Raw genomic sequence first — 72,089 nt, 5'->3', positions numbered from 1 at the left:
CTCAGGGGCAGTTAAGTGTTCCCTTATCATTTCCTTATTTATCTTGGGAATGAATTTCCTTATAGTCAATTTTGTTCTGTCATCTACAATGTATAAAATGAGTCAGTCAACAAGGTTTTATTAAGTGACTGCTATGCACCAAGTATTGTTCTAAGGTTAAGAAATAATTGTCTCAATATCCTTGATCAGAGAATTATCAATGAATATTGCTCTTTTCTCTCCATTGACCCCTTATAGGGTCATCTCTCATCTGATAGCTTCTGTGGATCTGTTTTTAACATTCTTGGGAGTTAAGTAGCTTAGTCCTCCTTAGTGGATCCAGCTCTCTCTTCTTCAGGAAGAATCTTATTTTTTAAAGCCTTAATTGTACCATTGCACTTTTCCTTCCCTTTCCTCTCTAAGAGTCTTATATTCTCTGACAAAGGTCAAGTCTGTTATTCTCCACTTTAAATTCCCTCTGCCTTTTTTTTCCATTGAAACCTAGTATCTTTTTTTAGGAGTTCTTCTTTCTATCTAACAACCTATTGTGTGGATAAGAATGTTTTGCATCCCTTTGTCTTCTCCTCTAGCATAGAGTATGTCTATTAATTGATCTGCTTTTTCTGTTTTGTTGATAAAAGTATTCTGTTATGTTGCTTAATTGATTTTATTTTCTTTGATAAAATTATCTCCTGCTTCTATGATTAGTTCTCTCATTCACCAATTCTTTAAGATTAAAATTACTTAATCTCCGTGCAATTTTTATTTAGTTCTTTATATGATTTTAATCCCTGATGTCACGGTCTTCTTCAAGAAGAAAAAACAAACCACAAAACAATGTTATGTTGTGGTCAGTAAATGATGAACTCAATGTTTCTGCTTTTCTGAATTTTTTGTGATTTTTTAATGTCCTAGTGGTTCATTTTGGTAAATGTGTCATGAACTGCTGAAAAATAAGTACACTTATTTTATTGCCATTATTAATTACCAGAGGTTTATCATATCTAATTTTTCTAAAATTGTATTCAGGTCTTTAATATCTTTCACATGTATGCATGTATGTGTTTTGTTAAATTTGTCTGAGTCTGAAAGGGGTATATCAAGATACCCAACTCTTATAGTTTTACTGTCTATTTCATCTTATAGCTTGTTTCAATTTCTCTTTAAGCATTCAGATACAATATCATTTGGCTAACATATATTATGTGTTGATATTAATTCATTGCCTGACACCATATATCTTCCCAGTTTATCTCTATTAATTAAATCTATTTTTTCTTGTTGCCTTGTCTGAGACCATGATTACTATCCTGATTTTGAGTTTACCTAAATTACAAAACAAAATTTTTCCAGTCTCTTCTTTAAATTTTATGTTATTACTTGTGTTTCATACATGTTTCTTATAAACAGCATATTGTTGGTTTCAATTTTCTAAAATATTCTGCTATCCTCTTTCTTTTGGGGGCTGAGTTTGTCCCATTAGCATTCAGTTATGATTATTAATTATGTATCTCCCTCTACTCTATCCTATGTACTTTTCCTTTTATTTTCCCCTGCCCTCATTTTTATAAAGAATATGAGGGCAATGAAAGAAGAAAGTAATTTTAGCATTAGTGATCTATTCTTGATGCAGTCTGGTTTCCATTACCTTGTCCCTTTACTTTCTCCCTCACACGGGTCTCGAATCATATGTTCTTACCCTTTTATTCCTTTTAAACCTTCCTCCTTAAATCCATTCTCTAAGCTTGGAATTTGTTTCACTTATGTCAAATCCCTCTCTGAATATGCCTGCCTTCTAATTTTCCTTTTCTCTTTTTCCAGTTCTCTTCTGTTTTAAATTATAGCAACTCTCAAAGAACTCCTCAATCATTAAGGAACTGCACAATCTCAATAGAATTATTGAGTTGAATGTATTTATATACCAAGTTCTTTGTGTGCTTGTTTTCTACCTTCCTTTAATCAGTTCATAAGAAAGCAATCTTCAAGGGACACCCACTCTCACCATCCTTTCCTCTAGATTTTATAATTTTCTTCTTGTGTACCTTTCATATGTTAGCAAGTTCTCCCTCCCTCCCCTTCTATTCTCTAAATTCATTTTTCTATCCCCTTCTTTTAATGTTATAACAACATTCCCATTCCACTTTTTCTTCTAGAGATCTCATTTCATTTAAAATGTAATTTAGTACCACAATAATAACAATAACAATAATAGCATTTATATAACACTGTATTAGGAGGGCAGAGTTTATAATCTCAAAGAGGATCATATATATGTCTGAAAGGTTTGTAACCACCGGATATAAGAAACTCTCAAAGTAGGAGGCAGAAGAATCAAAGCATATATTTAGGCTCCACAGTAACCAACCCATGAACCAGAAGCCCCATTTTGACATATTAATCAAAAGCTTCCAGGCCCAATAAGTACGCCTTGAAAGAGTAACCAGGAGGCTACAGAGAAGCATGATTGCGTAAAGCAAAATCATGCTTCCCCCTCTATGGTAAAAAGATTACCCACTGGCCTGAAGTCCTTGTTCAGCTTCCTCCCGTAGGTCAGCTCTGCTACTGGCAGCTCCTGCTTCAGCTTCAGCTGTGGCTGCAGCAGCCTCTGGCTCCAACAGAAGCTGTTTTTAACCATCCAGCTTCTGCGGGGGTGTAAGGTACGCCGGGGAAAGCACAGGTTCTTTCAATCTGCTTAAGCAAGGTGAAGGGGTTGACCAGGAAAGCACAGGTTCTTTCCATCAGCTTAAGCAAGGGAAGCAAGGTGAAGGGGCCGACAAGCTTACTCCAGTTCAACATACAAACAGCATTCAGTTCAGGGGAAAAAGCCAAACTAGTCAAGGGCACTTGTTGACTAAGTGCTAAGGAGCCCAGTTTTGGTTGCCAACACAAACACTTACTATGTACCAGGTACCATGCCAAGCACTTAACAAATATTATCTCATTTGATCTTCACAACAACCCTGGGAGGTAGGTGCTATTATTATTTCCATTTTGCATTTGAGGAAACTGAGGCAAACAGAAGTTAAGTGATTTGTCAAAGGTCACACAACTAGTAAATGTCTGAGGTTAGATTTGAACTAAGATCTTCCTAACTCCAGGCCCCATGCTTTACCCACTGCTCCACCTAGCTTCCCTTTAATTCATGCTTCATATTTTTCCAGAAATTCTAGTTGTGCTTATGTCCAAACTGTGCTTTTGTTTAAGGCTTTGCTTGTTGTTATTTTAAATTATTTTCTTCTTCTGGGTATATGTCTTGGGCATTGGTTTTACCATATTTCTTTATTGTTGGTCTCCTTTTCTGTTTACTAATTTTTCTTATTTATTCCTCAAGTTGAGATTTTGTGTCATTGCCAGGCTCTGCATACTTCTGGAGGGAATGCTGGGGACTGATGACCAAGTTAATTAATTTAAACTATATTATTTGGATTCATGCTGCTACCTTTCCTAGGTATTGAGGGCTGTGATCTTCAAATATTCCAGGAGAAGTATGGGCCAGTGAGCTACAGTTAGTGCACCTTATGCAGTCTATAGATTATAGTCTGATTGCTGTTCTGTTCTGAGTTTTGCAGTCTTCTTACCCCAGTACAAGGTGTAGGTCACACAGCTGTAGATGTGACTTCCTAATAGAATATCAGTTCTTTGAAGGCAGAGACTGTTGTTTTTGTCTCAGTATCCCTATGCCAAGCACAGTACCTTGTCCATTGTATGTATTTAATAAATGTTTGTTGACTGATTGATTGATTTGTAATTAGTGATGTCTTCTGAGTTATTTTTCCTTGTTAAGACTATAATCCTCATCCCCACCTCCCACACACACTATTTTGAACTCTTCTATAAATTGAAAGTTGATTTCTTGAGAATTCTTAAAATCATGTGACCTCTAGCATGAATTTCTTCTGACTGTGCTTGTTCTGGTCATTCTTGACTTCGATTTCTTGAGGGCCATTTCTACTTTCTCAATGGGATCTCAACTATGATGCTGCCATTACATTCAAAGATATTCTGTATTGCTAGAGAGACACCGTTGAATCAATTCCATTTCACTTCTCTGTTTTCCACCTTCCATTTTCATTTTAAAATACTGGCTAAGGTAATTTCTGTACTCTTCTGGCCTTCTTGGTAACTAATTTTTTTACATGGGTTACATCTTATATGGGTTAACTGTGATGTTTCTCCATTGTTTGAAGTTGACCCCACACTTTTGAAGGCTACAACAGCAGGTTCTATGAAGCTGAAAAGGCTATGAGTATGGACATAGTGATGAAATGGATATCTGTCATCCAAGGACCAGTCTAGCTAAATTCAGAGATACTTATCATTGCATCGCTTCAGGGTGACTAACTTTTAAATTATAACAACTCTCAAAGAACTCCTCAATCATTAAGGAACTGCATGCTATATGGATCTCCTGCTTGAATGAAATCATAAGTATTAATGTAGGCTGATGTCTGTAAGATGTAGTGATAATGAGTCTTTACTTTTCAAGGTCAGCAACTTGTTTAAATTGGATAGGTAGGAGGTTTTCAGTGTCAGTCTTCTCTCATCTTTATCCTTTCTCTGATTTAGTGTTAAATTTCATCTTTGTCCTAATACGTCAGTGATCTGACTGCCTATATACAGCTTATTTGGAAATGATTCCCACAAATCAGTCTGCTTCCCATCTGTTAAGATATATGCATTTTACTTATTTTGTGATATTATTCAATGTTCATTACATCTGTCACTGTTTTCATGAATAATTATACTTGTGCTCACCATGCCTAGCATGTTGCTTGGCACACTGTAGGTACATAATAAATGCTTCTCAGTTGATCAACTTATAAGCGTGAGGGTCTGAATAATCTACAAACCATTGGTCTCTTCTATTTCTTAGCACTGAACCATGTTTGCCAACATGTTTTTAACACCGTCTTCCATTCCCACTTTCACATTTCTGTCAGAGTATCAATTTATATGTTGATACTTGTAGCATCTTATGAAGTTCCTCATATAATTTTGCTGCTTCTTTATCCTTCACAAATAATTTTAGTGCATAAGATGCAACTGTCTTCAAAGTGGTCCCCTTGCCTGCACTCAATCATGACCACTGAAATTCAAAATGTCCATGTGTCCCAGGAAATCTTGTTTTAGGATAGCCTCGGGGGCAAAATTAAGCCAACTGGACCAAATCTTTTATTTGCCTCACCAAAAAGAACTCACAAGCCATCCTTCCAGTTAGCCACAAGATTTTCATTACTTCTTGTTTTACTTTGATCAAGAACATATGTGGTTCATTTGAATATGGTTCATTTATTCCTGTTATTACACTGCAGTTGTTGAACAAATGTCTTCCAATTTAAAGTATCCCAAGTTAAGCTAGTGTGAGTAGATGGTCTGAAAAAAACTGATTCCCAGTACCTTTTATTTACCCTTCTATCTCTGCCATCATTTCTTTAATATAGAAGAGACTGCATGATGCTAAAGGACAGTTTGTATTTTTGTCTATTTCATGTGATGTCATGGCCAAAGAATTCATCCCCTATGGTGAGCTTTTACTTTTTACTTAGCTATAATGGTCCCCAAAAACATGTCTGTCACCAGGACTATGCTTTATAATTTTCCTACCAAGAAGAACCTGTCACAGTCCCTAGAATAGCTTTCAAGGGCATTCCATGCCCCCAGTGAGCAACAGAGTAGAACTTCTATGCAAATAATTACTAAGGATAAAGGGGAATAATTTCTTTTAGAGTCAGTTAAGATGTTACTTAGAATAGATTAGAGAGTTATTAGTGTGTGTATATATTTTATGTATATATATATATAGACATTATAGTATATACTACTTAGAATAGATTAGAGATCATATATGTGAGATATCTATCCTCACTAACAGTATATAAAGGAAATTCTAGTAGTATCCTAATACTGTTTAGAACAGAGAGTGTATAAGTATTATGTCTGCATATTTACTGTATATACATATGTGTACATATGGCTACGTATAGACATATGTATAATAGGCATGTATAGACATATGTGTATATAGAGATTGTATATACATATATACATTCTCTCATCTTATCTAAGTAGTACTATGATACTAATAATACTCATTACTAAGTTTATTACTAGTTACTAATTACTAATAGTACTTATGACTAACATAATATATGGTGTATGTATAAACAAATACGTGTGTACACACACACATATACACACACTTTCATCTATTCTAAGTAGTATTAGGATACTAGAGTATCTCCTATTGGGGGGATAGAGAGAGAGAGAGAGAGAGAGAGAGAGAGAGAGAGAGAGAGATTGTATGCATGCACATATGTAATATATATACATATATTCTCTCTAATGTATCCTAAGTAGTATCCTACTAACACTTAGAATAGAGTGTATTTACGTGTACATATATGTGCGTATACACATACACAAACATACTCTAATTTATTCTAAGTAGTATCCTAATATATAACATTAGGATATATACATATCCTATATGTATACATACGTACAAACATGTACCCCTAATTGAAATTGACTTTGCTGACATGCTGCAAGTCAACAAACACAAGTGGATATATACTAGGTCCTGCTGATTTATTATATTATGGTTTTACTAGCAATTTTTCATTGCCAAATGATACATGGCTCAGATTAGGAAAATGCAGCACAACTGAATAAAAACATAAAATGGCAAGACTGAAAAGACATGGAACCCAGGGGTGCAAACATCTCTCAAGACTTCCTAATTTGTCATCTCCATCTTCTAATCCTTTTCATGGATTTGGTTCTGTGAATAGATATGTGGATATTGTTCATATACATCCAGATGGTAGAATATTTTAACCATTTTAAAGAGATTTAATGGTATCTACATTTCCAAAAGACTTTTCCACACACTCCCTCCAAAGAGTGAAAGTGGTATTATTCATATTTTATCTTTACAGGAAATCAAAGTTTAAAGTGGGTTAACAAAGTTACATAGCTTAAAAATGGCTAAGTAGGGACATAAACCCAACTCAGGTCTTTTTCTTACAGGTCCAACTCTTTATTTTTCTTCTTTCTTTCTTTACAAAGGAGGTCAAAATCCACAGTAACTAAAGGAATACATATTGATCTATTATTTGCCTAAATCAATATTTAAATAAGATACATTCTTTAACAGTAATGCTAGTAACTCCTGAGGTTAGGTATTTTAATTTACAAGAAAATCAGAAGTTTTCATTTTAATTCATGACGATATTCCATACATGTAATATATGATTGGGGTTAGTTCTAAAGCATAGTTCTGATCTTGTCATTCTTCTGTTCAAAAATCTTCGGTGTGTCTCTTTTGTCTGCAGGGTAAATCAAAAAATTCCTCAGCCTGGCACGTAACACTCACCTTCCAGACTTATTTCACATCACTGCCTTCCATGCAATCTACATTCCAGACAATCTGACCTGGCCTACTTAACAACAATTAAACTCAGCATTCCATCTCTTGCATCCTGAATGTTGTACAGGTTTGGAATGGACTCCTTTTCTTTTCTTCACCTCTTCCAGTCCCTGACTTGCTTCAAAGATCTTTCCAGGTACCACCTCCTATAGGAAGCTTTTCCCTGTCTCCCTAGATCCCGGTGCACCCTCTCTCTAATATTCATATATTTATGTCTTTACATGTTGTATCCCCTAGTAGAAAGGAAGTCTCTTGTAGACAGGAACTGTGTTCATTTTACGTTGGGCTCCACTCCTAGGGCAGTTCCTTGCACACAGACGGCCTTTGGTGTTTGTTAAATTGAATTAGTCCAGAAGAAGAGAGAGGACTTGATGTGGTCTAGAAACCTTCAGGGATTCTTGTAGTTCTTTTTTTCAAGATCAGTCAAAAGGTCAAAAATCTAAAGCTATAGAGCAGGGATTGTTAACCTGGCGCCTTCAGCAAGATTTTGGAAGGTCTGTGAACTTGGGTGCGAAAAACAAATGTCTTTATTTCAATAAAATCAGCTTGGTAATTGAAATATTTAATTTGTGCATTTTAAAACATTCTGAGAAAGGGTCCATAGGCTTCACTAGACTGCCAAAGAGACAAAGGGCCAAAAAAAAGTTTAAGACTTCACCATATAAAGGAATTTAGATGTCATCTAGTGTATAGGTTTCATTTTATAAATGAGGAAACTGAAGCCCAGATCACATGGCTCCATATTTAGGACTCTTTTCCCTACACCACACTTGTGGTCAAATTTCTAGAAAAAAGTCCCACTTTTATTCTTTGTCCAGCAGCCCAAAGTTAGATTGCTGAAACAAAGTCCAAAGACCAAATCACATTAATAGTCACATTAAAGATGCATTCAGTTTTGTAAGATAGGTTCTTTAATACTGCTAATTGTTGGTGCAAAGTCTTTGGTTAAAGTAGATTAAAGTAGGGGGTCACAGAAGAATTAGCAAGGTGATATGAAAGTTGATGCTTCTTGGACATGACTAGAAAATCCACCAAAGGTAATCTGAATAAGGATGGTGACATTCCAAACTTTAAAGAGAGATTTCTAATTAAACACCCTTTCTGTATCATTTTCAAGTGATATCTGAATATCCCAATCATCTTTATAATTAATATTCTATAAGTATTCATTACTCAGCTTTCAGATAGAGGTTGTTACAAAGTCACAATTCACCACTAGTGCTACGTTGAATAATAGTTTCCAAGAAGAGTCAAAATCAACGCATCGTGTAATAGGACAATCTCTCTAGGGATTTAAAAATTACTGAAAATGGGTATGTATGATGAAACTCAAGGGGCTAACTCTTTGGATGTCCCACCTCCTAACTATTATTATTATTTGCAAATAAACAAAATCATGTCTTCAAGGGATGATTTGCCATCCTAACACAAATGGAGTACATTGTTGGTGCTTTTAAAATACTTGATCATATTGCATATGTGCACTACTAGAAGGTCATTTCATTCCAATTCTCCCTTTAGATATAAGCCCAGTAACCCTCAGATTTCATTCCATCCATACATCTGAACTCAAGCATAACTCCACAGATGGAAGACATATACTTATATGCTCAATTACCTTTTAAGGTATATGATTGTAATGGAATATATTATGCCATAAGAAATAACAAGCAGGATGATCTCAGAAAAAAACCTGGAAAGATTTACACGAACTGATGCATAGTGAAGTGAACAGAACCAGAAGAATGCTGTACACATTAACAGCAATATTCTATGATGAAGAACTATGAATGACTTCTCAGCAACACAATGATCCAAGACAATCTCAAAGGGCTAATGATTAAGCATACCATCCATCACCAGAGAAAGAACTGATATTGATTGAATATATACGGAAGCATGTTATTTTTTCACTTAACCTTTTTTTCATTTTTTCTCTTATTTGAGTCTTCTTGTGCACAATGACTAATATGGAGATGTTTTACATAATCACACATGTATAAACTGTATAGGATTGCTTACCATCTCAGGGAGGGGGGAGGAGAAAGAAGGAGGGAGGGATAGGATTTGGAGCTCAAAATTTTAGCTAAAAATGTTTTTAAAATTTTGGGAAAGGGGGGGCGGAGCCAAGATGGTGGCTGGAAAGCAGGGACCAGCTTGAGCTCCCTGCAGAGTCCTTCCAAAAACCTATAGAAAATGGCTCTGAGGAAGGCAGTGTCTTACCGGAGCTCTCTCACAAGGTCTGTCAGATTCCTATAAAAAGTGAATTTGAGAAGATCTGAGAGAGTCAGAAGCCGCGAGCAGTCCGCGTGGGGCAAATTTCCGAGCCAGGAGAGTCTGAAAGGCTGGAGGCACGTACCTGTAGGCTCGGAGAGTGCTCGGTGCGGAGCTGCTCCAGACCAAGGCAGAAGCGGCTGGCCGGGAAATCCACGTAGGAGACAGGCTGGGAGAAAGCTGGGCGCCCAAAACCAGCGGAGATCCCCAGGACTCCCAACACAGGACGGCAGTCTGTGGAAGCGACGAGAGGCAGAGCACACCACTGGCCGTGAAATATCGTCTCCAGAAGTTTGCAGCCCACACGTATGAACCGGGGCTTCTTGAACTTCCGGGAGCCTTAATGGCCAGGTAAACAGCTCTAATCCCTCCCCTCCCCACCCAGTGAATCCCTCAAGGGAAAAAAAAAAAAGAACGCTGGAACTGAGCAGAAAATAGTGGGGCTTCAGTGGTCAAATAGCAGAAGTTCATCAGTCCCAGAGGGGCAGAGTCGGCAGGGGTCAACGCCAGGAGCCCAGACGTAACCTTGCTCCCCCAGGGGAAGTGCCAGACATCAGCTCAAACAACAAACAGCTGAGACCATTGCTGAAAAGCAAGTGCTGGAGAGCATCCACAGGGAGTGAGACGCCAGGGAGCCAGACCCCTGAAGGTTATAATTCTAGACTCACAACCCCCAGAATAAGAAAGCTGGGACAGAAAGCCCTGAGGCCCACAGATAGAAATTCATTGTAAAGCCAGCAAAAGGCAAACCAACATGAAGAAGAACACAAAAAAACCAAGGACAATAGATTCTTTTTATGGAGACAGGTAGGATCAAAATACAAATACGGAAGAGGGAAGTAACGATATTGCAGATACATCAGATACCTCAAAAGGTAACATGAACTGGTCTCCAGCCCAAAAAGCACTGCTGGAAGAGCTAAAGGAGGATTTTAAAAACCAAATTAGGGAGGTAAAAGAAAACATGGAAAAAATGGAAAAGTCCCTAAAGAATAAGATTGGTGAAATAGCTACGGAGATTCAGAATCTAGAGAGAGAAAATCACACCCTGAGAGGCAAAATCAACCAATTGGAAAAGGAGACTCAAAAGCAAAATGTAAACACTAACTCATTAAAAATTAGACTTGAGCAAGTGGAAGCTAATGAATCTATGAGGCACCAAGAAGTAATAAAACAAAACGTAAAGAATGAAAAAATAGAAAAAAATGTGAAATATCTGATTGGCAAAAGAACTGACCTGGAAAATAGATCCAGGAGAGACAATTTGAGAGTTATTGGTCTACCAGAAATCCACGATGAAAAAAGGAGCCTCGACACTATCTTTGAAGAAATTATCAAAGACAACTGCCCAGAGGTCCTAGAACCAGAGGGCAAAATAGTCATTGAAAGAATTCACCGATCACCCCCTGAAAGAGATCCCAAACTGAAAACACCAAGAAATATTATAGCCAAATTTCAGAGCTATAAAATCAAGGAGAAAATACTGCAAGCAGCCAAAAAGAAGCAATTCAAATATTGTGGAACTACAGTCAGGATCACGCAGGATCTCTCAGCTTCCACATTAAAAGACAGGAGAAATTGGAATATGATATTCCAAAGGGCAAAGGAGCTGGGACTACAACCAAGGATCAACTACCCAGCAAAACTAAGCATAATTTTCCAGGCAAGGCGATGGACATTCAATGAAATAGGGGAATTCCAGACCTTCCTGATGAAAAGGCCAGAACTCAATGGAAAATTTGATCTCCAAATACAAAACTCAAGAGAGACATAAAAAGGTAAACAGGGGGAAAAACCCCACAAACCTTATTAACCAATAAGGGCAGGTTGTTTACATCTTTATGTGGGATTACATCATCTTATGTATGTTATATATATATATATATATATATATATATATATATATATATATACATATATAAGTCATTCTTGTGAATGGTACAGCTATTATGACAAATGAAAGGGATATACATAGGTTGTGAATGCCTGTATAAATTAACTGATGTAAAGATATAAAATATAAGCAAGAGACATAAAGGGAGGGCTATGAGGGGAGCGGTAAGGAGGTAGTAGAAAAGGGTAAATTACACCAAATGAAGTGGCACAAAAACATATTATAGTAGAGGGAAAGAAGGGAGGGAGAAGAGCAGTATTTGAGCTTTACTGTCATCTGATCTAGTTCAAGAAGGGAATAACATACTCTGATAAGTTTAGAAATCTAACTTGTCCTATGGGAAGTGGGAGGGTAAGGGGGTAAAAAGGGAGGGGGGTGGTCAGAAGGGAGAGGAGAAGTAGCAAGTGGGTTACGGTAAGATAAGGGAGGGGAATAAAGAGGGAGGGTTAACTGAGGAAAGCGGAGGTCAAAAGCAAAACTTTGTTGAGGAGGAGAAGGGGGAATTAGGATGGAGAAAAAGACACAGATAGAAATCATAACCCTGAACATGCAGGGGATGAACATTCTCACAAAACAGAAGCAGATAGCAGAATGGATTAAAAATCATAATCCTACAATATGCTGTTTACAAGAAACGCATTTGAAACAGGGGGATACACATAGGGTATAGGTAAAAGGCTGGAGTAAAATATATTGTGCCTCAGCTAAAGTAAAAAAAGCAGGTGTAGCAATCCTAATCTCAGACAAAGCAAAAGTAAAGATAGATTTAATTAAAAGAGATAAGGAAGGACATTATATCCTGCTAAAAGGCACCATAAACAATGAAGCAATATCATTGCTTAACATATATGCACCAAGTGGTAAGGCATACAAATTCTTACAGGAGAGGTTAAGGGAGTTACAGGAAGAAATAGACAGCAAAACTATAATATTGGGAGACCTCAACCTCCCCCTTTCTGAACTTGATAAATCTAACCTCAAAATAAATAAGAAAAAAGTTAAGGAGGTAAACAGAATTTTAGAAAAGGCACATATGATAGACCTCTGGAGAAAACTGAATGGTGATAAAAAGGAATATACATTCTTCTCAGTGGTACATGGCACATACTCAAAAATTGACCATGTACTAGGGCATAAAAACCTCACAATCCAGTGCAGAAAAGCAGAAGTAGTCAATGCATCCTTTTCAGATCATGATGCAATAAGAATCATTTTTAATAAAGTACCATGGAAAAATAAGCTAAAAACTAATTGGAAACTAAATAATTTAATTCTAAAGAATGAGTGGGCCAAAGAACAAATCAGAGAAACAATTAATAATTTCATTCAAGAGAATGACAATAATGAAACAACAAACCAAAACTTATGGGATGCAGCAAAAGCAGTTCTTAGGGGAAGTTTTATATCTCTAAATGCCTACATGAATAAAATAGGGAAAGAGGAGATCAATGATCTGGGCATACAGCTGAAAAAGCTAGAAAAAGAGCAAATTGAAAACCCCCAATTAAATACCAAATTAGAAATACTGAAAATCAAAGGAGAGATTAATAAAATTGAAACCAAGAAAACTATTGAATTAATAAATAAAACAAAGAGCTGGTTTTATGAAAAAACCAATAAAATTGATAAACCTTTGGCCAATTTGATTAAAAAAAAGAAAGAAGAAAATCAAATTACCAGTATAAAAAATGAAAAGGGTGAGGTCACCTCTAATGAAGAGGAAATCAAAACAATAATTAGGAATTATTTTGCCCAACTGTATGCCCATAAATTTGACAACCTTAGAGATATGGATGAATATCTACAAAAACATAAACTGCCCAGGCTAACAGAGAAGGAAGTGAAATTTCTTAATAACCCCATATCAGAAAAAGAAATTGAGCATGCCATCAATGAACTCCCTAGGAAAAAATCTCCAGGGCCAGATGGTTTTACATGTGAATTCTATCAAACATTTAAAGAACAACTAATTCCAATACTTTGTAGACTATTTGGAAAAATAGGGGAAGAAGGAGTCCTACCAAATTCTTTTTATGAGACAAATATGGTACTAATACCCAAACCAGGTAGAGTTAAAACAGAGAAAGAAAATTATAGACCAATTTCTTTAATGAATATTGATGCAAAAATTTTAAATAAAATATTAGTAAAAAGATTGCAGCAACTCATTACGAGAATAATACACTATGACCAGGTAGGATTTATTCCAGGAATGCAAGGCTGGTTCAATATTAGGAAAACTATTAGCATAATTGACCATATCAACAACAAAACTAGCAGAAACCATATGATCATTTCAATAGACGCAGAAAAAGCCTTTGACAAAGTACAACACCCATTCCTATTAAAAACACTAGAAAGCATAGGAATAAGTGGAACCTTCCTCAAAATTATAAATAGCATCTACCTAAAACCATTGACAAGCATTATTTGTAATGCGGATAAACTAGATGCATTCCCAATAAGATCAGGGGTGAAACAAGGATGTCCATTATCACCCCTATTATTCAATTTGGTACTAGAAACATTAGCTGTAGCAATAAGAGAAGAAAAAGAAATTGAAGGAATTAGAATAGGAAAAGAAGAAACTAAATTATCACTTTTTGCAGATGATATGATGATTTTTCTAGAGAATCCTAGAGAATCAAGTAAAAAACTACTTGAAATAATAAACAACTTTAGCAAAGTTGTAGGATATAAAATAAACCCACATAAATCCTCAGCATTCCTATACATTACTGACAAAGCCCAACAGCAAGAGATAGAAAGAGAAATTCCATTCAAAGTTACTGAAGGCACTATAAAATATTTGGGAGTCTATTTGCCAAGACAAACCCAGGGCCTATATGAACATAACTATGAACCACTTTTCACGCGAATAAAATCAGATCTAAATAAATGGAAAAATATCAGTTGCTCATGGTTAGGCCGAGCTAATATAATAAAAATGACAATTTTACCTAAATTAATCTATCTATTCAGTGCCATACCAATCGAACTACCAAAAAATTATTTTACTGAGCTGGACAAAATAATAACAAAATTCATTTGGAAAAACAAGAGGTCTAGAGTATCTAGGATATTAATGAAAACACATGCTAGAGAAGGTGGCTTAGCCACACCAGATATTAAACTGTACTACACAGCAGCAGTCATCAAAACTGCCTGGTACTGGTTAAGAAACAGGGGCGTGGATCAGTGGAATAGGATAGGTACACAAGTAGGAGAAATCAACAAGTTTAGCAATCTACTCTTTGATAAACCCAAAGAGGCCAGCTTCTGGGCTAATAATTCACTATTTCACAAAAACTGTTGGGAAAATTGGAAAATGGTAGGGCAAAAACTGGGCATAGACCAATATCTTACACCATATACCAAATAAAGTCAAAATGGGTTCATGATTTAGGAGTAAAAGCTGACACTATAAGTAATTTAGGAAAGCAAGGAATAGTTTACTTATCAGATTTATGGAAAAGTAAAGAATTCATGACCCAACAAGAGATAGAGAGCATTACAAAATGCAAAATGGATAATTTTGATTATGTCAAATTGAAATGTTTTTGTACAAAAAAAGCCAATGCAACAAGAATTAGGAGGGAAGCAGAAAATTGGGAGAAAATCTTTGCAACTAGTATCTCTGATAAAGGCCTCATTTCTAAAATATACAGAGAGCTGAGCCAAATATATAGGAATACAAGCCATTCCCCAATTGAGAAATGGTCAAAGGATATGAACAGGCAGTTTTCAGAGGAAGAAATTAAAGCTATCTATAGGCATATGAAAAAATGCTCTGGAGCACTACTGATTAGAGAAATGCAAATCAAAACAACTCTTAGATACCACATCTCTCCTGTCAGATTGGCTAAAATAACAAAACAGGAAAATGATAAATGCTGGAAAGGATGTGGGGAAATTGGAACATTGTTGCATTGCTGGTGGAGTTGTGAGCTGATCCAGCCATTTTGGAGAGCAGTTTGGAACTATGCCCAAAGGGTTGTAGATATGTTCATACCCTTTGACCCAGCAATACCACTTCTAGGGTTGTATCCCAAAGAAATCACACAAGCGGGAAAAAGACCCATATGTACAAGGATATTTATAGCAGCTCTTTTTGTGGTAACCAAGAATTGGAAATCAAAGGGATGCCCATCAATTGGGGAATGGCTGAACAAGCTGTGGTATATGAAGGTGATGGAATACTATTGTGTCATAAGAAATGGGGATGATGCAGACTTCGTAACAACCTGGAAAAACCTACATGACATAATGCTGAGTGAGCAGAGCAGAGCCAGGAGAAAGTTGTGCATAGCCACAGATACATGGATTCTGTGAGGACCAACCCTGACATACTGCGCTCTTCTCAGCAACCTAAGGGGCAAGGACAACTCCAGGGGACTCACGATGGAGAATGCTATCTTCATCCAGAGAAAGAACTGTGAAGTTTGAATACAGATCGAGGCGCACTACATGCTCACCTTTTTCGCTTCTCTTTTGTTTTTGTTTTTGGGTTGTTTTTTTTGGTTCTGTTTCTTCTTTCTCATGATTCAGTCCATTGGTCAAAATTCTTCTCCACAACTTGACTAGTGCATAAAATAATTCAATGTGAAGTTATACATGACAGTTATATGAGATTCCATGCCGTCTTGGGGAGGGAGGGGGGAGGGAGGGGAGAAAATCTGGAACTCAAAACTATGTAGAACCGTGTGTGGTAAACTAAAAATAAATAAATAAATTAAAAAAAAAGAAAATGGCTCTGAACCAATTCTAGAGCGGCGGAACCCACAGAACAGCTGAGGGAAGCAAGGCTCCAGCCCAGGACAGCCTGGATGGTCTCTGGGTGAGGTCTATCCCACACAGAGCTGGGAGCTGGGAGCTGGGAACGGAGTGGAGCAGAGCCCATCCTGAGCAGCGTGGATCAACCAGACCAGGAGCCAGGCAGAGCGGGCCCTGGTGCCCTGTGTTGGTGAGCTGTGGCAGTTGCCGGTCTTCTCAACCCACAAACACGAAAGACTGCGGACAAGGTTAGTGGGAAAAGCTGCGGGAGTGGAAGGAGTCAGCGGTTCGGCTTCCAGCCCCGGGGGCAGCGGAGGTGGGGCAGCTACAGTTGCTGCTACTTCTGGCCGCAGGCCCACCTGGTGGGAGGAATTAAGTGGCGGATCAGAGCAGGAGTGCAACAGCCTGCTGAAGATCTAAGCCCAGTCCAGACTGGGGGTTCTTGGGGAAGGAGAAGTGCGGGTGTGACAGAGCTGGCACCTCCCCCCCAAATGTGGAACATAGAACTCGTTAGTCTACAAGCACTCATACCCCACTGAAAAACTCAAGGGTCAAGTTAGTTGGTTGGGAATATGGCCAGACAGCGAAAGCACACCCAGATTCAGTCTCAGACTTTGGATTCTTTCTTTGGTGACAAAGAAGACCAAAACATACAGCCTAAAGAAGACAACAAAGTCATAGAGCCTACAACAAAAGCCTCCAAGAAAAACATGAACTGGTCCCAGGCCATGGAAGAGCTCAAAAAGGATTTGGAAAAGCAAGTTAGAGAAGTAGAGGAAAAATTGGGAAGAGGAATGAGAAGGATGCGAGAAAACCATGAGAAACAAGTCAATGATTTGCTAAAGAAGACCCCCAAAAATACTGAAAAATACACTGAAGAAAACAACACCTTAAAAAATAGATTAACTCAAATGGCAAAAGAGCTCCAAAAAGCCAATGAGGAGAAGAATACCTTGAAAGGCAGAATTAGCCAAATGGAAAAGGAGGTCCAAAAGACCACTGAAGAAAATATGACTTTAAAAATTAGATTGGAGCAAGTGGAAGCTAGTTACTTGATGAGAAATCAAGATATTATAAAACAGAACCAAAGGAATGAAAAAATGGAAGACAATGTGAAATATCTCATTGGAAAAACCACTGACCTGGAAAATAGATCCAGGAGAGATAATTTAAAAATTATTGGACTACCTGGAAGCCATGATCAAAAAAAGAGCCTAGATATCATCTTTCAAGAAATTATCAAGGAGAACTGCCCTGATATTCTAGAGCCACAGGGCAAAATAGAAATTGAAAGAATCCATCAATCGCCTCCTCAAATAGATCCCAAAAAGAAATCTCCAAGGAATATTGTTGCCAAATTCCAGAGCTCCCAGATCAAGGAGAAAATACTGCAAGGAGCCAGAAAGAAACAATTTGAGTATTTTGGAAACATAATCAGAATAACCCAAGATCTGGCAGCTTCTACATTAAGAGATCGAAGGCTTGGAATATGATATTCCGGAGGTCAATGGAGCTAGGATTAAAACCTAGAATCACCTACCCAGCAAAACTGAGTATCATGCTCCAAAGCAAAATATGGATTTTCAATAAAATAGAGGACTTTCAAGCTTTCTCAGTGAAAAGACCAGAACTGAATAGAAAATTTGACTTTCAAACACAAGAATCAAGAGAAGCATGAAAAGGTAATCAAGAAACAGAAATTGCAAGGGACTTACTAAAGTTGAACTGTTTTGTTTACATTCCTACATGGAAAGATGATGTGTATGATATAGGAGACGTCAGTATTAGGGTAGCTGAAGGAAATATGCATATATATATATATATGTTTATGTATATATAGGTGAATGTGTATGTATGTATATATCTATGTGTGTGTATGTGTATATATATGTGTATATATGTATATATATATATATATATATGTATAAAAGAGAGAGAGCAGACACAGGGTGAGTTGAAGATAAAGGGAAGATATCTAAAAGAAATAAAATCAAATTAAGGGATGAGAGAGCAACATACTGAGAGAGGGAGATAGGGAGAAATAGAGTGGGGTGGATTATCTCACATAAAGGTGGCAAGAGGAAGCAGTTCTGTGGGAGGAGGGGAGAGGGCAGGTGATGGGGGAATGAGTGAACCTTGCTCTCATCATATTTGACCTGAGGAGGGAATACCATGCATACTCAATTGGGTATCTTACCCCACAGGAGAGAAGAGGGAGGAAGATAAAAAAAATAAAAGGGGGGGATGATGGAGGGAAGGGCAGATGGGGGTGGAGGTAATCAAAAACAAACACTTTGGAAAGGGGACAGGGTCAAGGGAGAAAATTCAATAAAGCGGGGTGGGTTGGGAAGGAGCAAAATATAGTTAGTCTTTCACAACATGAATATTGTGGAAGGGTTATACGTAATGATACACATGTGGCCTATGTTGAATTGCTTGACTTCTTAGGGAGGGTGGGTGGGAAGGGAAGAGGGGAGAGAATTTGGAACTCAAAGTTTTAAAAACAGATGTTCAAAAACAAAAAAAAAGTTTTTGCATGCAACTAGAAAATAAGATACAGAGGCAATGGGGTGTAGAAATTTATCTTGCCCTACAAGAAAGGAAGGGAAAAGGGGATGAGAGGGGAGAGGGGTGATAGAGGGGATGGCTGACTGGGGAACAGGGCAACCAGAATATATGCCATCTTGGAGTGGGGTGGAGGGTAGAAATGGGGAGAAAATTTGTAATTCAAACTATTGTGAAAATCAATGCTGAAAACTAAATATGTTAAATAAATAAATTTAAATTAGAAAAAAAAATTTTGGGAAAGAATACCTTTAAATATATTCTGAGGAGAGGAGAACCAGGAATATAAAAACAGTCTTCCACCTAAAGGTTAAAAGGAAACTGTAGCAGTTCTTTCACTGATAAGAAATCTTGTTCTGTTTTGTCCAAGTTTTGTTGATATGTTTTATTTTTACATCACAAACATGTACACATTACTCCCACTTTGTTAGAGTTCTTTTATAACAAAATAAAACAGTCAAGTAAAAGTAATAATACAATGACCTCATCTGAAAGTGCATGCAACAGTTCACATCTGTTGCAGCCCCCTTTTCTATTAAAAAAAAACAAATCTATTTTTACCTCTCTCCCACCTCCCCTCCCGTTGGAAAAAGAAAAAGGAAAGAAAATAAAATGTCTTGTAAAAATGCATAGTCAACAAAAACAAATTATACAATAGTATATGTTTCATTCTGTATCTTAAATCCATCAGTTCTCTGTAATAGGTAACATGTTTTATCATCTGTCATCTGGAATCATGACGAGTCATTGTATATTGATTGTAGTTCTCACAGCCTTCAAAGTTATTCATTTTTACAGTGTTGCTGGTATTATGCAAGTTGCTTATTTCATTCTTCATCATTTTATAAAAATCTTCCAAATTGTTCCTTTTATAATCTTGTTGTCATAGCATACATTGCCCTAGCTCTATTGACTTCACAATTCATATCCTTTTGTTTCTTGTTTAAACCATCAATGTCCTCACATTCATTTACCACAATTTTTCAGTCATTTTCAAGTGTTATATAAAATAGAAATTAAATATATATTTCCCCCATAGAGGTCATCAAAGTTTCTTAAGTTGTTTTGTTGTGTTCCTTTTTTTAAGGGAAAAGTTACAGGCAAAAGGTCATTGATAATACTAGGTAGTGGTTAACACCTCAAGATAGAGTACAAGGATGGAAAGAGGACAGGACGGGAACTCCCCAGGTGAAGAAACTCCTTCTTCCAATGAAGAACAGTACCTGCTCTGCAACTTAAAGGCTTAGGGAGCTACTTAGAGCATTGAGAGATGAAGTGCCTTGCCTACTAATAGTCACACAGCTAGAATGTGCCAGAGGTGGACTTGAAACCGAATCTTTACAATGACATTGGAGAAAATCTTCCCAATGACTCTCTCCCCCATTGCCATGTTCCTCAGAATCTGATGGAACTGGACTTCTAATCTTAAATTCCAGATTTTGTAGCTCGATCTTGGACAAGATACCAAAATTTTCAAAACTTGTTTAAACTAGATCAAGAGTTCTTAACTTGGGGTCCACAGACCCTCAAGGAGTCCATGGATAGATTTCAAAAAGTCTGTGAACATGTACGAAAACAACAACAACAATCCTGCATCCTTATTTCAATATAATTGCTTTGTTTTGTAGTCCTATGTATTTTATTTTATATTGTTCATTTAAAACATTATTTTAAGAAGCAGTAAGAAGACTTCACATTGAAATCTAAGAGCATAGTCACAGCCCAGGCACAGCATTCCTTTTACAATCTGTATCCTTTTTTGAAACATTTTTGCTCATGGCTATTTATCCTGCTTTTTGAAAATAGTACCAAAATCATGATGAGGAAGCAGCAGACTTTTATGTCCGATTTCACATACTAGAGAGAGTAGGGACCTAGTTTTTTGTTTGTTTTTGTTTTTATGGGATTCACCAGATTGCCAAAGGGGTCCATGACACAAAAAGCTAAGAATCCCTGAGATGATTTTAAAGTCCCTCCCAACCCTTACCTTCTTTATAATTTGAATCTCCAAATTTCTGGTGCAACCATTTCTTTAAAAGTGTTTTGTGTTCTCTAAGATTGGCCAACATGATATTGCCTATACATGTACTTGGATACAAATCCTTGATTTATAGTTCTTGGTTTAACGGGGGGAAACCCCCAAAGGAATAAATAATAAGTAATGCTAGTACAGTCAGGGGCCAGGGAGCTTCTAAATGTGTCATGATGAAGCCATTCAAAAAAGCTCATGGCTAAAAAATTGAGTAAACATAGATCTCAAAAGAGAAATGTTTCATCACACCACACCAAATATGCTGTGGAAAATTTTGGAATCAAGGTTGGACATTTTTTTCAAACAGATGATAAGATCTATGTTTACAGGCTTAACCCAGGATGAAATAATTCTTCTCTCCAGATCAATACCATGATGCTGACTAGTTGTGCCTTGAACCCATTCTCCTCATTTCCTCGCCTACATCGTCTTTCTCTTAAACATACAGCCCAGGACTGGGTTTGCTTAACTAAAATATATTCAAATCAAATGCATTTTTCCTTCCTGTCACTGCCTGTAAAGACTTGGCAGACTTTACATTGGAATCTAAGGACATATTCACAGCTCAGACATATCATGCTTTTTATAATCTTTATCCCTTTTTTCAAACATTTTTGTTCCTGGCTATTTATCCCACCTTTTGAAATATAGTACCAAAACCATCATGGGACAGCAGCAGAATTTTATGTCTAATTTCACAAACTAGAGAGAGTAGAGACCTAGCTTTCTTAAAAATAAAACCTAGATCTGTGATTTTATTGGTGTAGTTACTCCACCAGGACAACTAGGCACCTTCTCTGCAATTTATGGTCTTGGAGAGCTGCTTGGTGGTAATGGGAGACTGAGAGGGTAAGCAACCTACCTGGAATCACACAGCCAGGTCATGTCAGGGGAAGGACTTGAACTAAGTTTTACCTGACTCCTAGGTGTGTGTGTGTGTGTATCTATCTGTCTGTCTGTCTGCCTCTGTCTCTATCTCTCTCTGTCTCTGTGTCAGAGACAGAGACAGAAAGAGACATAGAGAGACACACACAGAGAAACAGAGATGCATACAGAGAGAGGGGGGGGGAGGGAGGGAGGGAGAAAGCAATATTGATTCATTAAATACTTATCTTTGCCTATATGATATCCTAACCTATGATATATCTCAATCACATTTGTTCTTCTTGGTTTTCATATCACAAAAGAACACAGTCTGACCTAAGGATTTGATGATGAACACAGTTTGCAGGGTTCAGATGGTTAGAGGACTTAAGCTTTAGATTGCAAGGAAGTTTTTATTTAATGTAAGAATTTTGAAGATGAAAGAAAATTTCTGGAAACAGAAGGAGCTGCGAAAAGTGGAAAGTAAGAAATAGGCATCATCAATACTGATCAGAGTTTGCTTATTCAATACATACTTACAGAAATCTTTGAGAGACACGAAGTTTGAATACTGGCCCTTATGAACTTACCATTTAGATGGGAAAGCAACATATACACAAGTGAAAAGTTAAATAGTACTAAACAACACCATCTGATTGGATGCCAAGTGATTTACGTGGGCCATACATAAGTTTGGGAAGATTGTCGTGAAGGAAGAGATCATTGTAACCTGGGGTAATCAAGGAATGCCTTGTGGAGCTAAAACTAAACCTTGCCAAATTTTATGTCAAAAGGGGAAGAGCATTCAAGGACAGAGATGACCATGAGCAAAGCAAAATGTCCAGGTATAATGAATAAATGAGCCAATTTATGCTGGAGAGTTTGTATTGGGGGATACTGAAGTTAAAGTTGGAAAATGAGAGTGGTCCTAAATAAAATGTCGAGCTAAGGAGGGAGAATAAACACTTATTCGGAGCCTACTCTGTGCCAAGCACTTTACTAATTTTATCTCATTTGATTCTCACAAAATCCTGTGACATAGGTGTTCTTATTATCCCCATTTTACAGTTGAGGAAACTGAGGCAGACACGTTTTTTTTAGTAACTTGCTCAGCGTCACCCAGGTAGTATCTGAGGACACATTTGAACTCAGGTTCTCTTGGTTCCAGGACTTTATCCACTATGCCATCTAGGTTTTTGAAGACAGAAATGAGATGGCAAACTCGACTTTACAGAAGGCTAATTTAGCAACAATCTGCAGGATAGATTGGGGTAGGAGAAAAACCGGATGCAAGGAGCAGTTAGGCGAAGGCAAACGATCACCTAGATTGGAAGGGGAGAGGGCAAAGGATGGGACAAGATAAAAAAGAACTCCAAGGGACTGTGCTTGGCTGACTGATTTAGTGATCAAATCCCCACTGAGACCAAACAAGATGGGGCGTTTATGTTTGGTGGGACTCACACATACAAACACCCACATCCCCGAAAATCACTCAATGGGCATCTTTTATAGGGAAAGACATTCTCGGGAACTTTACCTCGTTCCCTTGCTGGATAGTCGAAGTCCCCTTTAATTATTCCAAGCTCCTGTTAAGCGTGACACCACCACCACCCCCTCTACGCCTCGAATAAAGCAGCTGGTCCAAAAAACTTGGATATTCACTGGGGCCCACCCCGTTTCCTTTGCTCCTCCCACCAAGTCACGCTCTTTCCCTAAGGAACTCAGACCTTTTCGGCTTCACTAGCGGCGGAATTCCGGTCTTTTCCAAGTCCCTGCCCTTAATTCCTAAACGAGAGAGAAGGACCTGGTAATGTTGGCGGAATTAGCCACCAGGTCACACACCCAAGGCGAGAAGCAGATTATTTTCCCCTTAGCCAGGTCCAGGTGGGCGAGGGTAAAGGAGGAGCACGACTGCCTTCCATGTGCGCCATGGCAGTGACCAGGGCAGTGTCCTGGGCCACTCCCCGACCCCAAACTGCGATCTGGCACAGCGACCGTCCCCAAAACTATTACGACATTTGGGGAAGTTTATGGCCAGGTCCCCTGGACCGAGGCCCCTCCCACTGGACTTATAAAAACAAGGCACCGGTTGGGTCCACCTCACTCGTCTGACAGGACCGGCTGCATTGTCCCACACATCGTCCGAGGAAGGCACACCTGACCCTGACGGTCCCTCGCACCCGTCCTCATCTAGCCGGTCCGCCCCATCGCTGCTCGGGATCGACCTTATCTGCCTGCCCCCCCCCCCCCAAAGGCCGGTCCCTGGAATTTCCAGCTCAGCCAGGAGGTCACTCTCAGGCACCTCACTCTGCTCAGGCTAGCTAGCCCAGACTAGACATCCCAGTTCCTCCATTCATTCTCAGCCAGGAAGCAAAGGCTTGGACACGCTCCCCCAGAATGGACAGCTATTTCTGGAAGATCTCTGCGGTGCTGCTCACCATCGGTAAGGTCATCCCTTTTCTGCTTTACCTCTTAGGTTCTTTTTTCTTTCGAAAGGAGTTAGGTTATAAAATCCTGGTTTTATGCTTGGAAGGGACGGTAGAGAGAATTTAATGCAGTGGTTCACAGGACCACTTTGCACTCATGAAATTCTTCAGGACCCTACAAAGAGCTTTTGTTTATGTGAGTTATATCTATCATTATTTAGAAATCAAAATGTCTTAGCATTGTTGTGAATACAGTTTTAATCTCGAGGACTCCCAGAGGTTTTCGGATCTCTCTGAAAAAACCGCTGATCTAGTCCGACCCTATCGTTTTAAAAAAGGAGAAAGTGAAGTTTAGAAAATTGAAGGGACTCGTCAAAAGTCCGGCAGGTAGAAGTGGCAGAATCGCTATTTGAACGCAGGTCCCCCAGACACAGTAATCTTTTCACCTTCTGTTCATTGCCTGCATCTTAAGGAACCTTTTGGGGAAGAAAATAGAACCGAGGGAAAATGAGAGATCTTTGCTTTCCTTTCTAATACCTAGGGGGGGAAATAAAACCATTACCCAGTTAAACGTGCTGGGTGCGTTCCCACTTTACCTGATCACCAGAGAGGATGACAGTAAAATTTTGGATGGCATTGCCAGGCACTGGAGTGAAAGAAGGGAAGTGTGTGGGTTCTCCTCCACGCTCCCCACGCTTTCCTCTCTCGAGGCTTCACTCGTGCTGCCTCCTCACCTGCGCTCTTCAGGTGGCTGCAGAGTCTCATTCTACTCCCAGCGAAGTGCTCATTGCTTCCTATCCTGTGTGGTCAACGTGTCACTTACAGTTGGGTTTTTCTTGAATGGATTTATGGGTTAATCCTCATTTATTAGGAGGTTAGAGAGATAAGTCCGTTCCACACAGAGCTCCTCTAGGAAAAAAAAATCAGGCTGGTTCGGGTTCAGCTTTAGCAGAAAGAAGGCTGAAGTGTTTCCCAACAGACGTGCTGAAAAGCAGAACGATTGTTCTCGCCTTCTGTCTGATTCAAGTGGAATTCTTCTGATGTTCCAAACCCACATACCGCAGTTAAATCATCTTTTGGCCACCTTGGCCTCAGAAGTAGGTAGACAGACCAGTTGAAAAACATGCTATGCATATTTCCAATTTACATTGCAAAGGCAGGGACTGGGTCTCCCTAGATCTTCGAGGGAGGAACTAGATTTGGGAGAATTTTTCTTGAAGGAAACAAAATACGATATTCACTTCAACTTTCTGCTGCTACATCCTAAGCCATAAAAATAAGAAACAAAACAAAATCAAATAGTTTCCACCCCTGTATATTGGCAACCAGGGCAGCTAGGTGGCACAGTGGATAGGGTGCTAGGCCTCCTGAGTTCAAGCCTGGCCTCAGATACTTACTAGCTGTGTGGCCCTAAACAAGTCACTCAACCCTGTTTGCCTCATTTTCCTCATAGGTTAAATGAGCTGGAGAAGGAAATGGCAAACCACTCCAGTATCTTTGCCAAGAAAACCCCTAATGGGGTCATGAACAGTCAGAAGCAATTCAGCAACAACAAATTGGCAATCATTTGTAGGGACGAAAAAGAATATAAAAATTTTCAATTGTCAAGATTTTTGTTGTGGTGGTGATTTTATGAACTTAGGAAATTAACCTAGACCTGAAAATCTCTTGGCCCTAACTTTCTCCCTCATGTAACATCATCTTACAATGAAGGTGGCTGTTCAACAACTACAAATTTAATATTCAAATCTGAAACTCTAAGGACTATAAATAAACTGGTTAATACCTATGTGGTGTGTTTTTGTTGTTGTCACGAAAGTGCTTAACCACTTTATTGCACTACATAATTAATTATAGTTAACCTGTTTCATCAGCTACCCAAGCCTGTTTCCAAATAAGCCACTTCAGTTTCTGTTTTCCCAGTTTGTTTAGATATTTCTGTGCCTCTTGGAAAATTCTGGTTGGAAGCTTAATTCTTTTTATTCTGGTCATTCGCAGCAATTTGGTTGCCAAAGTCAATGAAAGAGCCAATGCCATCTAAGAATTAGAGATACTATCTCTGTTTTTTAATATGATCAGTTACACAGAAAGACAGTGGGCAAGGGGGTAGGATCATGCAATTATAAGAGTTGGGATGATTTTTAGAGATATAGCGCAAGTGTATCAGTAATTTATTTTTTTTTTACCTCACATGTCAGGAGATCACATTTCTTTGGCGCTTGTTATGCTGGAATAAGTTGTTGAATGCTATGAAAATTTCTTTTGAGAAGAAGGACACATTCTTCTAGGCCTATCAAGCTTTTTGCTGCAGATTGTGAAAACTCCTTTCAAATACTGTTCTTGAAAAGATGCACAGAGTATAGTCAAGATGAATTCAACATAAATCAATTCTTCTAGGTTTAAATTAGTGTCCCTTTTCATTTGGTGTTACTTTGTTGTTTTATTTGCTTTTGCAAAATGTAAGCATGTGCGCTTGCATGTGTGTGTATGTGTGTGTGTGTGTCTGTTCTATACACTTTGAATTCCCTACTATAGAAATTGGAACGTTGATTCGCAGGGAAGTTGGATGATTTGGCTAAAGTCACAAAGTACGTGAATGGAAGGAGATCAGACTCCTTCAGTTTCATTTCTTTATATAGCAAGCAAAAAGATAAGCAAGGATCTTGAAGAACTCAAAGATTATAAATTGCTTCCCTAATTGGCCAAATCAGCTGGTTTGAGCAAATGCTGCTTTAGTGATTGTCCCAGAGACAGGAGGTAAAATACTTCTCAATAGTTCGATAAGATTTTCCCAAATTTGTGGTTTTAAAATCCAATTCGTATCTACACCATAAAGATAATGAACAGAGTCTAAACCAAAAGAGCTTTGCCATGAGCTATTAAAAAATGATTCCACTCCGGCATCAATCAGAAGGAAAGCTTCTTCTTAAACCTGAGAAGTTTCCATATTCGTTATCTTAACAAATGTCTAGAGCAGAGAGTTTCAATTTGGGAGCCTGACAAACAAGCATTTGGGTGCATTTCAGTACTTAAAAACTTCCAAAAGGAAATTCTGCAAAAAATCATGCCGTTTCTAAGATGCACCCACCCTGTTGCTCTCAGTTTACCCTGGAATTATGTCCATTGTCAGAGGGTGTGGTTGCAACTCGAAGCATTCTCAACAGACTGGCTCTAGTATCAAATTAACATAGGAAGGTAGTTATGCTCCAGGAATTTAATCCACATATGGAAAGAAAGACCTTTATAGAGTAGGACTGTCCTAGTTCAGGATGATCCTGGGCCTTGATTTCACTCAAAATCAAGCAACAAGAACCTTGTAATTATTTTCTCTATGTTATATATTGTAATACCTTGCTGAAAAGTATATAGTAGGAAAAATATTTTCCAAGGAAACATTATAATCATACTAGCTAGTATGTAGATAGTGCTTTAAGGTTTGCAAAGCTTTCCATATTTGTTGCCTCATTTGAATCTGACAACAATTCTATGAAATAGGCCTACTGTAAATGATTCCTATTTTACAGACAAGGAAACTGAGACTGACAGTAGTTAAATGACTTGCCCAGGGTCACAAGAACTATTAAATTTCTAAGGCAAGGTTTGAAGACAGGTTTTCCCGACTTCAAGTCCAGCACTCTGTTCACTTGTGCGATCTGTCTCATAAAAAATAACCTAAAATCCTCTTGATCTTGTTTTGCATTAGGAACTTCTATTTCTTGTTTAATGGTCATTTGTAGTTATACAAATGTTCCATCAGAAATCCCATTTAAAGAATCCTATATAAGGAAGAGGTTCCTGTACCCATGGATCCTAACAAATTGGGATTTGTTTATTTATTTATATTTATATATAATATAAATTTGTCTATAATCTGATTGATGTAAATCTAACTTCTAATCAGGTCATTCTAATGGAAGACAAAAGAAATTCTACCCCAAAATGTAATCCCAATAGTACTTGAAGAGGACGAACATAATGAAGAAAAGACTAATATGAGAAATTTAGATTATTTTTTAAGTGAAAGAAGGCAACAGATCAGATATTGCCCATTAAAATCATATGTATGCATATATATTCATATACATATAAATATAAAATACATATCATAATCTCTCATATAATTAGATACATCTCATAATATGTGTATTGTGTATATACATGCATTATATGTGTGTGTGCTACACACATGTATACATACATATATGCATCATTATTGGCCAAATATATTTCATAAAATTCCTTGTTAGAGTAATGATTTCCTTACCTTAAACATTATTTGAAAGTTAAGAATGTTTTCAAGTCCTACTCAGGTCAGCTTATTCCCAACTTATTCCTGTGACATCTCTTATGAATTTGTCATATATTATATTAATTTGTCTATGCAATCCACTCCTCCACCCCCATGAGAGCAGGGACTTCTCTTTATCTCAACTTTGTATCTAGCACAAACTTTGTTTCTTTCTTCCTCAGTGCATAGTGAAATGTTTAGTATGTATTAGGTGTTTAATAATGTTTTCTTGATTAAATTGACTTTACATTAAAGCAAGAACTCCATGTATCTATTTACTTAGGAAGTGTCAAACAATTTTAATATTGATGAGACATTGATGAGGTAATAGTGACATTATTTGAGTCATCGCTAAGGAAAATGATTTGAAATAAACATAGCTTGCGCAGAAAAAGCAATTTCCCCTACAGTTGATTGATTAGGAGGAAATTTCTTAGAATCACAAAAGAGAACACATTACGTGAGGAAATTTCATATTGCATTTCTGATCTACATTTATAGATTTTCTGAATACTGTCACTGACATTAGTGAAGTTTTTACAACATGAAGTAACAGTTGAATAAAATCTTATGACACTTTTCTCAGATGGGGGAAAGATCCTGGATGCCACAAAATTCTAATTAACAATTTCTAAGCCCCTCTATTATATTTAAATGTTTTATGTCAACCAGTTACTCTTTGGTAATATCTTTTTTATTGTTTTTTTATTTAATTTTGGGCAGGGCAATTGGGGTTAAGCGACTTGCCCAAGGTCACACAGCTAGTACATGTGTCAAGTGTCTGAGGCCAGATTTGAACTCAGGTCCTCCTGACTCCAGGGCCAGTGCCCTACTCACTGTGCCACCTTGCTGCCCCTGGTAATATCTTTATAAGAAGCAAATGAGCCTATATTTTTAAAGTCAGAATTGTATTTTATTTGAAATTTAAATTCTGATACCTTGAGATCATTTTAATATCCTACATGCTGCCTCTTTCCCATTCCAGATTCTATGATTTGTCACCAAATTTCAATATGAACATGAAGCTAAATTAATTTCAAGTGTTTATGTTATTTATGATTGGAGCCAAACTAAAAGTATATTTATTACTTAGACAACAAGGGTCTTTTGGTATTTGAGCTTTAGGAATCAGCATTTTTTCCCTCATGGAACTATTCCAATCCTCACAACTAAATTAGTCATAAATAATACATCTTCAAAGAAGCTAGATATTAGGTGATAGGAAACAGATTTGAAGAAATAATTCCAGTGGAAAACCAGTTTGAATTTGTAATAGTAAGTTGCTTATAGTTCATATGCTTTAATGGCTGGCCCTTTCAGAGGTCAGGGAATGAACCTTCTAAATCTAGATTTAGGTTGCTTTACTTGTTGACTCTTGAGTGAGTTAATAAGGAAACTGAGGCCCATTGGAAGTAACAAAAAGAGAAAGGGATATGCCATGTGGCCATTTCCAGTTATTTCCTTGGGTGTGGATTTTGAGTTTTCTTTACTATTGTTTGCCAATATTCTCACTATATCCCTCCAACATTTTTGTAGTTGCTGCCAAGGCTAGGAACAGATTTTGAAAACTGGAATGAATTAATCAATAAACTCATTTTATCTCCACTTTCAAAGGATGAATTCAAGTGGATATCTAAGAATTTGCTTGAAATTAAAGGAATTTTCCAACATTGGGCAGGTCATTTATCCTATATGGATCTCAGTTTCCCCATGTGTAAACTGAGAAGGGAGTTAACCCAGATAGACTTTGTGGTCAATGAGCAGAAAAATAGCATATTGGTAATTGTTAGCTGGGAAGCTAGATGGCACAGTGGGTAGAGTACTGGGCCTGGAGTCAGGAAGATTTATTTTCCTGAGTTCAAATCCAGCCTCAGACACATACTACTTGTATGACCCTGGGCAAGTCACTTAACCCTATTTGCCTTAGTTTCCTCATCTGTAAAATGAATGGGAGAAGGAAATGGCAAACCACTCCAGTATCTCTTCCAAGAAAAAAACTGAAATGGAGTCGCAAAGAGTCTGACAGAACTGAAAAAGACTCAACGACACCAATTGTTAGCTGGAGGTTGTTCCCCAATGTTGTGTTAACCAAGAGAATTTTTCAGACCCTAACCCACCTCTGCATGCTCCCCTTTACTGGAATCCTCTGAAGCGAAATGCTTTTCCAGAGATACTTACCTGTGATGGAAGTATGAGAATTATAGTAATACTGCACTCCGACCCCTGTCAGAGAAAAGCATTCACAAGAGCTACTAGAAAGTAGCAAATCAGAGACTTGGGTCTCTTGGTGTGATACTGATGACTTGTAGAGGAGTCACAGAATGGAGAAGCACAAAGTCTAATCATTGCCAGCTGAATAATCTTGCCCAGAATAACTGGAATCAAGCCAACAAAAAACAAGCATTTATTAAGGGCTCACTCTATGCTAGGAATAAAGAATATAAAGACAAAAGTAAGACAATCCTTGTGCCCAGGGAGCTGACTTTCCAGAGGGGTATACAATGTATTCACAGTTAAGTAAATACAAGTTATTTTCAACATAACTACAAAGTGCTGGGGGGTGGGGAAGTATACTAATCTGGAAAGGATGTCTGAACCTTGAAGGGAACTAGGGGTCCCAAGAGGCAAAGATGAGGAGAATGAGTAATCTCGGTGTGGGAAACACCTGTGAAAAGTCATAGAGGCAAAAACTAGAATGTCATGTTTGGGGAACAGCCAATGGACCAGTTTGGTGGGAATCTGGAGTGTGTGAAGGGGAGTATATGTAGTAAGTCTAGAAGGAGGGGTTGGAACCCGATTAAAGGGCCATCAATCAATGCCAAATAAAGGAGTTTGTATTTTATGCAGCTACAATGGGTAGCCATGAATCTTTCCAAGAAGAGTGACACGGTCAGCCTCAAATTTTAGAAATGCCAACTTGGCACCTGTAGATAGAATGGAGAGAGGAGAAAATGGATATAGCAGGAACCATAATGAAGCTGCTGCAATAATCCTCACCAGAGGTGATGAGGACTTGGTCATTGTGGTGTGCATATGGAGGGGGGAGATGGGAGATGTGTTGATAGGAAGGTACCTGTACTGGGAAATGAAGTTGATCTTAATGTCAGTTCAGAAAGATCTCTGATTTTACCATTGTGGGAAATTCATTGTGTGGAAATTTTCTCCCCAAGTGCAAATATCAACCCACTTATGTCTTAAGAGCTTTAGTAAGCATCTACTATATGACCATCCCAGAGGGTACAAAGACAAAAACATAAGTGCCTGCCCTATGGAGGAAACAATGCCCACATAGATGAGTAGGTCTAAGTGTAAGCCAGGCTTCTCTGGGCATGCCCTGTTCTAACATAGAGGATCCCTTGACGGCCCTTTGAAGCATGTCTACATTGGCTAAAATGGAAGCTTCTTTGTCCCCTGCCACACACAGATGAAAGTCCCTCGATTGGCTGCCTTTATCTTTAAATCTGTTCCATCATTCTCTTTTCCACTATTCTCTTTCAGCTTTGCTCTTGTCAGCAACTGTGATGTTGGGGAATGGAAGAGGGTTAGAATTTAGCAGCTCCACCTTGAATGCCATGACCCAAACGAGGACTCTCCATCCCCTGCTGCATCTCAGCTTTGGAGAGGGGAGCGCTTTGCAACTGAGGGAATCAGGAGAGGAGACTAGGTGATGCCATTTAAGCTGAATCTTGAAAGGAAAGCTGAAAGGGGGAGTTCTAAAGAAGCGATCATTTCTGTCACGGAGGACAGAGTATCCAAATCTGTGGAGTCAGCAGAAGGCATGAGGTATAGTAGGAGAAGGAAGAAGGCCAGTTTGGCAGAAGGGCTGTGAGGGGGTTGGGAGTGGCAGGGAGGCCTACTGTGTTTAGCAGGCACATGAAAGCCAGTTTGTGAAAGACTGGAGAGAAGGTTGCAATTTTTTTCCAAAAGGCAATAGGGAGAAATGAAACTTTTTCATAGGAAGAACGGCATGGGCCTGCTTGTGCTTTGGGAATATAAATTTGCTGGTTATTTGGAAGATGAATTAGAGGAGAAAAGTTGCATGCAGAAAGACGACAAAACAAAACAAAACTGGTGAATTGGCTGAGACACAGAATTTAAGTGATATTGACAACTCAGAGGAGGGATTTGAATCCATGCTTTCTATCTCCAAGTGTTAGATACAAAGAGAGACAAAAAGTTTAGATAAAGCCCTTGCCCTCAGGAAGGTTGCAGTCTGGTAGGAGGATAAGATTAAAAAAAGTCAATCATTATGATGTAATCCAAATCTTCTAAAAATTATTTTATATAACATCTAGATTAACATATAAGTAGGTGAAGATATTCACATATCTTCTTGATACCTTATATTTATTAATGATGGGTATATACATGGTAGCTAAATTTGAGATTTGAGGTCCTAGAAGTCTACATAGCTTTGATTGAACCATTCATGAACCTGTAAAATGAGAATAATACTAGCCCTTAGCTCACAGTGTTGCCAGATGCTAATGTATATAAAGTGTTATGTAAATTGAAACCCTCTACCCTCCACTTACATTATTATTTTTTTACCTGTGCCACCCAGTCCTTACTTACCTTATTTATGGGATACGTAGACCTCACTAGACTAATGCTTAGGTGCCATTTCCTTATCTCCTGAAATATCATACTATAAGCTACCTTCACAGTTTTGAAAGATGAATGCACTCACTGCATTGTCTTATTGGCAAAAAATGGCTTTGAGGGGTTTTGTGTGTGTGTGTGTGTGTGTGTGTGTGTGTGTGTGTGTGTGTGTGAAAGAGAGAGACAGAGAGAAACAGATAGAGAGAGAGACAGAGACAGAGACAGAGAGAAAGAAAAAGTTTTAGTATCTACTTTCTATACATCAATTGTCTTTGTAAATGTTAATTAAAGTTGTATTTTTCTACAATGAGATGTTAGCCATTGTTTTCTACGAGAGAGGAAAAAAATCATTGTTAGCAACATACAGAGAATCTGTCATATTAGGAAGACAATGAATGAAAAGAATACAAAGACCTAATATTCTCAAGAACATAAACCCAGAATAGTCCACTGGTAGCAATCTTCCAGAAGCAGGCAGAATTGGTGATGAGGGAAAAGAAGGGACAAAGTGTTACCCTTCTACCCATTTAAAAAAGGAAATAAGACAGAATATACTTGCCTTGTGGGGGTCAAGCCCCACAGTTATCCAGCCATATTCTCTCACCCAAGTTCCATTCTCATATGATAACTGTCTCTTGGACAACTCCACCTGGACATTCCAGAGAAATCTCATAGTCTACATGCCCAATTCACTTTCTACATCTTCGAACCTGTCCTCCTAATTTCTCTATTTTTGTTGAGGGCACCACTGTTCTTTCTGTCACCCAACTTTGCAACTCGGGTCATCTATTACTTTTCCTGGTTACCTCCTACCTTTCCAGTTTTCTTACACCTTACTCATCTACACATATTCTGTGACTCAGTGACATTGGCCTCCTTGTTCTTCCTCAATCAAGATACTCCATCTCCTGACTACATGCATTTTCATTGGCTGTCCTGCACGCTAGGAATTCTCTCCTCATTTCTCCCTGGCTTCCCTGGCCTCCTTCCCCCCATACCAGCCAAAATCCCACCTACTACAGGAATTTTTTCCAAATCTCCCTTAATCCTAGTGTCTTTACTCTGTTGACTATTGTCAGCCAATTCTTCCTGTCTATATTTGTACGTAGTTCCTAACATGATGTCTCTCCCATTGGACCTTGAGTTCCTTGAGAGCAAGGACTGTTTTTGCCTTTCTTTGCATCCCCAGCACTTAACTCAGTAGCCTGGCTCATAGCAGGTTCTTAGTAAATGTTTGTTAACTCGCTGACTTTCCTCAAATTGAAGGAGCTGACTGCCTCAACTCCCAAATCCAATCAAGTTACCAAGTATTTTCTACTCTTTTTCCATGACATCTCTATCATCTATCCCCTACCCATCATCCGTGTGGCCATTGTTTAAGTTCCAGCCCTGCTTACATCTCACATTGATAGCTACAATAGCTTCCTGTTTCTCTCCTATGTCTGATAGGTACCATCTCCAAACTATTTTCCACTCTCAGCTGCCAAAACACTCTCAAAGCAGGAAACTGATCATAGCACAGAATATAGAGATTTGGAGAAAGAGTCAAGAAGACGAGTTGAAACTCTGACTCAGTTCCTTGCTACATCACCCAGGGCAAGTCACTTAACTTGTCTGCCTCAGTTTCCTCATTAGGAAAATGGCAATAACAATAGTGCCCACCCCTCAGGGTTATTGTGAGGACCAAATGAGGTAATATCCATAAAGTGCTTTGCAAATCTTAAAGTGTTATTCTAACAATTACTAGGATTACTGTATCTACTGACAATGGACAGAGAACTATCCTTGGAAGCAAGATAACATGACCCATGCAACCGTGGGCAATCCACTTAACTTTTCTTGGTGCCCCAGACAAGAGGATAAATGGGAAAGAAGGCACCAAACTGTACTGCTGGAGGAAATTTCCTCATTCTTCATTGACAAAGGAATTCCCTCTATCTGGACCTCTGTTTCCATGGATATTGATGGAGGGAATTTCTCTGTCAATGAAATTAGAGGTCCAGTGCCTATCCCTCTCTGTTATACATAGGCTGTCCCAAAAGTCTCCATGCAGTTCTAATCTATCAAAGCTTGAAGCTGCACAGAGACTTTTGGGACACCCTGCACTGTAGAATTCAATAACACCTGAAATTTCTCTGTTACTTTGGCATTTGCCATGTATTTTATATACTTTATCCCATTTGTACCTCACAACAAGTTTCACCCTTGTTTCATAAATGATAAACACAATGCTAAGTTATATTAAAGGATTTGCTCTTGATCATGAAGCTAATGTGTCAGGAGTGAAATTTGAACCCAGGACTTCCTGATTCCAAGTCCTCTAGCATCTCATACCATATGGCCTTTCATTGAGGGCAGGAATCACTTTTACTTTTTGTCTTCTTTGTTTTATTTTTGTATTTGTTGTTTTCATTTTTTTTTTACCTAGCCAGGGACTTGGGGTGTGTGTGTGTGTGTGTGTGTGTGTGTGTGTGTGTGTGTGTGTGTAATTTTATCAGTATAGCTAGCTCCCAGCAAGAAAACTCCCTCTACCAATGTTGATTAGTCTCTCTTCCATAATTTATCATCTTAGAGAGTTGCCTGGGGACTTTGAGGGCTTGACACTTGCCCCATCACACAATTAGCATGTGTCAAAGATAGAATTTGAACCTATTTTTATCCCTGCTCCAAGGCTCCTTATCCACTATGCCACACTATTTTTAACCTTGAAACTAACAAGTATGTAATAAGACTTTGATGAAAGGAAAAATAAGGAAAGATGCATAGAATCAAACAACTTTTAAGATAGCAAAGTAGATAGAGCACTGGGTTTGGAATCAGGAGGACTCATCCTCATGAATTCAAATCCAGCCTAAGACACTACTAGCTGGGTGACCCAAGGCAAGTCATTTAACCCTGTTTGCCTCAGTTTCCTCATCTGTAAAATGAGCTGGAGAAGGAAATGGCAAACCACTCCAGTATCCTTGCCAAGAAAACCCCAAATGGGGTCACAAAGAGTCAGACACAATTGAAACAACTCAAGGACAACAGCAAAAACAATTAAATGTGCATTTAAACAGTACATTTTTATACAACAAGGCTGCCATTCCATTAACTGTATTATTATAGTATTTCCTTGAATCCATGGTTGGTTGCAGTATAGCTCCACTTTAAAAAATGTGCTGGTGTTTGATCTGAATGTGAGCCTGACATTGCATGAAAGTATGAAAATAAAAATGCAAAGTTTAAATATATCTGGAAGTAGGTCATAAATTACTAGTAAATTACAGTAATAAAACAAAATATCTCCAAAAGGCCAATGCAGGGTAGTCCTATCCTACCTCCAAATGAAAGAGCAATATATATTGAGAGCCCTTGCCCTGTTGCATAAGAACTATTTCATGTGTTAGTTTTTAAATGTAAATATCTGCAATTTCCTCTTACTCTTATCAAGATCTAGATTCATTTTAAATATTTCTTAGGCATTTTTTTTGCATTCAGCTCTTAATGAAACATAATTATATGTTTGTTGGCAGAGAGTAGGAATAGGAGTCATTTATAGCCAAATCAAAGCCTTGCAAAAACTCTTACATTTGCATTCTTCTATAAAAATAAACATGTTGCAAATTGAAAAGTGTTAGCATAAAACAGTGCTTATTCATAATTAATATGAAGGAGAGTTTCGTTGTTTTTTGTAGGCAATGTATGATCTCGCCTGTTGATGAAATTTAATAAACATTTTCAAAAAATCTATGGTGTTTTGTGCAAATACTAAAAATCATAGAATGCTGGGGAAGAATTATTGTTAACTAGCAATAGGTCAGGAGTTGGTTAGTCTTCATAGAAAATAAAAGTGTGAAGAAAAAAGATTTTGTGACCTGGTTGGGCTGGGTTTTGAATGTTACTTACATACTTGAATACTTTAGAAATCTATGGTGAGTATCGCCTCTACGGATGTGGACTGAAACCCTTCTGTGATTTAGTTGGTGTGGCCACAATACATTGACCTTGTGACTAGTCTTCTGATGGTGAGGCTCTTTAAATCTGGCTTACTGGTATTGAGATGACATACAATCCATCTCTGGGACTATAGTGAAACCTTTCCAATTTGGGAGGACCTTCCAGAGCTTGCAGTCTGTGGTCGTCTCCCTTGAGAGCCATGGGTCACCTCCAAGGCAGAATAAGGCAGCAGAGGAGGACTGCAGTACTGGGCATTTTTTTAGGTTGTTTTGTTTTGTCCTTTGTTGAAATTCAGTTAGGGTAACTTGGGAAACTAAAGACCCATTCCTGTCCATGCCACAATTATTCCTGAGAATAATTAATTTTCCAACTCTGCCTAGTTTAACTCATTCTGCTGTTATTATCTTTACTAATTGTGCCACACAATGTGCCTTTTAAGATCAAAGTTAAAGAGAACCATATACAATTAAGAATAGCATTTCTGACCCCCAGAATTCCTGTGAATGATGGGGCTAGGGCCTTCCAACGTGGCAAATGCTCCAGGGAAGTTAATGTTTAGTAATAGGGCTTTGCCCCCATTCCAAAGGATGGCACTCACACCTCCCACACACAAGGCCCCTAGACCTGTGCAAGGGTGTGGGTTGAGTCCTGACTCAGAGGGAAGAGGTAGCTTGTCTGTTGTGAGTCACCCAACCCACTTCCTGCTGCTGGACCTGAGTTTTCACTGATGTAGAACCATTCAACAGCTTGTATCCATCATATTCTTGAGACCTGAGAAGTTCAGGAGCCAAGCATGCTTTCATCAGATTTATTATATCTTTTCCAAGTTTATACAAAAAAAAGTTCGACTGTGTACGGGTGGGGAGAGGGGAGAAGGTATTGAGGAAAAAGAGACATGTGAAATGAACTAGATTTTGACAGCAACTTTGCTTAGCCTGGGCAAGAGTCTACACCAGGGGTGGGGAACCTGCAGGCTCGAGGCCACATGTCACCTTCTAGGTCCTTTGATGCAGCCTTTTGACTGAGTCCAAGTTTTACAGAACAAAACCTTTTATTAAAGGGATTTGTTTTGTGAGGTCTGGATTTGGTCAAAAGGCCTCACTTGAGGTCTCGAGGCCACAGGTTCCCTACCCCTGGTCTACACTATCCCTAGTTGTTTTTTCAGATTGCAAAGGCTCTCTCTATATAAATATAAATATATGTATATATATATGCATATATATATGTATATATACATACATATGATGCTTTTATTTATTAACTATCCCTGGAAAGCAACATGGTACAATATACAACACAGGTCTAACCTGTTACCTGCGGCAAGTCACATAATCTCCCTAAGCTTCAGTTTTCTCATCTATATGTTGGTGTATAGGGTTGGACTCAATAGCCTTTGAAGTCCTTTCCAGCTCTCAGTCTATGATTCTGTGACCCTATCAGAAAGATCTAGCCTATACCAATAGAGTGGCAACTGGACCAGTGTGTCAAATCACAGTCTGTATACAGCATTGGTGGAGAAAGTTCACAGTACAAGCGATTTCAAGCAAGGATTGAAAGCTCTTCCAGCATGTAAATAGTTGAATTGTAGAATGGTTGTTCTGTTCCCATAATCCAGAGGAACTGAACTATTCAGGAAATCCATAGGTAAAGCATTTCTACCACCTTTAATTGGTTGAGTTTTAGTTTAAGGCATCCTGGTTCCTATGTAATGTAATATAACTGGTTCAGTTCCATGTTTATTAGGTATCCACTTGAAAGGCAATGGAAGATGAGTTAGATTTGAGCTCCAGGAGACCTAGATTTAAATCCCAGGTTAGCCACTGAGTCACTATGTGACCTCAGAAATTCATTTCACCTCTCTAGGACTCAGTTTTCTCATCTGTAAAATGAAGATGTTAAAGCAGATGATCTCCAATGTTTCTACCAGCTCCCAAGACTGTGATCTTACAGGTTCCATGCTAGGGACTAGGGGAGATACAAAAATAAATTTCAAAAAATTCTGTCCTCATGTCACCATTTCCTAATAACTATAGCCAAGTAAGTGAAAGATGGCAACCTTCATGCAGCTGATGAGAGGAGCCTTTGACATGATTTAAAATTAGATTCAAAAATGAAATCTTTGCTGCAATATCAATCTAGCAATTCAGTGGCAGCTCTCACGGAAATCTTCCTGATCACTGGACTGGCTCCAAGGGAGGGCCGCAGGTAAGGAAAGCCCAGTTCTCAGGCTGGCACACCCTGAATTGAACATTCTTTAATTAACAAAGACAAATATTTCACCTGTGGCCTGAATGAACTGGAACCAAGTTTCTGACAGTGGAAAAATTAACAACGAAAAGGCTAGTATCTGGTTTCTGTAAAGTATAAAGAGTCTAGATACTGTGTGTGTGTGTGTGTGTGTGTGTGTGTGTGTGTGTGTGACAGACTTATTGTTTCTTATGGGAAGACTTGGTAGTAGGCCCTTTTGGACTAATCAATTTGTTGGGAAGGTTAAATGAAAATAGACAACAATATGGCTAAAAGCATTCAATTTAAATACATGTAACCATATGAGCTAATAGAGATGGCACAATGCCATATGACTACTATATTGAGAAATTGACCAAAATTTCAAATAGATGAGAATTCAAATTATCCTTTGCAATAAGCAATGTGGATCTGAGTCAATTTTTTCCCTTTCTTCACTTTAGTTCATTTGGATGAAAATAGACAATAAAGATGATGTGTCTAAATATTATCTTCAAAGAAAGTAAATAATGATATTTATTATAATATTAGCCTACTCCAGGGTGAAATCCAGATTGGCAATCTTAATCTTTTTAAAGCCATTAGTTTTATTTTTTTGTTTGGTGAGGACAGATTGAAGATATGCTTCTGTTTCCTAATTAAACAATATTTTCAAACTTTAAAGACTTAATTATTGGCCATTTACAATCTGCGCTGTCTTTTGTATGAAGTATTTTGGTTCTCTGGGCAACAGTTTCTTCACTTATAAAAATGAAAATGTTGGCATAGATGGTTCCTGCCACCTTTGAAATCGTAGGAGTCCAAGAAACGCATGGGACCTAGTGGATAAACCAATGTTCTGTTGGTCCTAACACCATTTGAGTTCAGGAGTTTGGACCTGCTACATACAGTTTTAGTGAGCGAAAAATACAGAGCATTCAAATTAACAAATCTACCACCTGGCATTTCAAGAAGAGAGAAGATCCATCCACCAGTCACAGATAGGACTTTTTAAAATGCCACAAAGAATACTGGGTGGGCAGGGCTGGGGGTTTCCTCTTGAATGAGACCATACTAATTTTACCGTCTGACAGTAGAGGGCACTCTCAGCACACCCGGCCCACAAATAAATCTGTATATGCATACGTGCATTTATTCGTGCATGCATGCATACATACATACGTTCACAGATAGCTAAACAAATAAATGAGTGAATGAGTCATCTAATAAAAAGAACTAGCTAGATTCCTTGAGAAGGAAATCCCAGTTATAACTTTATTTTTTTATTATATACTTCACATACACCAAATACAATGAGCACTTCCATATACATTGAAGAACAGAAGGAAAGGTTTGCATACAAAGCTGAGAATCTCTGTGGTGTAGAGCTGGCTTTCTAATTTGTCTTGCTAGGTTGTGATTGTCTCTGGCCTTTCTCCTGCCAGTTATAACTTCTGGGATCATATCATCTGACCCTGCTCTGATTTAGCTCGTAGGATTTAGACTCACAAAGGGCCTTGGTGATCTTCTGATTCAAATCCCTCATTTTCCAAATGAGGAGACCAAAGCCTTAGACATTTCAATGACTGACACACATACAATAAAATCATGATTTTAATACAATTAACTGATTCTAAATATGGTAGGAGGAGAAAACACCTTGTTTTATTAATTTTGCCCATCTCCAATCTCTGTGGCCACTATTCAATGGCTATTCCTGTGGAATGGAACTTGACACAGAGGTTAATGTCTGGGTCTCCAATTAAACAGAAATGGGTCTATTATGTTACCATCCCCTCTCTTATTAAATAAATAGGCAACAAGCTGAATGAGCACCTCCTCTTTTCCTGTCACTTGTACTTTGGCATCTCCTTGAGTAGTTTTATATATCTCTGATTGGAAAACCCCAGAATTAAACAAAGCCTTGTGTAAACCATTGTTCAGGGAACTGTAACCACCTATGTTACTCTGATGGAGACTCAGGTACAGGAAGTTTAATGGCCTTCTCGGACTCCCAGACAGGACAGAGTATAAGAAATCTAGGTCAGAGTGTCGTGATTGGCAGTACACAGAGTATCAGAATGTTTAAGTCTATCCAAGGTATCTATTCAGGCATTTCCTATAGACAAGAATCTGTCTATTGAATTTTACTTCAAATTTTTGGATTGTGTGATTTTTTAAAAAATTTTAAAATTTTTTTGAAAATTTAAATGTAAACTAATATAAAAAGGTACTTTTAAAAAGAATGCTGCTTTTTTGTCAGTTGTCAGCAGAAGATCTGAGTTCAGATCTGACCTCAGACACTTACTAGCCATGTGACCCTGGGCAAGTCACTTAACCTCTGTTTGCCTCAGTTATATCAGCCGTAAAATAGAGATAATAACACCTACCTGACAGAGTTACTGAGAGGATCAAATGAGATAATACTTTAAAAGCACTTAGCACAGAGCATGGTACATAGCAGGTGTTCAGTCCTTTCCCCCAATATACATAGTATTATAGATATACTTTTGCCTTTCATTAATATCTGTCTCAGCTTTATAGTATGACTCAAATAGATAGGCATTCATTTCACTGTTGTCATTTTCATTCATGTCTGACTCTTTGTGAACCCATCTGGGGTTTTCTTGGCAAAGATACTGGAGTGGTTTGCCATTTCCTTCTCCAGACTCTTTTACAGATGAGAAAACTAAGGCAAACAGGGCTAAGTGACTTGCCCAGGGTCACACAGCTAGTGTCTGAGGCTAGGTCTGAACTAACAAAGATAAATCTTCCTGACTCCAGGGCTAACACTATATCCCCTGCACCACCTCGCTGTCCCAGGCATTCATCTTATGGTAGAATTAATGGTGTTTCTGGAGTTGAGCTTACAGCTTATGGATTCAACCTTACTCTTCCTTCTCCTCCCCCAGTGATGCTTTCTTCAATGTGAGGTTCTAAATTTATTTAATTTGACTCAATGTCTTAACTTTCTGTCTTTGGAAAGGTTACTTATGACATGTTAGTTAACAAAAGAATATATGCAACTACTGAAATATAATGAATTGTATGGTTATACTAAAGGATTGAGTGCTACTTTTCATTCAGTTGATTGATCTTGAGATGATATTTATGCCCAAGAAATTCTTGAAAAGTCTCTATGAAAATTGTAATTATTTAAAAGACTATAAATACTTTTCTTATATTTGAAACATTAATTGAAATCTCTTGTCATCTCTTCTTTGGAAACAGGTGTGTGCCTTTTGCAAGATGTTCATAACACAACAGTGATTCCATCATGTATCCCAGAAGAATCAGATGACAATTGCACTGCATTAGGTATGGTCATCTTCTTTTAAAAATGTTTCTACATGCATTTACATTCTCTCTGTCCCACTACCCTTCCCTTATGGAACCAAAACAACTCCCCTCCCCTTGAAAAAAAGAAGCCCTCTCATCATAAGCACAAATAGTTCTGCAAAGTAAATTCACACATCCCTGAAAATATACATCTCTCTCTCCATTTTAAATTCATCACCTCTCTAACAGGAGGTAAGTGGCATGCTCCACCTTTATCCTCTGGACTAATGGTTTACCGCTTCATTGACCAGAGTCCTAAAGGCTCCCATAGTTACTTTTCTTTACAATGTTGCTGTACCTGTATAAATTATTATCTTAGCTCTACTCACTTAGCTCTGCATCAGTTCAGAAAATGTTCCCATTTCCTCTGAAATTCTCCTGTATTTTATAGCACAATAACATTACATTTATGTTCACATGCCATAATTTGTTTAACCATTCTTCAATAGGAAGCCAGCCCCTTAGTTTCCATATTTTAGTTCTTAAAAAAACCCTCTATAAATGTGTGTGTGTATGTGTATGTGTGTGTGTGTGTGTGTGTGTGTGTGTGTTTTCCCTCTTTCTTGGTATCTGGAGTATAGGTCAAGTAGTATCACTTGGACAAAGAAGAAGCATAGTATAGTACATTTTTTGAGCATAGTTCCAAATTGCTTTCCAAAATGGCTGGATCAACTCACTGTTTCACCAATAGTGTACCTATGTTGCGCAGCCAGGTGGAGAGAGCACTGGGCTTGGAATCAGGAATCAAGAACTCATCTTCATGCAGTCAATTCTAGCCTCAGACATTTAACAGTTACCTTGCGCAAGTTGCTTAACCCCATTTGCCTCAGTTTCCTCATCTGTAAAATGATCTGGAGAAGGAAATGGCAAATCACTCCAGTATCTGCCAAGAAAACCCCAAATGGGGTCATGGAGAGATAGAGATGACTGAAAACAACTGAACAACAACAAAAAACAAAAATTGTCCTGCAGCCCTGCCAAGAAGTGTTATAAGTATGTTCATCTCTAGTAATATTGTTCCTAAGAATTAAGCATTTTGAAGAACAACAAGAACTCAGAAAGACTATATGTATGTATGTGTGTATACACATATACACATTTTATATACTTACACAAATATATGTATATACCCACACGTATCTCCACTTATACAGAGACAGAGACAGGGACAGAGAGGGAGAGAGACAGACAGCCAGAGACAGAGGCAGCGTGGTACAGTTATAGGACCTGGATTCAAAACCCTGCTCATTTTCTAATAAATCTGTGAGCTTGAGCAAATAATTTAAACTCTCTGAGTCTCCATTTTCTTGTTTGTAAAATAAAATAATTAGATATAATGAGCCCCTTCTAGCTTTGAGGTATGATCTGTGACAGATGTTAAATCTGGTGATATTGTTGTTGTTTCAGTCATGGCCAACTCTTTGTAACCCCATTTGGGCTTTTTTTTTTTTTTTTGACAAAGATACTGGAGTAGTTTGCCATTTCCTTCTCTAGTTCATTTTTACAGATGGGTAAACTGAGGCAAACAGGGTTAAGTGACTTGCTGTATTGGGAATTAAAATGGGCTCTTAGCACTCATCCAACCAAGTGCCCTTTAAGAGTTTGGCCTTTGTTTCCTTAATTAAATTAGGGGTTCTTGATGACCTCCTTGGAAAGCCTAGTGTACATGGGTTTGAGTGACATGTTTGTGACATCAGAAGCTTTTAGACCACATGGGTTTAAGTCGCATTTTTGTAATGATTTTAGGTCATGTGGGTCCTAAGGGTAGTTGCTAAGACCAGAGCCAATAGTAAGAGCTTAAGTTCTGGTCCCTTAGATGACATTTGATGATGGCTAAAGAGTGCATAAAAAGAGAAGACAGAGCTATTTGCTTAGAGCTCTCACTCTTGGCTGTGTTCTGATGTGGAGACTCCGGGCAGCTGTAGCCAAGAGCCCTCCAGCCTATAAACTCAGATGTTTGGACTTTGTTAAACTCTGGTAACTATGCATTGAGATTTGAATCAGACAAGATCTGTCTGTTGATGTTGGTAATTTGTTTGCATTTGCTCTGAAGTTCAGGGTGCTGGCTTTTTCCCCTGAATTAAGTGAATGATATTTGTATACTGAATTAAAGTAAGATTGTTAACCCCTTAACATCGCTTTCCTTAATAAAGCAGATCAAAAGAACTTGGGCTTGCAGCATTCTGTGAGCTGGTTGTTGTTGGTTTTACACCTCCACAGCAGCTGCTAGCCAGATTGTTGAAATGCTTGTTCAGGGTCACCCAGCTAGATGGTGTCTGAGGCTGGATTTGAACTCAGGTCCTCTTGACTTCAGGGCTGGAGCTCTATCCAGTTACCATCTAGCTGCCTCAGATCTGGTCATAGAATCACTTTTATGATTCTGGGAATTAAATAAGAACTGAACCTGTGATTTCCGGTGTAGGGGACTCCTGAAGGTGGAAACTCCCTCTAGTAATGCAAGTATCATTTTCTTTTTAACTTAGAATCCTAGAGAGATGCCTGGGAGTACTGACAAGTTAGTTGTCCATGGTCACACAATCGGAATTTTTCAGAAGTGGGATCTGAGTGTATAAAATGAAAAAGGAAAACTCTCGATTTCCATCAAACAAAATGACCTTTTTTGAGGGGAAATAGATTTAGGAAAATAGGAAAGAAGGTGGCAAAGTAGAAACTGGACATTGCCTAGGTTCAACAAGGGAACTGGACCCTAGACGGACCTCAGAAGTACTCAAGCCTATAATTTCTTGTACCAGAATACTGCTATGGGACTCTTTTTAGAAAGCATTCTTCTCGGAGAAGTCATCACAGCAATTGGGCAAGGGAAGATCTACTCCTGCTGAGCACTTGGTACATCTTTGTGTGTATGTGTGTGTGTGTGTGTGTGTGTGCGTGCATGTGTGTGGGGGGGAGAAAGAGACAGAAAGGCAGAGACAGAGAGATGGGGGGGGAGAGAGAGAGAGAGAGAGAGAAAGAGAGATTAGCCTTTCTCAAACCTGTTTCTGTTTTCAATCCTTTAACACTTTTGGGGTTATTGAGTTTCATAAAGCTTGTCACAGTCTAAAGTGCCAGGAAACTGAAGGATTAACAAGCCATGAAGCTGATAATGAGGGAAGAGGTGATCCCTGAAGATACCAGGGGCATCCCAACTGTCAGCAGCAAAAACTTGGAGTTTGGCAAGTCTGAGAGCCAGAAAGTCAAACCAAGGCAGGGGAAGGGAGTCCAATTTTATAAGGTCAGAGATCATATCCAAGGAGAGAGGCTGAGAATGGCAAGCCAGGTTCTAACACAAAGAAGGTGGGCATAATAGTAATCATATCTTCCTGCTCGTCACTTAATTTCACAGGACTGCAGGATATGGGAATGGGAGGGACCTCAGAGGCCATGTAGTCTAGCACCTTCATTTTACAAGGGGAGAGCGTCAGAGGGAGGAATTCAACCCATGTTGTCTGAATGGAGAGCCAGTGCTTCCCCCCCTTTTTTAACACTGTTTCCATTTCTGGGCCTCAGTTGATGCATCTGTAAGATGAGAATAGTAATAGCACCTATTTCCCAGAGTTATTATCTTCAATTATTATCTCTAATTTATCCTGTTCACATATTGTTTGTATATAATTGTTTGTATGTCATCTCCCTCATTAGATTATGTTCTCCTTGAAAAAGGAGGCAGCTGGGTGGCTCTGTAGCATATAGAGACCTAGCCTGGAGTCAGAAAGACCTGAATTCAAATCCAACCTCAGACACTTACTAACTGTGTGACCCTGGGCAAGTCATCTAACTTCCAACTGACCCAATTTCTTCAGCTGTAAAATGGAGACAATAATAATCCCTATCTGCTGGTGCAGTTATAAGGATCAAATGAAGTAATATTTGTAAAGTACTTAACTCAGTGCCTGGAAAACAGTAGGAACTTCACAAATAAGCCTGTCTCCATCCTTGAGAGCATAGACTGTTTTTTGGCCTTTTTTGTCTCACCAGACCTAGCACAGTCCCTGGCACGTAGTTTTATTATTGTTCAGCTGTTTTTCTGTTGTGTCTGACTCTTTGTGAGCCCGTTTGGGGTTTTCTTGGCAAAGATACTGGAGTGGTTTGCAATTTCCTCCTGCAGCTCATTTACAGATGAGAAAACTATGGCAAATAGGGTTAAGTGACTTGATTAGGGTCACACAGCTAATAAGTGTTTGAGGCCAAATTTAAACTCAGGAAGATGAGTTGGTCCAGTGTTCTATCCACTGTGCCACCTAGCTGCCTCATTGGCACATAAAAGGCATTTAACAAATGCTTGTTGACTTGTTATGAGGATAAAATGAGACAACATTTGTAAAACTTTTTGCAAACCTTAAAGCTTTAAATAAAGTCTAGCTATTTTATCATCATCATCATCATCATCATCATCATCATCGTCATCATCATCGTCATCTCTGAGGGTGCCTTACAACTTTAGATCTATGATCTTTTATGAAAACATACTTTTAAATTTACAAAGCATTTGCTTCCCAACACACCCCCCATAAGTGGCTAGTTTCAATATTTTTATCCCCAATTTACAACTGAGGAAACCGAGTCACAGAGAAGGGAAGCAACTTGTGGACATTCACATAGGTAATAAATAGAGAAAACTACATTTGTCCAAAAGTCAGTGCCCCTCCCCCACACCACACTTCCTTACAGCTCTGTAAGAGGAAATTGGGACTGGAAATTGGGGCTTCAGGGCTCTTGTCCTTGTCACCCATTTCCCTGAATCTCTGTGGCCCCTGACTTGGATCTGCCAAAATTCCTTCAGACCTTGGTAGCCTTTGATTGTCCTCAAGGTGCTACCCCTGAACGGATACCTTCAGGACAGTTGGCGTGGGGTCCCTTATGTCTTCCCTTAATTTGGGATAATCGAACACTTATTGGAATACCTCACAGTGCCAACGGCCATGGCAAAGGAAAAGTCCCTGCAAGGTTCTCAAGTCAGTGTCGGTCGGGCATGCTCCCTTCCCTCTTCCCCTCCCCCCCCCCCCCACAACAGCACCTAAGTACTAGCCTTCAACAGCCTAGGTGCTGCATTGCAGAATCAGGTCCTTCCTGTTCTGCTTCATACCAGGTTACACCCAGGGCTCAGCACATGGGAGCTGCTCACAGGATCCCTTCATTGGGGATGACGATGGTGAGCGGGAGGGACAGCTGCATTGCCCAAAGTTAATGTCTACAGGTTGTGGGAAGGGAGGGAGGAGAGGAGGGAGTAAAGGAAGAAGGTCTGAACCTATATTCTCTTTCTAATTTTTTGTAAATTTATTTTTTTATTTTTAGTTTACAACACTCAGTTCCGCAAGTTTTTGAGTTTCAAATTTTCTCTCCCTCCCTTTCCTCCTCCTCCTCCCTCCAAGACGGCATGTAATCCAATGTAGGTTCTATGTATACCTTCACATGAACATATTTACATAATACTCAAGTTGTAAAGTATATTCCCTTTTTTTAATTAACTTTTGTTTCCAATTAATAAGCATTGATTCTCTCTTCCTCCTACTGAAGAAAAAGAAAAAATAAGTCCTAGCAACACAACAAATTTCCAGGGTTGCCATGCCCTAAAATGTTTCTCCTTTGGCATCCTTTTGAGTCCATCCCTCCTGTGTCAGGATGTGGGCAGCATCTCCTTCCTCTGGGAAGAAGATCCACACAGGCCGTGGGGCAGTGGCCATTTGGAAGAATCCAGATGTTACCAGTCATACTAATAACTCATATTTCTATCAGATTTTGTTCTTTTTCAAAGGGTCTTCATGCATATTATGGAGGAAGAGTAATGTAGTGCTGCTAGGAAGCTGGCCTGTGAGTCAGGAAGGCCTGGGATCAAGTGTCATTTCTAACGTATACTAGTTGTGTGATCTGGGTCAAGTTCCAACCTCTTGGTGTGCCAGGCAAATTTATAAGATTCTAAGTTGCAGAAAAGGTGTTGATTGGCACTGGAAGAGGGAATTTTTCCCTGGGAGTTCTTTATACCTATAAAATCACAGTTCCAATTAAAAAGCAGGGGAGGTGATGATGTTTTTTTTTCCATTATACTATTCGACCATCACAAGCACCCCATGAAGGGTGGATGTCCAGAGGGCAATTGAACATTAATCTGGTGAATTTTAAAGGGTTAGGGTGAATTATAGTAGCCCAAGTCGGTCAAGCATTTATTAAGCCCTTACTGTGTGCTAGGCACCATGCTAGGGTTACAAAGAAAGGCAAAAAAGGGGGGAGGGAAATTATAAGGACAAACAGAGCTAGGTTAGGCTTGCCAACAGTCCTAGCTCATATTATTATTAATAATAATAGCAATAAGGTTTTCAGAACTCTTTACAAATATGCTCAAATGGGATCCTCACAACAAGCTTGGGAGGCAGATGCTGTTATTTTTCTTGTTTTAGAGATGAGGAAACTGAGGTAAACAGAAGTTAACTTGCCCAGGATCACACAGATAGAAAGTGTCTGAAGGGGAAAGAGGAAAGGAATGAGCATTTATTATATGCCTACAGTATACTGGGCACTGTGCTAAGTGCATTACTAGTACTATTTTCTCATTTCATTCTTACAAAACCCCAGAGAGGTCGCAGCTATTATGATCTCCATTTTAGAGTTTGCAGAAACTGAGGTAGATAGAAGTTAAGTGACTTGTCCAGGGTCACATAGGTAGAGGGTCTGAGGCTAGATCTGAACTTGGGTCTTCTCAAGTCCAGGCCCAGTGCTTTGTGCACTGTGGCTGCACCCATTTGAGGCAAGATCTGAATGTGATATCATATGAAGATAAGTTAAAAGGGCTATGTTTGACCTGGTGAGTGGAGAGAAACATGGTTGTTGTGTTCAAGTATCTGGAAGACCCCAAGCCAGGAAGACCTGGCATTAAATCCCCCCTCAGGCACTCACTACCTGTGTGACCTTTAGCTTAACTTTGGTTTGCCACCATGTTCTCAACTGTAAAATATAGATACCTCCCAGGGCTGTTGTGAGGGCAAAATTAAATAATTTTTGTTAAGTGCTTTGCAAACCTTAAAGTAATATATAAATGCCAATATTATGATTTTTTAAACTGAGAGTAATGGGTGGAAGTTTTATAAACTACTATACAAATTCTATTATTATTATTAAACTAAAAGTGGTAGGTAGAAGTTTTATAAAATGCTATAGAGATGCTATTTATTATTATTAAATTAGGAGTAATGGGTGGAAGCTATATAAAGTATACAAATTCCACCATCATCATCATCACCACTATCATCATCATTAAACTAAGAGTAATAGGTAAAAGTTATATAGAGTATTATATGAATTCCATTATTGTTAAGCACAGAAACAGATTCAGCTTAACATAAAGTTGTTGTTGTGTTGTTTCAGTCTATCCAATTCTTTGTGACCCCATTTGGGGTTTTCTTGGCAAAGATACTGGAATGATTTACCATTTCCTTCTCTAACTCATTTTACAAATGAGGAAACTGAGGCAAATGGGGTTAAGTGACTTGACCAGGGTCACTCAGCTAGGAAGTATATGAAGGCAGATTTGAACTCATGAAGATGAGTCTTCCTGATTCCAAGTTTAGTGCGCTATACACTGTATCATCTAGCTGTCCTACTTAACATCAGGAGAAGCTTCCTAAAAAGTTAGAAGGGGCAGAAGGAGGAGTGGGCTCCCTTGTTAGGTGCCCTTTTATTCCCCATCGATGCTGCTCTTTGGGCAGTGGCTGGAGGACCACTCAGCAGGGAAGGCTGTATCTGTGCGGATTCTTGCTCAGGGACAGTTTGGAGTAGTGGCCCCTGAACAGGACCTTAATTGGCTAATATAAGGTGGTGCTCTCCTATCCCATAGCCATGGCTTGCTCGGCTCAGCAGATGGCTGCTTTGTATATTTTTCTGTGTCCTCCTTTGGGATGCCATGGCTAAGGACTTCCATTTCCTCACTTGTGAAGTTCCTCCAACTCAGAGATTCTATGCTTCTATTAAAAAAAAAGTCTCCACCATTGTCCCCACAGGCTTTCAGATACTCCTGTCAAAGGAGGGAAATTGTGCCCACCATCTCTGTTGCCCCCTCTCGAGGAGGTGAGTGGTTGGGTGGGGGAATCCATAGAACCACCCCCCCCAGCCTGAAGGACGTCTGAGTTGTCAGTGTTTGGGTGTCTTTACCCCTTCTCCCTTTATTAAGATGTAATTTTATCTTCTAAAAAAAAGTCTAAGAAGCCTGGCATCTTGGGAAACTGCCTCACCTGCTTGCAATGGTAGCTTCATGACATGTATCATTATAAGTAAAGTTGACACTCAGTTTTTAAAAGACTGAAGCAAAATAATCCATCTGTTTTCCATTCTTTCCACAGTTCAAATAGAAAATAATCCTCGGGTGGCTCAAGTGGCAATTACAAAATGTGGAGAGGACATGCAAGGCTTGTGTTTACATGGGCAATGCATCTATGTGGTGGATATGAGTCAACACTTCTGTAGGTAAGTGGCCATCATCACTTCTTGTTGGATAATTTCTTTTTAATTGTTTTACCTGCTTCCGGACTCTCCCCTTCCCAATTCATTCTTCACAGATCTGCCAAAGTAATCTTCCCAAGCCTTCCTAAATCTGATCATGCTCCTCCCCTGCTCCACACTTTCCAGGAGCTCACAGTGCCTGATGCATAATAGGCACTTAATATATGCTTATTAGGTTGAATTGAACTAATGTGTACTTTGCATGTGCCTTGTATGAATTTTAAGAAAATTTCAGGCAACATAAAAATAGAAAATGGGCACAAATATTTTCTAGAGTTGTCATTGAGTCATTTCAGTCATGTCTGACTTTCTGTGACCTCATTTGGGATTTTCTGATATTGGAGAAATTTGCCATTTCCTTCTCTAGCTCATTTTACAGATGAGGAAACTGAGGCAAACAAGGTTAAGTGACTTCCACAGAGCCACACAGTTCATAAGTGTCTGAGGCTAGATTTTAACTCAGGCTCTCCTGACTCCAGGGCCAGCACTCTATCCATTATGTCACCTAGTTGCACTATTCTAGAGTATTCAGTTAATTACTCTATTGTATGACACCACTTACCTCTATAAAATTGCAATTTACTTCAGACATCAAAACTGCAACTGAGAGGCTTTACAATCCCCACACTATTTGTTCCTTTATAAATGGCCAGCATTCATACAGCACTTCAAGATTTGCAAAGTGTTTTACAAATATTATCTCATTTAAGTCTCACAACAACCTTGTGAGATAGAGGCTATTATCCCCATTTTACAGATGAGAACATTGAGGCAGATGACAGTAAAGTGACTTGCCTGCCCAGGGTCACATAGCTAGTAAGTGGCTGAAGTCAGATTTGAACTCAAGTCTTCCTGAATTGAGGTCCAGCACTCTGACCACTGTGCCACTTAGCTTCCCCTAGGAGTATTGCATGAAATATAACACTCAGCTTTTGACATCCAATGATAACTTCTTTTATAACCATTCATGTGCATGAAAATGACTGTTTCATTTTTTAATTTGTTGTGTTCTTTTACTTTAAAAAAAATTGAGAGACATCTGCCAAGTACTAGAAATACAAAAGCAAAAAACTTAAAGAAATAAAGCCCTGCCTTCAGAGAGCTTATATTCTCCTGGGGAGTGGGGAACAGCATGTCCACAAGGTTACAAGATCACAGCTTTTGCTGTGCCAAGTCTCCATAATTTCCTTTCTCTCCTAGGTTTTATATGTGTGTGCGCACACATGTTTGTATATGTGCGTATATATACATATATGTATGTATGTGCATATATATATATATATATACATACACATATATAAATTATGCCTATCTTTTCTATTTTTCCCTAGGTGCGAAGTGGGCTATACCGGCAGCCGATGCGAACATTTTTTGCTAACTGTTCAAAAGCCCTTGAGCAAAGAATACGTGGTACTGACCGTCATACTTGTTATTCTTTTCCTGATCATCATTGCTGGCTCCACATATTACTTCCTCAGGTGGTAAGACACAATTTCTTTACACTCCTTTTCTTTCTTTCTTTCTTTTTTAGCCAGGAAGAGTAGCTACAGGTTGGGTAAATGTCTAGACAAAATTTTCATGGAGACTTAATAGGCATTTGAGTGAATCCCCGAGCTTCAGTCTCTTCGTTCATAAACTGGAAATGATTTGTAGTGGAGAAATAATGGGGCTTTGACTTCAGAGACCTAGGCTCAAATCCTGTCTCTATACTTTATCTCCTGTGTGACTTTAGGCAAGTCAATAAACCTCTCTGAGCTTTCAATTTCTTATTTGTAAAGTAGAGATAACAGTGTGCACAGATTTAATATTGAGAAAAGCATGTTTTTATTCTTCTAATGCTATATACCTGCTAGCTCTGATTATTCAAATAACACAAGGTGTCATGAAGGCAGGGGGTTAGGTCCTGGGCTTACGATTTTATTGATATTAGGAATTCCTAGATAATGTAAGCCCCTCTTCCAATGTAGGTGGGTACTTTCTCTACACTCTATAACTTAGATTCTTACATATCATCCAGAGCCCTGAGACACCAAGTAATTTGCTAAGGGTTGTGTATTCTTGAAATCCTAAGACAAAATGAGGATGGTCCCAAGAATGTTGAGTTGTCTCCTAAGGTGACTGCATGGACAATACGGGCAAGCATGAATCAGTTCTCATCAGTGTGACTGGATGAAACTCCAAATTATTGAGATCACAGATGCACATGAGTGTTTGAGATGGAAAGAGTGATACCTAGCAGTAAGGAGGGAGTCAGTACTGTGTATAAACATACATACAGCCCTTTGTTTGAAAAAGGCCATGTTTTCTGAGACACTCAAAGTGTATCTGTGTAAGAGAACATAGAACCTCTCTCTCTCTCTCTCTCTCTCTCTCTCTCTCTCTCTCTGTCTGTCTTTCTCTCTGTCTCTGTCTCTCTCTGTCTCTGTCTTTCTCTATGTCTATCTCTGTCTCTCATTGTAAGAGAGGGGGGATATATTGGGAAAGATGAGTGATACCAAAAGAAATTACATCAAACACACACACACATATATGTGTATATATATGTATATATATATATATATTATATATTAAACAAAGAGGGAGAAGAAGAAAGATAGAGAGAGAAAGGAGGGAGGGAGGGAGAGAGAGAGAGAGAGAGAGAGAGAGAGAGAGAGAGAGAGAGAGAGAGAGAGAACAATAAATAAAATTGATGATTTTAGCCTGCATTGATGATACTCCTTCAGGGTATAAATATTTTTGTCATCCAGTATGATATTATTATGTAGATGATGAGAAAGGAAAATCACATTGGTAGTATTTAGGAAAGTTTGGGCAGCTGACTTGAAAGCATAAGGGCGGACAGAGGCTAATGGGGAAAATGCTCTGAATTTGGAGAGTGAGTCTCACAGTCATGAAATCTGGGTTTGGATCCAAGCTCTGCTATCACTACTGATATGTCATTGGGTAAATCATTTAATCAATCTGGCCTCAGTTTCCTCAGCTCATATAAATAAAGAGATGGGACTGGATGGCTTTTAAGGTCCCTTCCAACTGTAGACCTAAAATCCCACAGATTAATCGTGATTTGTCATAAAAAATTCATGCCATATGTCCTCTGAAGCTTTAGATTCTTGAAGTAAGGTCTGATGGGCATTTCTCTTTGATGTTCAATGGTATAGTTCTGGTTTTGATCATATAAAGTCAATAGCAATAACAAGAAAGGTTATCATGTACTCATGGTTGATGGTAATCACCAAATAGTGAAGTCCTAAATATTTAACTTGAACTTTGTCAAGGCCATCTGTCCAGTCTGCCACAGATGGCTGGTAGCACTGATTGTATGAGATGGGTGTCTATGCAGCTCTTGAGTCTACAAAATTGTTTCTCTCGTTAAACGTGGCAGACTTAGTTTGCTCTTGATTGTGCTGACTGAAGTACTAATGTTTTTTTTTCATTTTTGCACGTTCCCAGGTATAAGAACAGAAAAAGTAAAGAATCAAACAAGGAATATGAAAGAGTGACTTTGAATGATGAAAAGAACTCGACATTGCTACAAGTCTAAAAGAAGAAGCAAACCTGCCTGAACAGAGACTTTTAGTGTTAATAGTTTTGTTTTATTAATAATATTTATGTTCAAAACAGAAAAGGTCAAACCATATATTTTTCTTTCAAAAGAAGTCCATGGAGAAGATTTTATTTTTGTTTTTAATTTTATTATTTTTGTATGATGGAATGTTTGCTAGCGTATAAAGTGCATACAGTATTTTATACATGAAATCAATTTTATGAGGAGTTCATACTCCTGGGCTAAGTGCCTTGCTGGAAACAACAAAACTTGCAGGCTTGTATGGGAATCTGGTTCAATGCCATCTCCTGTAATGCATCCAGGATACTCAAGTAAATGTTGACAAATAACAACAATGCATTTCCTACATAATAATTTGTGGGGAAACATCATGAAAACTGACATCAAAAGAAGGGACTGGAATGTGAAGATATAATTTGCCTTCAAGTCCTGTGACAAACAAAACATTCAAAAATCAAAAATATGGACAATGGGAATCGTCTGGGCAAAGACGTTTTTTCTCCACTCTCCAGCAAGAACTGAATATTTATTAAGCACAAATGGCTGTGCACAGTATTCCATTTTAGGGCTTAGTAACTACAGAAATACAAAGTCAGTCCAAAATTATTTCCCACCAGCAATGAACTAGAGTTGCTATGGGATATTAAATCACTAAATGTTATGTACATAGCTTTGGTTTTCTTATCTACAAAGTGAATGCTACCCTACTGCTTTGTGCATCATGATGAGACTCTTCAAGACTTGATACTCCAAGATGCTAATGGAGCTGGGATGTCATCAGCTTGCAAATGTCCTCCAGAGATGCAAACCATACCCCATCCTGTATGACTCTTGTCCTTTCTCCCATAATTCTGCCATAAAGGGTCCACCCAATGTGCAAGAGAAGATTAGTACTTTGATGACATATAGCATTTTCCCTGCTTAAAAACTTAATGGCTATGCAGGTAACAACCATGAGTCAGATAAGGCAAACATATAGCCAAGTTATCTATTTTCCCCAGTGGTTTATCTGCCTGATCAACTTTGCTTGAAGCAACTTCACAGTCTTAGAGTTTGTAAGTCATGAGTTCTTATGACACCTTCCTATGAAGGTTGCTAGTCACAAAGGGATACATGTAAATAAATAACACTTTTCTTTGAGATCTAAATGAAGTCTATAGGAACATCAAGTCATTTCCTGAGAACAGCTTTTAGCACCCCGATCCCTTCAACAAGTCTTGAAATGTCAAAAATTATTCAAATTTGGGGTAGGGCTACTCAAGATTACATGTCAAGTGAAGTCCCTTCTTTTTTCTCTAGATTTTTCTTTGCCTTCTACTCTGAGGTATAGCCCCCAAGACCATAGGCTATGGACAATAGTCCTTGACTCCAGAAGCTTCAGAACTTTCTACCTTTGGTAGCTATAAATTGTACCATGGTATTTGTACAAAAGCAGACAGTTTGGACATAGCACCTATTTCTTGGGGACTTATGCATCAAAATTTGGGTTTTGAATAAGTTTCTGTTTTTAAAAAATCTGAGAAATTTATCTAAAAGATATAAAGGTAAAATTGAATAAAGCTAGGGTAACAAGAACCAGTGATGTCCCAAGTACCTTAACTGGATCTGGTTGCACAAATTAATCAAATTGTGCTCTGAATTCTTTAGACATTTGATTCATTCAGAAGATTTGAACATCACCTATGTAAACACTGAACATCATGTTTTCAGTCAAGGTCATCATGCTTTCACCTATATTTATGCCTTGGCTATTTCTTATCCATTGTCTCACTGAAATAATTGCTCAATGATGATCCATTCATTTAATTCATAGACATGACCTATATTGAATTCACTACAGGAAAGCCAATCCAGAATGAATGAAAAATCAACACTGCTTAATCTTGGTTTTGGTTCTACCACTTCCCATTTCTTCACTACCCCACCCCTACCCCAGCTTCAAAATCCAGTTAAATAACTGACCTCCATAAATAGTTGGATCTTTCCTTAAGAAAGTACATGAAAGAAAGAAATACGAACTGGAACTGGCATTGGGACAGAAAATAAATCAACATAGCTAAGGCTTTTATTTTCAAATAAAAGTCACTTGTCACTCAGTAGCCACATTGGGCTGTGCTGTTTTCACATTTCCCGTACAGTAGCCCACATATAAGATGTCCATAAGATACCTTCTATGTGCCTTCAGTAGTTATGCTGTTCATGATGGATGTCTTTCCTCACCCTTGCTTCCTGTATTTTTTAAAGGCTGAATGTCAGAAATAAACCTTTAAAAGGGGCTATGTGTGTCAAAGACATGGATATATGAATGGTGAAAACTTCATAAAGCTCAATACTAAATCCATGATTTCCCATAATCCTTTCCAACACTAAAGGAGGGCAAAAAACAACCCTAAAATAATCAAAACACCAAGGTCTAGAATTTCATTAAAAGTCCTTGCTGAAAACTTATAACATTTAATTTTCACTAAATCCTAATTTGACAGAATCTATTCCTGTTTGCTTAAGCAGTTTCATTCTTTGGACACAAGAAGATACCAAAGAGTAGCCTAAAGTCTAATGTCATCTCCCAGCATTAAACACTCACAGCGACCTTTTATGGTCTTAAGGATGTTAATTAACTCGATTCCAGCTCTTTGTTGTATGAAACTAAATCATATTTTCTGCAGTGACTACAGTGCTAATATCTAATATCTCTTTAGTTCAAAGAATGCTATTCATTTTGGGAAGGGTATCTAAATTTGACCCACCTTTTCATTATGATTTTAAGGTCCATTTTTCTAATTAGTTTCAGAGTACCAAAATGTCTTAAACATTTACTGGTTTTTCCCAATTTCAATGAGATTGGTGGAGAAGATAAGTCTTGGGCCAACTATGTCTTTGCAGCATGTCTTAATGTTTTCACAAAAAATCCATGAGTAGCATCTGACTTTCAAATGTTATATGTTGTATATAAGATGTTATATTTTTCTCACCTTATTTGCAAACACTAAAATTGCATGTTTTTAATTCTGTAAAATACTCTACAATACAGTTTATATTTAAAATCCTATTAAACCTAAAATTGTGTTGTATGCAATTTGTTGCTTATGATTATCTGAACAGTAAGAGCCTACTGAATTGTATCAATTTGTTGTTTATGAACAGTATCAACTTTGATAGTAATGTACCTTAACATATTGAAGGAGAATGTCAAGACTACATACTATTGCACATTTTAAACATATCTATTGGGAGAAAAATAAACATATTACCTAAAGCCAATAATGATACGTGGTCTTTGTTCTAAATATCATTTTGTTCTTTGAGTTTATAAGTTGGTTGCTGGGGGTATTGTATTTTCCCATTGATATTGGTAGGTCCTCAGATATTGGTAGGTCCCCAGATATTGAGATATTGAGATAGGTCCCTAGGTATTGAGAACCCCAGGGAAAGACAGATACCAGGAAGATGGGTTATTACAGGAGTCTACAATTGTAAATTGCTACAAGAAATGATGAGCAAGATGCTTTCAGAAAAACCTGGAAAGATTTACATGAACTGATGCAAAGGGAAGTGAATAGAACCAGGAGAACATTATACATAGTAACCACAATGCTGTACAATAATGAGTTGTGAATGACTTAGCTATTCCCAGCAATACAAAGATCCAATACAATTCTGAAGGATCTCTGGTGAAAAATGTTATCCCCTCCACAGAAAACACTGATGGAATTTGAATGCAGATTGAAACATACTGTTACTTAATTTTCTTCATTTTTCTTGGTTTTTTTGTCCATGTTTCCTTTCACAATGTGACTAATATGTGTTGTATTAGTCATATTAGTTGTATAACCTTTGCCAAATTGCCTGCCTACTCAATGATGAGGGAGGGGATGTAGGGTGAAAGAGAATTTGGAACTCAAATTTGTAAAAAAACAAATGATTATAATTCTTTTTACATTTAATTGGAAAAAATAAAATGTTATTTTTTTAAAAAAAATTCTTGTTTGTAGTTTGGGCCAACTACATGGGATGATTGGGATATTCTGGCCTTCTTAACCCCCATGGACCATGTGTCCCTTTCCATTTGCGGTGTCAGCAGAAACTTGCAGTGCCCAAATCAGTCATTTGGTTGTGTGATAATATCTGTGAGACAACCAGAACTATATGTTTGCTTGGGGGAATAAGGGAAGAGACCATGCAACACCAGGAGAAGTAACAAAAATCAATAAGGAAGAAAAGATTTGGGGGGAGAGACAAATTTGAGACTGACTCCATTAAAACAAATACAACTGGCTAAACGTCCATAAGAAAGTACTTTCTTTTGATTCCAAAATAAACAAACGAAAATCATTCATGCTGATATTACAATGAAATTTTGAGTCAAGGATAACTGTTTGGCCAATTCAAAGATGACACTAAGCTTATACTCTGTAATAGTTTAATAAAGAAATACCCACTTCCTGCCTCTATTAATATCACTAGATAATAAAAGAATTGATACAGTTTTATTGTACAAGTAAGCCTTATGGAACTCAAAATATATTTTTTATTTCCTAAGTAATCATAGTTATGCAAAGTGATTTTTCTTAGGCATACTCAAATCAATGTAACAGAAAGGTTGGATTCATAGGGAGAAGATCTGGGTTTTACATAAATAATTTCACATTTCTGTACCTCAGTAAAATTAGGATACAGAAAGAGCTTGAAACAATATACACGTGTAAAGGTGAGATCTCTGGAGGCATTAAGTAACCTCCTTTCTAAAGGTCTCATCCTATAGCTTTCTGAGAAATCAGACATTATTAGAAATTCACTAAACTTTTGATTCATAAATTCCCCTCCTAGGGTATAGTGCATGAAACCAAGGACACCAAAAGATACCTATTCTTCCAGAGAAGTACTAACACTGCTTCTTAGGTGGCTATTCATCATAAATGAATCGCACTCATAACCAAGGTGTCCAAGAAGCATGCTATGTACATAAAGAACATGCATGTTTCAATCCCACTCTAACAGGAAGCACTTATCCTCAAAACATACGGCTGGCATTGCTCTTTTGGTTTTGCTTGTTTTTAATTAGAAAAAAAATTCCTCTTCTACCACTTTCCATGATCTTTCCAATTTCTCTCACCATGGCTCAGCAGCTACATCTCCCACCTTACATCTTACATTCCTTGAGCATCTAGGGCTATACAACTAAATTGAAATTAGTACTAATAAGTGTTCACATTATTCAAAATCTTACCAATATTTCCATTGGCTTGGAATCAATTACAATATTTTAAATAATTATAACAGTGAATAGTGAAAATTAAAATATAAATTAATTGATTGATTAGTTGATTTGGAATCAGAAGACCAAAATTATGTCCCCATCATATCTTATGTAACTTTGGACAATCAATTAACTTTTTTGGACCTTAATTTCACATCTGCCAAATGAGGAAAGATACTCTTCTAGGTCAAAATCTATGGTTCCATGTCATCTTTGTTAGGACAGATAACAGAGCTTGCTCTCAACCTGAGTTTCAAGAGAATGTGAATCATGTGCTCGCTTTAGATGAAGTAGAGATTAAAGTGCGAAAAACTGGTATGAGAATATAAATAGACACCTTATCAGTAGGCTGGGCCTTTCAATAAAATACTGATTGGAGTAAGGAATAGAATTTTGAACTGGAGAACTCATTCAAGAGCTATATCAAGAATGCCATCTCTTCTCCACCCCAATTCCTGGCTCAGCCATCATATAACTGAAATGCAAAGTAGCATGCTATCTATAGCAGGGTGCTATGTACATTTCTTTAAACCCACAACCTTAGGGTTTGCAAATATCAAGCAGTTGATTCATCATAGTTCAGATTTGCTTTCCTTAATCTGAAACTTGAGAAAATTACACTAACTTGAAATTGAAACCTCAGTGATAGATAAGTGACAGCAATAGTTGTTACCTTTCCATATGCATCTCTGCAATAGCTTCTGTAAGGGGACACTCACTACAGAGAAATTAGTTAAGTATTAAACTGAGGACAGTGTCAGGTTGGACACATCCAGCTCCTCTACATGTTGACTTCTTTCTAAAGTCTTTTTCTCCCTTCTTGAACTTGAAGAGAGTCTGCAATAATGTATCTTCTATCTTGAAGCTGGAAGTCACAAGACCAGAACCTTTCTTCTCTCAAATTCTCACCAACTGTGACCCTCACACAGGTGTGAAGTATTGAATAATCAGTCTCAACCAATGAAGTCCCATGCAAATGGTCTCTGAGAAGCAGGTTACGCATCATAAATTGTCACAACTACTTTGTTATATGTTGGCTAGAAACCTTTGTGACACATGACCTCTGCCTATACTTTTTTTTTATTTGGTTTTGATCTTGGTACAAGGGAACAGAAATCACTGGACGTGGAGTCAAGAAACTTGAGTTAAAAATCTGGCTTCAGATGCTTACTAGCAGTGTGACCCTAGGCAGGCCGCTTTAAAAAAAAATCTGTCTGCCTCAGTTTCCTCAGATGTAAAATGGATAGAATAATAGGACCTACCTCAAAAGATTGTTGCAAAGATAAAATGAGATCATATTTGTAAAGCACTTCACAAATCAAAAGTGCTATGTAAATGCTAACTACCACCATTCAATCCTGGCGATGCAGACATGATTTCTTAGACATCTTCAGACCTCAATGATTTTCTCCATCAGAAGAGACATTTGTTGGAAACTCCTTGATATTTAAATCACTTGTCTAAAAAGGCATTAGTTCCCACCTTTTCTTCTCAATCTGATTAGCTGTCATGGATGTTTCTCATTGTTTTTACATAATCTTGCCTGCCCTACTCACCATATCTATTGATAAAGGCAGCAATGGCTGCCTCAGGTTCTAGCCAAAGACCCTGAGCAAATGGATAGCTCCCTTTTTATAAGTTTTGGGGAGCATAGAACAAAGAACAAAACAGAATAGGTGACATCATGGGTTGAGGGCAACATGATTGGTAACATAGGCAAAGGGAATAATATGATTGCTTGTGATGAGGGGCAAGCAACAACCCCCTCCTTCTCCCCTGAGACCAAGAAGGGTTGATTATTTGAGTCCACCCACAAGGCCAAATTTAGGGGTCCATACTTCTTTTGACAGTAAACCAGACATCCTCTAAGGATAGCTTGGTGGTATAAAGATATTAGGCCTGAGACCTTTATGGCAAACCACATTCTTCAAGGTTAGCAGAATTCCTTGAGTCAAGAATAGAATGATAATTAGCAAGAGAACTGGATCCCTAAACTTAACCCATTACAGGCTAGCTTGAATTCTGAACCAAGTTAAGAGATAGAGAACCATGACTTAGTCATACAGGACAAAATCAATTAATTCTAAGTAGGACCCATAAGAAAATGATACAGGATCAATTTCATTTTTTTTCATCTCTTTGACTTTCCTCAGAGCCAGAAATTGTTGAATTCTCTTTTATAACTGTGGGACTGTGGTTTAAATCACTTAGCCTCTCAGAGCTCCAGGCAATTCTCTAAACTATAGCAAAATTTCTGATCTGCATTGCTCTTTCTTTTCTCTCTAGGCTGTCTCATTTGGTGATCTCATCACCTACCATGTACTCAACCATCATCTCTATGCAGATTCCCAGGTGGATCAGTCTAGCCCTAATGTCTCTCTGGAGGTCTATTCCTGCATCACCAACTTCTTTCAGTACCTTGAACTGGATGTCCCATCTCAAACTCAGCATGTCCAAAACAAAACTCATTATCTTTCCCTCCCAAAAATTTGATTATTCTCCAAACTTCCCTATTATTATCAAGGGTATGACCATCCTTCTAGTCACCCAAGTTTACAACCTCACTGTCATCCTTGATCCTTCTTGCTCACTCAACATATCTGATAAATTGCCATATCTTCTAAATGGTTTCCCTGCCTCATGTTTCTCCCCATTCCAACCCATCCTCCCAATGCTGTGAAGGTGATTTTCCTACACCTCAGGTGTGTCTGTTTGAACCTCTTATTCAATAAACTCCGGTTTTTATGCTGAAGCTAACAGTGAGTTGTACTTGACTTCATATTCTTATCACTTCATTGCACGTACAAAAAAAGTCTTTCTAGCAGCATATTAATTTACTCTTTATCCTCATCTTCTATGCCATTCTTCTAAGCTCCATCAGGCCCTTCTTTTTTATTCCTCCCTTTTCTTTAGTGAGATATGCTGCAGTATTCCTTTCATATTTTTTCCTTTCATTTAGTTATTTTTGCTTGTCTTTTTGTGACTGTTTAGACTTCATGGTTAACCCATGAAGTATCCCTAATAGGTAGGCCTGGATTTTCACTTTTGATATTTAGATAATGTTCAGTGCAGAAGAGGAATAATGCAGGGGGCAATCATTCTGCGGACAATTAGATTCTTTTTCTTCTCTGCCACCTTTGGGAGGAATATAAATTTTCATCTCCAGGTCATATTGAGCTTTGTCATTTTTTGCAAGGTCTTCAGATTTTGATTTTTCTTTTTGAGGCATGGTTTTCCATTCTTCAAAATACTTTTTGGGAGAACTCTGCAAAGTATGCAGGAGTATCTAGGTCTTTAAGAATCCAACTAAGTCAAAGGGCCACACTTGAGGACCTAGAGGGCCACAGGGACCCTACCCCCGACCCAAGTCACGACTCTTCTGCTGCTCCTGGCAGGTTTGTGCTGCTTGTTGGAGTCTTCTCTACCTATTCTGATTCATGCTTCTATCTCCCTGCTGTGCTTGGTGCTATACTTCCTGCTCTCCCAGAGGCTTCTTCTTCAAAATAGTGCCACCACAATTCTTTTTTTTAATCATTATTTAACTATTTAATATTTTTAGTTTTCAGTATCTTCACCAGAGTTCGAATTACAAATTTGCTCCCCATTTCTACCCTCCACCCCACTCCAAGATGGCATATATTCTAATTGCCCTGTTCCACAGTCAGCCCTCCCTTCTGTGACCCCACTCCCCCCCCATCCCCTTTTCCATTACTTTATTGTGGGGCAAGATAGATGTTTATGCCCCATTGCCCATACATCTTATTTCCTAGTTGCATGCAAAAACTTTTTTTTTTGAACATCATCTTTTAAAATTTTGAGTTCCAAATTCTCTCCCCTTTTCCATCCCCACCCACCCTCCCTAAGAAGACAAGCAATTCAACATAGGCTGTACGTTTATCATTATGCAAAACACTCACATAAATAGTCATCTTGTGAAAGACTAACTATATTTTGCTCCTTCCTCTCCTATCCCTCTTTATCCAATTTTCTCCCTTGACCCTGTCCCTTTTCAAAAGTGTTTGCTTTTGATTACCTCCTCCCCCTATCTGTCGTCTCTTCTATCATCCCCCCTTTTTATCTCCTTACTTCTTTTTTCCTGTGGGGTAAGATACCCAATTGAGTGTGTGTGTTATTCCATCCTCAGGTCAAATCCGATGAGAGCAAGATTCACTTATTCCCCCTCACCTGCCCCCTCTTCCCTCCCAACATAACCGCTCATTCTTGCCACTTTTTTGAGGGATAATTTACCCCATTCTATCTCCCTTTCTCCCTCTCTCAAATATTCCTCTCTCATCCCTTAACTTGATTTTTTTAGATATCATCCTTTCATATGCAACCCATCCTGTGCCCTCTGTCTATATGTATATAGAACATATATATATATATATATATATATATATATATATATGTATGCGTGCATGTATGTATGTATGTACGTATGTATGTACGTATATTCCCTTCAGCTACCCTAATACTGAGGTCTCATGAATCATACACGATATCTTTCCATGTAGGAATGTAAACAAAACAGTTCAACTTTAGCTGATTTCTCTTGCGATTTCTCTTTCTTGTTTACCTTTTCATGCTTCTCTTGATTCCTGTGTTTGAAAGTCAAACTTTCTATTCAGCTCTGGTCTTTCCAATGAGAAAGCTTGAAAGTCCTCTATTTTATTGAAAATCCATATTTTGCCTTGGAGCATGATACTCAGTTTTGCTGGGTAGGCAATTCTTGGTTTTAATCCTAGCTCCATTGACCTCCAGAATATCATATTCTGAGCCCTTAAATCCCTTAATGTAGAAGCTGCTAGATCTTGTATTATTCTGATTGTGTTTCCACAATACTCAAATTGTTTCTTTCTGGCTGCTTGAAGTATTTTCTCCTTGATCTGGGAGCTCTGGAATTTGGTGACAATATTCTTAGGAGTTTTCTTTTGGGGATCTTTTTCAGGAGGTGATAAGTGGATTCTTTCAATTTCTATTTTACCCTCTGGCTCTAGAACATAAGGGCAGTTCTCCTTGATAATTTCTTGAAAGATGATATCTAGGCTCTTTTTTTGATCATAGCTTCCAGGTAGTCCAATAATTTTTAAATTATCTCTCCTGGATCTGTTTTCCATGTCAGTGGTTTTTCCAATGAGATATTTCACATTGTCTTCCACTTTTTCATTCCTTTTGTTCTTTTTTATAATATCTTGATTTCTCATAAAGTCACTAGCTTCCACTTGCTCCAGTGTAATTTTTAAAGTAGTATTTTATTCAATGGACTTTTGGACCTCCTTTTCCATTTGGGTAATTCTGCCTTTCAAGGCATTCTTCTCCTCATTGGCTTTCAGGAGCTCTCTTGCCATTTAAGTTGGTCTATTTTTTAAAGTGTTATTTTCTTCAGTATTTTTTTTTTGGGTCTCCTTTACCAAGTCATTGACTTGTTTTTCATGGTTTTCTTGCATAACTCTCATTTCTCTTCCCGATTTTTCCTCTACTTCTCTAACTTGCTTTTCCAAATCCTTTTTGAGCTCTTCCATGGCCTGGGACCATGTTTTTCTTGGAGGCTTTTGATGTAGGCTCTTTGACTTTGTTGACTTCTTCTGTCTGTATGTTTTGATTTTCTTTGTCACCAAAGAAAGATTCCAAAGTCTGAGTCTGAATCTGAGTCCGTTTTCTCTGCCTGGCCATGTTCCCACCCAACTACTTGACCATTGAGTTTTTCATCAGGATATGACTGCTTGTAGAGTGGAGAGTATTTTGTTCCAAGCTTGAAGGGATGCGCTGTTGTTTTCAGAGCTATTTCTCACTGCAAGCTCTGCACACCAGCACTCCTCCTGCCCCAAGAACCACCAACCCAGACTAGACTCAGATCTTAAGCAGACTCTGCACTCCATCTCTGATCTGCCTTAATTCCTTCCACCAAGTGGGCCTGGGGAAGGAAGCAACTGCCGCTGTAGTTCTGTAGCTGCCCTACCTCACGGCCCCCCAAGTGGTAGCCAAACCACAAACTCCTTTCACTCTGTCTCCGCAGCTTTTCCCACTAACCTTCTCTGTTGTCTTTGGTGTTTATGGGTTGAGAAGTCTAGTAACTGCCACAGCTCACTGATTCAGGGCGCTAGGGCCTGTTCTGCCCGGCTCCCAGTCTGGTTGGTCCAGTGTAGCCCATGCTGGGCTCTGCTCCGCTCCACTCCCAGCTTCATGGGATAGACCTTATCCAGTGACCATCCAGGCTTTCCTGGGTTGGAGTCCTGCTTCCCTCTGCTATTTCGTGGGTTTTGCAGTTCTAGAATTTTTTCAGAACCATTTTTTATTAGTGTTTGGAGGGTCCTGGGGGAGAGCCCTAGGCAAGTCCCTGCTTTCCAGCCATCATCTTGGCTTTGCCCCAGTTTATTCCACCATAATTCTTAACTGCCAAATGTGAGAACCCCTTCTCAGTGCTCATTTCTCTTGATGTCTCTATAGCATTTAGCCTGATAATATCTCCCCAGCCCCTATGGTTTCTTTTCTCTGGACTTTCCTGGTTCTCTTCCTATCTGCCTGGCTGTTTCTTCTCAATCACTTTTGCTGAACAGTCATCTGTATCCCAGGGTTTGTCCTGGGCTCTTTTTTCTTTCTTTATATTCATTGCCAAAGGCTCATCTATCATCTCCAGGTAGATAACTCTGAGAGCTGCAGAGCTTTCCTGAGCTCCCTTATCCTGTCACTAGGACATTTCCTACTATATGTCCCATAGACTTCCTGGACTAAACATATCTAAAACAGAACTCATTATATTTTCCCCCATGTACTTTTTTTCTTAACTTCTCTATTTCTGTCAAGGGTACCACCATTCTTTCAGTCATCCAGACTGTCAAGCTCAGAATCATACTCACCTTTTCCCTTTCCTTCATCCTTTATATCTAATCAACTGCCAAATCTCATTGACTCTATCTAACATTCCTTGCATCTTTCTCTTTTATTCCACTCACATAAACACTGAACCTGATAAGCAACAAAAATCCACCGTTTCACACTCCCATCCCCCACCCCCTTCTGAGGAAGGAAGAAAATTAAAAACTGCCAGTACTAACATACCTAGCCAAATAAAAGAAATGTCTATGTTAGCCATGTCCAAAGATGTTTCAATCTGTACTCCAAAGCTGTCACCTCTCTACTAGGAGTCATCTAAAATCATGCTTGATCATTATATTGATCATAGTTCTAAAATCTTTCTAAGTTGTTTGCCCTTCAGTATTTTATAACTTTTTCTCCTGGTTCTGTTCACTTTGCTTTGAATCACGTCATACAAATCTTTCCAGGTTTCTCTGAAAGTGTTCCCTTCATCACATCTATATAGCATAACTTGTTCAGTCATTCCAATTGATGAGCACCCCATTTCCAGTTCTTTGCTACTTCAAAAAGATTGCTATAAATGTATTTGTACATCTTTAGTGTTTATGTGGCTTAGGACAAACCTGTCCCTTTTTTCTTTCTCTCTTTCTTGTTTCCCTATGGAGTGAAATGTATTTCCATTCCTGGAGTGTATGAGATGTTCAGGGAGAAATAGCACCTCTGGTGAAAGGCCTTGCTGAGTCCTTTTCAAGGCTGTCCATCCACCTTTGGTGTCCACCTAGACCCAACTCTCATCTGTGGTTCCAAGAAGCTGGAGCATGCACAGCAACCATACCCAGATAAACCTTCTCAGCAGACAGGCTAAACGAGGTTGAGGGTAATTGACAGGCCTCAAAACTGTTGGTGAGTTAGGGGGGTGTCTACCTCAAGCATATGAAGACTTTCTCTGGTAGAATAGGAGGAGGAGAACAATTTATTCCAAAGCAGCTGAAGTGCTTCTAAGCACTTGATCAGACATCGAATACACCAAGGTCATCTATGGAGTCCTGGGCCATCTCCAATTGTCTTGACTTATGTTCTGTCACTGGACTTTGATGACTCAGGAAGAAAGAGGGAGACTGATGACTTTTCACAACCCTGCCTCACTTTAATCTAATTCACACACAAGTCAAGACATCACCTGTGATGTCATTGGTCCTCTTCAAAAATGAAGGACAAACAACAAGCCTGACCTACTTTCCTGAGTATTTATGGGAAGAAAAATAAATTGTCAACAAAGCCTGTTTGACAACCTCCTTAATCTTTTGTCAGAAACACTGTCTATGTCAATAGTAAACATATAAATGTATAATGAAGAGATTATCCTTTCTTGCAGAGCACTAGAAATATGTTATGGTGTATCTTACAAAATGCCTCTGGCTGCTCAACTCTCTTTACCCAGATGGATGCTGAATATTCATTTCTCCTGTTTTTTCCCAACATGGTTGCAGAAGCTAGAAGATTGTTTTGGCCAATTCTCTTTGAGACTTGGAGACTCAAGATTAAAACCAATATTATTCATTCAGTGAATGAATAGTAGACTTAATCCTGCCCTCTCCTGTGAAAACTGTAGCAGATTCAACAGAAATAGTTATGTGTGCCTGCAAGATCTCAAACAACAAGAGATAAACTGTACCTCAGGTGGAGTGAGGGAGGTGCTAGACCAGAACTTCTACAGGGGAAGAGTAAAAGTCATACTAAAATCATACTTGGGATAGGAAGCACCTCAGACTTTTTTATACCCTAAGTTCAATTATGTTTCTTAATACAAAAATTTAAAATGACTATGATGTTGACTTTTGCTTATTAAAAGAGATCAGGCTGGGTCTGCCATTTGGTAGTTAGGTGATGCAGTGGGTAACTTCCTGAGTCCAAATCTGGCCTCAGATAATTACCAGTTTGTGGCTCTGGGCAAGTCATTTAACCCTGTTTGCCTCAGTTTTTTTCATATGGAAAATAACAGTAATAGCACCTCCCAGATTGTGAGAATAAAGGGTGATATTTGTAAAAACACTTTGGAAACATTAAAGGATTACATGCGTGCTAGAGATAATCATCTTCATTATTGTAATTATCAGTATCATCATCATCATTTTTATTATTCACATTCTTAAATCCTATCCCTGAACATTTATCCACCTTATGAATCTTTGGGTGCCCTTTGGGCACCATCCTCAATTTACAAGGTGGCATTACACTTCAGAGCACATGCTTGAAAATGAGGAAAAGGCAAAAAGATGCCAAACTACAGAGGAGATTTGGAGTCTCAGATTTCTCGGTAGAACAGGAAGCCAGTCTTGAGTTAGAATCCTAAAGTATAACCCAGCTATTTTTGTGAATGAAACCTCTGGTCAAAGGACTATTTCGTAGAAATAATGTGAGTTAGTAGATATTAACATAGAGATTGATACTATCCTTACTATATGTGGTCTTTTAAAGTTGCTGTGATAGAAAAATCATACTATGTAATGGTCATCTCTGATCCTTAGGCAACAGACATACAATCTATCCTCAGTTCAGGTCTACATTCAAAATGTTTCCAGCTTGGTAGGGCCTGCCAGAGCTTGTGTACCACTAGTCCAACTTTTAGGAGTCAGACTAAGGTCATCATGCATCACTTAGGCATTAGAGGAGGACTATAGAGGAAGAGGAGTGTCTCTGATGTATTTCGATCTTTGGTGAAATAGGTTACTCAGAACCGGAGGGTTCAGATAAACAATTCTATTAGTAAGAGTATATTCACTAATCCCCCAGGTGAAAGTGTTCCACCTGAAGGTAAAACCTCCTGAAAAAAAAATACAAATATAATCAGGAAAAAAGCCAAAAGGGTCCCTGAGGTCTTAGGAGCTTTCTGTCAAAGTTCTGAAACTGTCTTTACATGATCCTTGCCTAAATGGCTTAGGCAAATCAGTCTGGGGGCAAAATTAACAGAAACTGGCCCAAGTCTGCTCCAAAGTCTTGGCTTACAATAAGAATGGTTGGTAAGTGTTGTGGTTAACTCAAACCATCCCAGTTGCACAATAATGATGCTCACAATAAGGATGCAAAATAGTAAAAGAAGAAGGAAGAAAGGGAGGAAAGAAGGGAGGGAGGAAGGAAGGGAGAGAGGAAGGAAGGAAGGAAGGAAGGAAGGAAGGAAGGAAGGAAGGAAGGAAGGAAGGAAAGAAGGAAAGGAGAGAGGGAGAAAGGAAAGAAGAGAGGGAGAGAGAAAGGGAGGAAGGGAAAAAGGAAGGGAGAAAGGAAGGGAGGGAAGAAGAAAGAAAGGAAGGAAGACCAGAAAGAAGGAAGGAAAGCCAGAAGGAAGGGAGGGAGGGAAGAAGGGAGAGAGAGAGAGAAGAAGAAAGGAAGAAAGGGAATGGAAGGGAAGGGAAGGGAAAAGTAGAGAAGGGAAGGAGAGAGGTAAAGAACTTAACTAACTAGCTCAGGATCTCATTCCAGTTGTTTAAGTATCAATTATTCAGTGAACTAGAATATCTTCCTTTAAATTAGTAATTACTCATTTCTTTATACTTAAATAATAAAATGACAAAATATATGTAATTTGTAAACAAATGGAATCTACAATAAACATGAAGTTCCCAAAATTTCCACAGTCATTATGTTTGGATCTGTGTGTGTGTGTGTGTGTGTGTGTGTGTGTGTACACATGTATATATGTATGTGTGTATTTACAGTAATTTGGCTATAATCTAGGTCACTGTCACTCCAACCCTTTAAATATCAGTAGTTGAGGGACATTCAGTCGGCTGCAGCTTTAGTAGAAGGATTGAGAAGGACCACAGGCTTTCGGGCCTCGGAAAGCCAACAATATGTAGGTGCCTCCCATCACCATGATGCCAGTAACAGGTGGCACTATTAATGTGATGGAGTACTTATTACAAGGAAGTGTTTTGGATCACAGTCTGGAGAGCCTCATTCACCAACTTTGGGGTCAGTGTGACAACATGGAACCTGAGACTTTTCTCGACCATGAAATGGTGTTCCTCTTAAAGGAGCAACAAGCTAGCCCTTTTGTTTTAAGGACCCGAAGATTGATGGACAAGACTGGGATACCCTGGCATCTGCACTACCTGGGACAACCTGAGATGGGGGACAAGAACCACCATGCCCTAGTATGTAACTGTGCAGACATTGCCACATCAGAGAACCTGACCAATTTCTTGATGGAGATGGGCTTCCAGATGGACCATGAGTTTGTTGCCAAGGGCCACTTGTTTCAAAAAGGTATGATGAACATCACAGTATACAAAATTTTCTGAATCCTGATGCCAGGAAACACAGATAGCACTGAGGCCCTGTTCCTCTTCTATCTTGTGGAGTTAAGTGTTGTGGACAGGACACGGTCTCTGATGACATGAGAAATTTTACTGAACAACTAAAGCCTTTGGTTCACTTGGAGAAGATAGACCCCCCCCCCAAAGGCTAATGTGACAGAAGGGGACTGTTTGACATTGGGGTCTGTTCTGTTGCATTATATTTAAATAAATACCCTTGAGCGACAAAAAAAATTCAGTAATTGACTCCACTTTGATAAATCAGTCTCAAATCATTCAGATCAATTCAGATAATGATTAAAACCAATTAAATATTTTCCTCATATTTCTCTTCAGTCTCCTCCTTATCTTCAATAAGCACAGAAAGATGATATTTATAAAATATACTATATATGTTAGTTCCTCATGAACTTTTCTTTCAATTATTTGTAAAATTACTTTATAACACAGCAGTTAAAAAAGTTCCACAAAGGAGAGATTTCTCTTCACCTTTTCCTGTCATCTCCAGTTTCTTCATTAATCCTCCTGGTTAACAGATAAACACATACAAGTTATCCCAAAAGTCTTAGTACAGTTTTAGGGTATAAAGCTTTAAAAGACTTAAATGAAGTTATAAAGCTGTATGGTAAAACTGCATTGAGCCATTTGGGACACCATGTATATATACATATATGTGTATATATACCTATCCATATATAGGTGTGTGTGTGTGTATATAAATATATATATATATATATATATATGTGTGTGTGTGTGTGTGTGTGTGTGTGTATGTATGTATATTTACATATGTATCCCCCCATGACAGAGGGGCTTTGCGTAGTTCAATGAAACTATGAACTATGTCATGAAGGGTTACCTAAGACAGCCAAGTCATAGTGGAGAGTTCTGATAAAAGATGATTCACTGAACAAAGAAATTTGCCAAGAAAATCCCATGGACCAAAAGGGCCTGGAGTGCTATGGTCCATGGGATCACAAAGGGTCTGAATGACTGAACAATGACAACAGTGCATTTGTAT

General features: G+C 38.5%; 1 protein-coding gene and 1 pseudogene across 1 annotated transcript; both read left to right on the top strand.

The window, feature by feature from the left end:
- The first annotated feature begins 23,739 nt into the window (after nt 1-23,739).
- On the top strand, nt 23,740-54,725 carry EREG (epiregulin). The gene is made up of 6 exons (XM_036764972.1): nt 23,740-23,898; nt 24,136-24,253; nt 42,523-42,609; nt 50,958-51,081; nt 52,449-52,598; nt 54,568-54,725. Exons 1-6 carry the CDS (start codon nt 23,740-23,742, stop codon nt 54,656-54,658), a joined length of 729 nt encoding a protein of 242 aa, XP_036620867.1. The 3' UTR covers nt 54,659-54,725.
- Nucleotides 54,726-70,603: 15,878 nt separating this feature from the next.
- Nucleotides 70,604-71,220, top strand: LOC118854659 (annotated as a pseudogene).
- Nucleotides 71,221-72,089: the final 869 nt, after the last annotated feature.

The sequence above is a fragment of the Trichosurus vulpecula genome, chromosome 6 (assembly GCF_011100635.1).
Source record: "Trichosurus vulpecula isolate mTriVul1 chromosome 6, mTriVul1.pri, whole genome shotgun sequence".
Classification (NCBI taxonomy): Eukaryota; Metazoa; Chordata; class Mammalia; order Diprotodontia; family Phalangeridae; genus Trichosurus; species Trichosurus vulpecula.
Note: the sequence above shows the minus strand (reverse complement) of the source record. Positions and strands in the feature narration are given on the sequence as shown.

Coding starts and splice junctions, on each gene's coding strand:
- EREG (XM_036764972.1), top strand. CDS start 23,740: ATGGCAGTGACCAGGGCAGTGTCCTGGGCCACTCCCCGACCCCAAACT. Junction 23,899..24,135: donor CTTATAAAAACAAGGCACCG/GTTGGGTCCACC, acceptor CAGGCTAGCTAG/CCCAGACTAGACATCCCAGT. Junction 51,082..52,448: donor ATGAGTCAACACTTCTGTAG/GTAAGTGGCCAT, acceptor ATTTTTCCCTAG/GTGCGAAGTGGGCTATACCG.